Consider the following 72,089-nt stretch of genomic DNA (forward strand, 5'->3'; position numbering starts at 1 on the left):
CGGTACATTTTTCTTCTAAGTTATTTACCTGTCCTTGTTGTTAGTATATCTTTTGGGATTAATTCCTTTATTTTGCTGAAATATTTTAAGATTGTTTTCATAGGTGTTCTTTTGGTGAAAACATTCTGAAGGCTTTTATGACTGAGAATGTCTATTTTATTCTGGCATTTAAATGCTACTTTAATTAGACAAAAAAAAATCTGACTCTGTTATTATTCTCCTTTAGTGTCTTCTATATTTTACACCATTTTCTTCTTGAAATCCATATTGCTGTTGGAAATGTATTGAAAATTTGTTTATTTTCCTTGTGTTTCTTTCTGAAAGTGTTTAGACGTTTCTGTATTTTGAAATTCTTAAAATTTTACTTTTTGTTCAGGTTTTATTCTTTGTATATATTCTACTTGGCAACTTACAAATATTTAGGATTTCTCCCTCCTGCTGGGCATTTTACTTGTTTATTTTTCTTAATTCTGGAAATTTCTGAGTTAATAGTTTTTCAGCTATTTCTTCTTTATGCTTTATTTTTATTTTGGTGACTGCCTCTATACAGATTTTGACAATTCTATTTCTACCTGTCTAAATGGCTATGTCTTCACTTGACATTATCTTCTCTTTATGCCTTCCTAATACTTCCTGAAAAAATTTCTCTATTTGATCTTCCAGATCATTGATACATTCTTCCATTGTGCTCATTTTGTTATTCAATACTTCTTTTTGATGCTTTATGCACATTAACAGGTTTTTATACCATGTGTTTCCAATTGTCTTCTTATAAACATTTATTTACAAGTCATGTTACCATTCTCTGTTACTCTGAAAATACTCAGTGTCTTTAATTCTTGTTTTATTTGTAACTCAAATTTGGCTTTATCCCTTGTATGATTTTTGGTATGATTATTTTCTTTTGTAATACTTGTGCTCTGTTGATGTAAGAAATCTTACAGCCTTTTCCTGAGAGCTTATATTTCCCTGTAAATAGTTGTTACTTAATATTGCCTTCCCAAAAGGCTGAAACCTAGGTTCTACCTTTGCCTGCCCCTGCCGAGTTAAGAGTAGGAAATAATTGAGCTTCAGAGTGGGGGATTTCTGGAAGTATAATCTGGGATAGGTCATTTTCTATTTGCTTTCTCTTTAGAGACCTTGCTTCTTAGATGAATGTCCATTTTTTAACCATTTACGGAGACCTGCATTTGTGTGCTGGAGTAGAGGTGGTGGAAGGAGCCACTGAGGGCTATCAGAAACACCTGTACTCCTTATTCACTTGCCATCCCAGCAGGAAGTAGTATCACCTGAGGTTTCTCTCCCATTCTCACATCAGGGCACAGATATAGCAAGGTGTTTTTAGCCTTTTCTGTAGCAAAGGGGCAGATGATGATCCTCTCAGGGGAAATGCAGGTAAAAGAAAAAAAAAATGGAACTGAAAATATTTCCCCCAGGAGAAACTTCCCAGCATTACTCATCCCTCTTCCACGGTGGGTGTTACTGTCTTATAATGAGACCCAAATATAAATACGTTTGTTTCCCTAGGAGGTTCTTACAGGTTTTCACTAGCTCTTTTAATTTGTAAACTCTCCTCCATTTTGAAAACATCACTGAAATGAGTTTAGGGTGAGGTATTTGGGAGGAAAACAGCAGCTTCTTTTAGTCTGATATTTTATCCTCAGCAGCATTTCCATGTTTATACTTTTCATTCTTGCTCTAGTGAACAAGATAGTGCTGATCAAACATAGAGAAACCATAAAACACATGTAATTTCTTCAGAAAATGTAGTCCCTGAGGGACTAGCAGCAGCATTCAGTGAGATAAAAACTGTTATCAGCAAGGAGTTACAGAAATAGGGTAGGGAATGTTTATTGCAATCTTACAGATTCACAGAGAGTGAATGGTATTTATTACTTCTCTTCTACAAAACTATCTTTTAGAATCACTGTGCATGCATTTCTCATCTAATTCTCCCGACAATTCCGTGAGAAATTTTACATTATTGCCCCTATTTTACATGCAAATAGATTTTCACTTAGAGTTTTGATTTTCATTAATAGCATCTAAGTGGAAGAACAAGGCTCTTCAGTCCTGTATTACTGGTATAGTATTATTAATTGCAGACATGGCTGTTTTAATTATCCAGAAATCATAGGATTTCAGAGCTGGATGAATGTGAGCGGTCATCTAATTTAACTACTTCAAAGTCTAAGGAAGAAATGAAGGTCCGGGGAAGTTGGGTGAATTGAACATGTTAACAATCCAGTTTATCCTCAGTAGAAATAACATGATTTCCCATTAAGTGCTTCTATGCATATTCTTTATGTCAATTTTGTTATTCTTCCTGGGAGATATCTATAGGATGCTTCATGAAGAATGATTCTCCTCTTTCTTATTAAAATAATTGATGAACACCCATAGGGTTTTTTAAAATTTTATTTTCTTGGAGTACATTGTATTGGGCTACATATTATTTTTTTGAAAATAACATGTGCAATTAGAACTTTGGCTAAATTTATCAAAGATCAATATGAGAAATTAAATACCTAATTTACTGAAAGTACTAAAGATACTTCAGTATTTTAAGGAAACAAAAAAATATATATTTTATTCTTCTTTAGGGCACTTTACACAGGTAAGTTGGTTTACCAGTGAAGTAAATGAATGTGAAATTGTATGAATCCTAATTATCTTAGATATTTTATTGTGAAATTCAAAGTATTTTAATAATTATTTCCATTTTACATGAATATACATTTATCATTTTCTATTATTTCATACAGCACCAATACCACTGCATTCTTTGTGGGAACAGAGAGGTAAATTCTACTGCCCAAATTCTATTCCACAGTTCTTAATTATCCAGACAATTCTAGATTTTAAAAAATCTGCTCTTTTAATAAATTATTAATTTTAACATACTGCCAATATATTTTAATATATTGTTAATATATTTTACTTATATAGAAATGGAAAAAGAATACTGGCCTATAAAAGTAACTATTATGCTTGGTTTTATATATATATATATAATAAGTGAATAAAATACATACATAATATATAATTTGTTTATTTTTTTTACACTATGTCTAACGATTTGGGATTTGGGAGACAGAAGATCAAGCTTAAGTTTGAGCTTTGCTGTTGATTTCCTGCTTGTCCTCTTTGCCCCTTCAGATCTTTTCCCCACCTTTCTCCACCATGCTTTGTATCTTCAGACTGCATCAAAAGGCTCTCTTATCCTCTGGTGATAGGGACTGGCTCTGTGTCCTCACCCAAATCTCATTTCCAATTGTAATCCCCATAATTCCCATATGTCGAGGGCAGGACCTGGTGGAAGGTGATTGGATTATGGGGGCAGTTTCCCCCATGCTGTTCTCATGATAGTAAGTAAGTTCTCAGGAGATCTGATGGTTTTATAAATGTTTGACGTTTCCTCCCACAGACAATACCTCTCTTACCTGCCGCCATGTAAGAGGTGCCTGCTTCTCCTTTCCCCATAATTGTAAGTTTCCTGAGGCTTCCACAGCCATGCGGAAGGTTAGTCAATTATACCTTTTTCCTTTATAAATTACCCAGTCTCAGGTAGTATCTTTATAGTAGTATGAGAATGGACTAATACATCCAGCTTCTGGTTAGATTCAACCAATACAGCATGGGATCAAGGATTTTATTGCCCCTGCTCCCTTCCTGTTGGGCACAGTGGATAAGAGGCTTCCCTTTACTGAATATCACATGGTCTTCTCTACACATCTTTTTCTTACCGCATTTTGATAATTATTCTCTTCCCTTGGCCCTTTAAGCCTAGGGATAACAAGGACTTCCTACTCGGTTTGACTTCTTGTTGATGTCCCTACACCCTGAACAATAGTCCCTTCGCCAATAGTCCCTTTATTCAACTCTCCTCAGTTACCCCTCAAGTGTGTTGTTTCTTGTCAGAACCCAAACTTATACATCATTAAATTACCTCGAAAAATTACACATGATCTTTGAATCTCACATTTCTTTTTTTTTTTTTTTTTTTCTGAGACAGAGTTTCGCTCTTGTTGCCCAGGCTGGAGTGCAATGGTGCAATCTCGACTCACTGCAACCTCCACCTCCCAGGTTCAAGCGATTCTCCTGCCTCAGCCTCCAGAGTAACTGGGATTACAATCACGTGCCACCATGCATGGTTAATTTTTTTTTTCAGTAGAGACAGAGTTTCACCACGTTGGCCAGGCTGGTCTTGAACTCCTGACCCCAGGTGATCCACCTGCCTCAGTCTCCCTCAAATTCCTTTTTCTATAATGCACATAATAATATCCAGCACTTAGAGTTGTTGCGGCTTATCTTTGCTCTCAGGATAAAGTGCAAACTTGACAACACCAATTGAAGGCCTGTGCTTACCTCTTCAGTTTTATTTTTTGCCACATTCCCCTCACAATATCTATCCTACCAAATTGAAATACTCTGGCCTCCCCATTCCTTCAGTGCACTATGTTCAGTGCATTAGCAACAATGTGCATCATGTGGGATGCTTTATTTCTCTCATCTTCTCCATTTCCTTCAACAAAATATTCTGAGACTCACTTATACTAGAAAGTCTATTCTTACTAGTCTCATTCCTAACCTAAACTGACTTTTTTTTTTAAATTTACAACTTGTCTTTTATTATATACTTTATAATGTTTATGAATTGCCTGCTTACTTGTCAGTTTCTTATTCTAGAATAAAAACTCCCTGGGTTAGGGACTATGTGTTGCTCATTAGGACTTTCATTGTCTAGCACCGTCTTAGTCTCTCAATGGGTAGCAAATGGAAGTTTATCATATGGCTGAATACATATGAAAATATAGGGGTTTTTTTGAGGTTTTTTTTGTATTTTCAGAAAATTACTATAAGTCGAACAAGTATATAATCAAAACAAAAACAAATAAACAAATGTACCTTGACAATCTACTATTTGTTACTTTTAATTACCTTGAACTTTATATATCTTTCCAAAATATACTATTGAGGCGATGAGGGAGTATGCCCAGTCCTGGTGTTCTTGAAAGTTGAGTGAATGTGGCCTTGACAAACCACTGGAGACTATTGAAGATAACACCTGACCCCAGCTTAGCAATCACTCAATGACAGGGGTATTGTGGGATCAAGAAATAAAACTTGGCTATATCATGTCCCCTAAGATGTTTCTTGGTTCTGAAAACCAAGGCTTTTATTAACTCTTTAATTTTAACAAGATTTTAAATGAAATTAACAGGGCAAATATATCATTCCTACCATTCCTATTTCCTATGGGATGTGATATGTTTAGTGTATTTTGTGAAATAATTTTCAAGAAGTTTGAAAATACAGCCTGGCAATAATTCCTTAGCTATTTGTTGCTTTCTTCTTTATGCTTGCATGAAACAGATTGAATAAGCAGGGACTTATGAAATCTTGCTTCACATTCTGAGTGATGGGGAACGAGTCTGTTGTGCATGTGGAATTCATTCAATGAAGATTCTAATTTTTTCTCTTTAAATACAAAAAATTTCTAGGACATTCTATTTTCTTTTCGTTTGAAATATGTAATCATTTTATAGAATTGATATGCGTTTATCTTATAGATTGTACTTAAACCTTTCTTGTCTTTTTAATTGTGTTATTGGACAATAAAAACAGTTTTTAAAGCTTGGCCATTTTTTTATATACCTTTCACATAATTTCACTTCTTGATTTGAACTCTTCATTTTTTTTCCAAAAGACAACAGAAAATCATATTAAATGTACAATAATGCTTGTGTTGTGATGATAGGAAGTCATTGAAGAATCTTTTAGCAGGCACTTCCAAATATAAATAAGGTTTCTGGGAGTTGACAAGCATCGAATAACCAAACTTGGCTGCCAGCTGAATTATACATCTTTATCTTCATGTTACTGCAGTGTTCAATTTGATATTCACTCTGATGGATATTTTTCAACCACATGTGACCTTTTCACCATTCATGCTGAGAAAAGGCATAGAGCAAAATTACTAAACAAGGCTGAGATTTTAGAACCACTCATTGGCATTTTAATTTTTATTTTATTCTTTTAAAAGAATTTTCTTGTAACCTAGCTAATGAGAATGAAAGACTATTTTAACTAATCTTTACTCACAATTAGGTATATTATTTTTAAAGGTTTCTTTCCATTTTCTAGAAAAGTGAATCCCAGAGTAAGTGAGGAAACTCCCAATGCAGCCCCAACAATAGTGTTGTCATGGGGGAAAAAATACCACAGGTCCATCATTTAAATGCAAGACTTACCTATTTATAAGAACTGTGCGAAGGATGACAGGAGAGTGCTCACCAGCCAGAGCAGATACTGCCACACCTAGTTTTAATTTAATTTAATTTAATTTAATTAATTTATTTGTATTTAACAGATCACACTTACAGGCTATTCTTCCACCTACACTTAAGAACTTAAGACACCATCCAAGATGTGCCTTGTGGTTAGCAGGCCACAGTGAATGACCATGAAGTTTGAGATTATGGCACTTAGTAAAGAAAAAAAAAAAAAACATTCACTGAAGACTCTGAAATTAGCAAAATCTAAAAGGGCTATTTGAAAGGGAACTAACAACATACATTTAAAAGAGGTCACAGCATTTGACATAAAAGATTTAGGATCTATAAAGGGGATAGAGTGTTTGTCTTAGAGAGTAAATCACTGAAGATCTCTAAAGACATAGGACTTGTACCAAAAAGAATAACACATTAATGATGTCTTTGTTAGTTGCATTTTCAAAATTTAGAGTGCAGGACAGAATATTCATTGACTATGAGGATCTGATTTCCTCCTCAGTGGGCAAAATGTTCTACTGGGTTTTTTTTTTTTTTTTGAGACGGAGTCTCGCTCTGTCGCCCAGGCTGGAGTGCAGTGGCCGGATCTCAGCTCACTGCAAGCTCCGCCTCCCGGGTTCACGCCATTCTCCTGCCTCAGCCTCCCGATTAGCTGGGACTACAGGCGCCCGCCACCTCGCCCGGCTAGTTTTTTGTATTTCTTAATAGAGACGGGGTTTCACCGTGTTAGCCAGGATGGTCTCGATTTCCTGACTTCGTGATCCGCCCGTCTCGGCCTCCCATAGTGCTGGGGTTTTTAAGGAAATATTAGACTTTAGATTTACATGAAGTAAATGTAATTAGATGTTTAGGTGAAATAAATGTAATTCAGCATTACTAATATTTACTATTTGAGTTGTCTTGGCTTCTTACCATTGGCCAGTGTGTCATATGGTCACATAGCATAGTTGAGTACACCCAGAATCCTGGAGGAAGAGTGGGCGAGAAGAGCTGACTCTCATGCTTTCCTTTCCTTGCATCATACTGCAATATTTTGCATTTGAAGTGTTCTCTAGTAAGTTCACTGTACTTTGCTAAATAGTAGACTTCTTAAAACACTTCGTAATACAAAAAGCGCTTTCATAAAAATCTTTTGTACCATACACAGCTTAGAAAAATAAGTGGTACAACTTTTCTGATTTTGTCTTTGGTAACAGTTGGTAAAACGGTATCTTAGCAGATATTAAAAACAGACTTACCTGTAAAATGTTAACAATTAATAAAGAGATAATTATTTCCTGGGAAAGACTTATGCCATGGAAAGAAAATTTTGAAGAGAGATATTTGGAAATATTTGAAACTTAGGTGATTTTAAGTACATAATGTTGTAAAGTTATAACTAATTAATCTTTCCTATGTGCACACTTAAAACACTTAAACATAGAATTTTATTATCTGGTTAAACAAATGAAAAGTTTTTCTTGACTTTGCAAATATTTATATAAAATATAAAATAAAAACTATTATAAGTAATTTTCAGAACAATTGATTGATATCCAGAAAGATGTCTATTTACTAGCCATATTCCAGCAAAATTTTAAAATACGTTATTGCTAAAAATAACAAATGACTATCTTAATTAAGTAAGAACAGTCAGTGATGGCTTTCTGTCTGTTCATGTCTGTATAATTTTTCTAATTATGACATTGTCAAACCATGTACCAAAATAAATTCTTAAACTCAGACATTTGAATTATTGTATTACAAAGACTTAAAAAACTGAAATCAAAAAAACTTTACTCAATCAATATTTTTGAAAGTCATTTAACAATTTAAATAACTAAAATATTATCTAATCTTTTCTCAACTATTGTGCATTTCTCATTTCTGTGTATAATTTATGAATATATATTTACAGAATGCTAAGTATATATCATGTATAAGTAACTACATTTACATGTACTAGCAGTGCTTGCTCAGAAACTTTTTTTTTCCTAATGAAGTACTTGGTCAATAAATGTTTGCAAATTTTTAAAACTTAAAGAGATTCCTTTCTCTTAGACCATCTTCCAGGTAACCAAGTTAGATGAAAATGTGTTTAAAATGTTTCTACTCATTTAAACATAAAATATAGTCTGCTCCTAAATGGGCAAACTGAAGTAGCATGTTTAACACATGAATTGAGAAAATGTATAGCATGCTAAATGGTATTTTAGAGAATAAAAGCAAGAATGTAAGAAATTAAGTGACCTTTACTTACCTATCTTATATAAATTTATCATGTGATTATTTACATATGTATTTTTAAAGTTTCTGAACTAAACAGAATTACCATACACACACACACACACACACACACACACACACACACAGAGACACACACAAAGAGAGAGAGAAAGAGAGAGACAGAATTTTCTCATCTCTCCTAATAGAAAAAAAAAAAAAATTTCTAAACAGGTGGATTGAGAACACCACATAGAATGAAGTATCAACATTCCATAACACGAGTAATTCAAGAGGCTTCTTATTTGGAGGACATTTATTTTCATGTGCTTAGTTTCTTATTTATGATAAAGAAATTATTTCTAGTTCAAAAGCAATATTCATGACACTATATGTCTATAGAATGATCATAATGTTTAAAATGAGCATGCTATATAGTGTATACTGTACATAATACATACTAAATCAACAGACTGCATGTGACAGTTAACAGTTTCATGAAACATACAATCTTATTGACTGGTAAATCTTTACTTGATTTCAGAGAGAGAGGGAGAGGAGGGGAGACACACACACACACACACACACACACAGATAATGTGGTTAAGGAATTTTCAAATGTCTATACACAATGGCGAGGGGTAGGGGTGTGAAGTCCTCTCTGAAGGCACCCTTAACACACATTAAAATTAGATGAAATAATACGAGAAAACAATTACTCTTCATGAGTTTGTACTATGTGGTCCACAGGTTGGCATCTGTCATTAATCAGAATTTATGGTGTTTTCAATATGAGTATTAACCACTTTAGGAAAGCACTAAGAGTCTTTATAATTTTACATTTGTGTGGTTGAGTTTAACAAATATTTATGGGAAAGAGACAGATAATTCCAAAACCCTAGACTAAGTTCAAACATAAAAAAATCCTAATATAAATGTATATATGTATAAAGGGACTAAAAACATTTCAGAGGTCCCTGTAAGAGGTCCCCACTTCTGATGACAAGAAAAGATCCATTAAATAAATGAAGTCCTTGTGACAATTTAGTCAGATAGAGTTATTGTGTACTCCTTAACAATCTAAAAATAAGACTAAACCAATTTTTCTGTGTCTTCTTGGAATAACTATTTTGCATTATCAGCAACCATGAATCTAGAACTAATTTGAGAGAAACTTTTTTTTTTTTTTTTAAATCACAGTCTGTTTTCTTCACCAAAGATATTGTAAACCTTCAAAGCTCCCTGACCACCAGAAGCAGTGTACCTCTCATTGGTCCTAGTGGTGGGAGAAGAGAATGAAGACATAACCTGTTTCCTATTTCGACTGGTACACCCGAGTGAATGGGGCTCTGCATAAGATTCTGTTCGTTGACCACCCAGAGTTAAGACGGAAGCTAGGAAAAGAACTCAGAACACACACACCTACTCATGGAAATTCTGCTGTCTAGGGCGGAAAGCAAAGCCAGCTACCACGGATGGGAACCAAAAACGGTATTTTAGGATACTTTTGAAAGCTAAACACTTTGTCATAGATTTTACCACACTATTTCTGAATCAAAGCAAGAGCAAATGCAATTTTGCTTGCCTTGAAAATGGGCAGCTGTTCAACGTGAAGAAAGCTGAGGTGAGACACCTTGCACGTTGCTTAGAGACCATGGGGCTCTACATTTTCAAGCCTCATTAATCTTTGCTTATGTTCTATAATTCCAGCAGGCTTTGTGGGTCTGTTTAATTACTCAGCATCACAGAAGTTGCCAGTTTCTTTTCTTGGAGCTAGTTTGTTCATTCTAAATATTTAACCCTACTGCCCTTCAATTAGAGAAAAGCATTATATGAAAGATAGAAAAATGGAAAACCAATAAAGCTCTTAATCTGTTCTTTTCACTATTACAAGAAGAAAATTACAAGCCGTGTCAGAAAAACAAGAAAGTGGTCATTCATGGCACTCAGTGGATTTTCACAGTTGACCGATTTACTCAGGTTCTGAGCTTTGTTCGTTAATTATCCTAAGAGTTTATTCCAAAATGAAAAGTTATCATCTGTCCTGCGTTATCGATAAGATTAAAAAGACTTCATTTTACCTTTGATAATCAGAAATATTGATAAATTCATTTAAAATATTTTAATATATGAATTTATACTTTCAAATACTTGGTAAACAAAGATAACTAAATATTTTGATTTAGATTTATAAGTATTTTCTAAGTTGAAATTATGCTTCTTCAGTAAGGAATTAAGTTAAGTAGGCCCAAAGAAGGCCATTGATAAAGTACCAAGTTGTAATGTACTCTGTTGAAGTGAAAGAACACTGAAAAACTATAATCAGAACCAAAAAACCATAATCAGAACTTCCATCCCATCCAAATTTTAGTTTTCTGCAGGAGAGAAGGATGTCCTGGCCTCAGATACTAGTGCTTGACTAATTTTAATAGAAACTTGCTTGGTTCCTAGAGTTCTACTCCTGTAAACTGTATCTATTCATAGTGCTTTAATATTCACATTCACACAAATGAATTCAGAATGTTGGCATTTTGCCTTTGTTGTGCTTACAGACTTTTTTTTGATATTCATGGAGGCACTGTGCAGGTTGTTGTAATAATGTCATAGCACTTCAGCAGCATACTGAATTTAGTGAAATATCACCTTAGGGCCAGAAGGTGGCAGCTTTAGACCACTTTGAATTAACAAATACGCTTCGCTTTGCAAAGAAGCTTTTATTACATGTTCTTCTTAAGACATTCATGCAAGGAACCATCCAAAGGACGGCTTTAAATGATTTATTTTCTAATACAATCTTGATGAAAAATGACCTTTCAAAATAGAATAAGTTTGGTCCCATTTGGTTTAAATCGAAATACAAGGGCCACTAATCAAAAAACTGCAATTTTTTTGAAACTACCAGATTTATGATATCCGACTTTTATAAACAGTAAAAAAATACATCTAAAAGTAAAAAATTCATAGCCTTGCCCTTGCAATCTATAAAAATACTACAGCTGCTAGTTTAGAGCTTTGAGCTTAGATCTGAACTTCGATCTGAGCCCAGAAAGTACAAATTTAGGGCATATTTGGTCATGCCAGGCGTATCAGGTATCTAAAGCTATACAATAATTGTTTCTATTCCCTGAGAATTTTAACTAGCTTCCAAGTACCATTAGCAATGAGAGAGAGGGAGAAACAGAGAGAGAGAGAGAAAGGAAAACCAAGGTAGGAATGACAGCTTTAGGAATTTTCTTTCAGAAAATAACAGTCTGGGAAATATCTTTCCAAAGTAGTAACTTAGGGAAAAGTGGATTTGATATGTTCAGGTTACAACCTTCTTATCCTCTTTAGGGTTTTCAAGGATTTTTTTTCAATAAGCTGCTTCTAATTATATCAGGAACCGGAAAATAAAAACAGGCAAACAACAACAAAACAAATATTTTATATTTATTTACATGATTTACAATAACATTGTGTGACAACGCTGACAAATGCTGACTTTCCACATCTTATTATTTTATCATTGAACCATTCAAAAGACTTCTTTTCTTCTTTTTAAATTAGGTTTGATATTTGTTTTTATATGCAAGGATGTCTGTGCCAAAGAATATGAATTGACACATAAAAGATCTGAATATCTTTACCTGGAACACTGCAGATAGCTAAAAATTTAGGAAACAAAGGAACCCTTGAATAGCTGAAGTAATTAACAAATTCCTTGTGCACTACAGTTTCATCAAATATTCCGTATATGTGTTTCTTAAGTTTTACGTATATTCTTTAGGAAGGCCTGTGGATAATCAAGTAATAGATACTGAAGATATCAAATGTTTCCCACTATATTCTGGACTTGTTTCATGGAAATATGTGCAAAATAACCCATTTTGGAAAGGCACATAAACAAATTCTATTTTGAAATCATTTGTCACATTACTGTCAAGTGGATTACCATTTGAAGTTATTAACCATGTGATTATGTGGCGAATTGGGAAGGCTTTGGGAAAAAGGGTAGAGAGGAAAAGGAGATGTGATAAAAATAAATAAAACAGTGAAATCAATGAATTTCTAAACCACACATTTTGTGGTTTCCACAGGATTTCTGTTGCCATATGGTGTAGTTAATGCTTTATTTGGAAAGTGTTACCTGCCTAGAAATAAAGCATTATCGACCACTGAAATATTTTCAATATTCTACCCAAATTCATGACATTTAAATAAGATTGAAAACAAATTTTCAAGTTGAAATGTTAAAGATCAAATGATCTAGAGAAACTGTCTCAAATTCAAGACTTACATTCTACTTGCTGGTCTCATAGGAATTATCCTTTGGAGTTAGCATGAAGACACTGGGTTTTTTTTGTAGTCTTCGAGTGTGTGCCAATGTATTAAAAATGAAAAACACTGAAAATTTTTTGAATGACTAAAACTGGATAGTGACTAAGAATTCTCAAAAGTCTGAGGCCACAAATCAAAGTTTTCTGATGGTGTTCACATAAGAAAGAAAATGTCATAATTGCAAATGGAGGGTGCTGGACCTGAAATCATTCACCTGTTCATTGTTATCATAAACACACAATAGTGCCTGTTACCCTGGTTTGGACTGAAATGGTTTTGACCCTTAAAGGGTTTTTGAACATATATTCTAATGACATGACAGGCTGCCAAATGTTTGTGCATCTCAAATTTTAATAATGAATATCTACATTGTTCAGGAGGCATGGGCGGACACAAGAATCTGGGATTCTAGTAAATTATGTTACTAGGAATTTCCATGAGAGTACAAGAATTAAATCCCCAAATTCTTCATACCCTAATGCAAAATTCAGATAGTTTACCAAGGAGCAGATTGTTTTCAATAAATACCTAAAACAGCAATTCAAAATGAGACTGTGTTGGAGGCACCAATGGTTCAGATTTTACTTCATTGCTTTGACAGTCATTTGACTCTGCTCTTTTTTAGGGATTAAAATAATCCCTTATCTCTACTCTTGAAAAACATGTATAATCTCTTGACAGCTTTCCCAAAGGCTTAGCAACTGCTTTTCAATCACAAGGAAATTCACCTCTCTTTCTTTTTCTATTTAGTCAAGAGCATTCTATAAACATATGCTTAAATTCAAACCTGTGTTGAATGTAAGTGTGTTGTAATAGCCCTAGACTAAAGAATGTTTCTTTTTGGTGCCCTGTGGTATGAGAAGAGAAATGAATACAATGCTGCTAATGCCTGTTATTTTCCTTGACTGGGAAAATACTTCCCAGCATGCTAGAAATAAACTGCAGGCATCTTCCTCACCTCTGAGTGACTACCCTATGGATGATAAATCTAAATTAAGTTGATTGTGCCTTCGACAATTAAAATAGAAATGACAAATGACTTGTTTTTCACACCTATATTTATTTCTTAATTAGTTTTTTCCTCTCCTTAGGCGGGCACTGGTTAAGAAGTTTCCAGTTGCATAAAATAAGAATACCTGTTATTATTATCATAGCTCCCACTTATTCACTACTGAATGGGCCACAGACACTATGATCAACCACTAGTTGATTCAACAATATTACTGAGCATTTGTTGAACAATAGATTTGAGCATCGACACTGGGCATACAGTGATGAATAAGAAAGATGTGGTCTTCGAATCCAAAAAGTACATAACCTAGTGATGGATATAGAAAAGTAAACAAGTTCATTGTAAGTCCTCGAAAAAAGAAGATGTGCTGGGTGCAATCGACACATATCACAGACAGCACCAAAATGGGTGTCTGGAGAGGGTATGAGGTAACAACTCAGGGGATACTTTATTCATTCAATAAATATTTATAAAACACCTACCATGTACAAAGCACTATGAGTAGCATTGGCTATAGACAGTAAACAAGAGACATAAATTCTGCTATCATGGATTTTATTGTTCATTTGGTGAGACATACGATAAAAAAATAAATACATTGTAATATTAGGCAGGAATAAGAAGAGTTAATAGTGTAACAGGAAGTAGGATTGAGGAAGGAGGACTACCCTGAGGACTGCCTTGGAGGGGGTAGTCTAGGAAGGACTTTCTGAGAAAGAGATTGTGAACTGTGACCTCAGTGTTATGCATATGGAGATCTGAGGAGAGATCTGAGGAAACAGTGGTGGAAAAGCCCTGCAGTTAGGGTGTGGCTGGCATTGCTCAAGTTACAGAAAAAAGCCAGTGAGGATAGAGTGAGGATGTGATCCTTGGGAAACTTTGAGAGTTTCACAGAGGACAGGACATGCAAGATCTGGTAGGCAATTATTATTATTATTATTATTTTTTTTTCTGATTGGGATGAAAAATCTCTGGAGAATTTTAAGTAAGCAAGTGACATAATCTGGTGTGTGTGTGTGTGTGTGTGTGTGTCTGTTTCTGTGTTTTGTTTTGTTTTGTTTTTTTTGAGACAGGGTCTCACTCTGTTGTTCATTCTGGAATAGAGTGATGCAGTCATGGCTTAATGAAGCCTTGAACTTCTGGGCTCAAGTGATCTTCCTGCCTCAGCCTCCTAAGTAGCTGGGACTACAGGTGTGCACCATCATATCCAGATCATTTTTCTATTTTTTTGTAGAAAAAGGGTCTTGCTATGTTGCCAGGCTGGATTTCAACTCCTGTCCTCAAGCAATCCTTCTGCCTCTGCCTCCCGGTGTACTGGGATTACAGGTGAGACACTGGTTTGTACCTTAAAAGCTGACTCTAACTGTCCTATGAAGAACAAAATGCAAGATGACCAGAGTGGAAGCAGACAGATGAGATGGGAGGTTATTACAGAAGTCTAGGCGATGATGGAGATTTGAACTAATATAGTTGTACTGTAGGTTGTGAGTAGTCAGATTCAGGATTTGTTTCAGAGATATTGCTGGCAGGATTTCTTGGTGTATTGGATGTGGTATCTGAACTAAAGAGAAAAAGCAGCACCCATGTACAGCATTGTTGCCTGAGTAACTGGGTGAAAGGTAGGTTCTTTTGCTGATTGGGAAAGCCAGTTTTGAGGCAGTAGGCAATGGAGGGTGGGACAAACGCCAAGAGTTTTTTGGAACCACTAAGATTTTCAGGGCGGTCACGTGAGTTGAATCTGAAGGTGTTCTTCAGGCTTCTGAGGAGAAATGCAGGAATGGGGTTTTACTTTGCCCAAAGTCACTCAGTCTAGATCTAAAATTTTAACTTGGGTCTGACAGATTCCCAATATCCGTATTCTTTCTACCCTGTTCTATTCTTGGTCCTTAGCAACCAGTCTAGGGATAGTAAGCGTTTTCCTGTGTTCCTGTGGGCTTCTTTAGAATTTCTTGGTTTTAAAGAAACGTGAAGCAATGAAAGTAGCACAGTCATCCACAAAAATATGGAGCGTAGCCAGCTTTGCCTGGTATTATAAGACCGCTCCCAGACTAAACTGTAGAGGTGGCAAGCTCTTCCACATCATCACCCTACTGCTCTATCAGGTTTATAATAAATGACAATATTATTGTTACATTTAAAGATACCTGTATATGTACACACATACAGATATCTACCTATCTATCTGTCTGTCTGTCTATCTATCTATCTATCCACACACACACATACACACACCGCACTACATAAACATATATATTTATTTATCCAACTAATTATTTTTTTCTGCACTGGTGTACATCTGTGCCGTGCCAGTCCTGTCTAACTAATTCTGTATGGGAAAAAAACAAAAACAAAAAAAAAACAAAAACAACTCCTGGTTCACAATGATTGTTATGTAACCTTGATATTCTCTGTTGCAGCTTCCTTTGTGAAATGTATGTGATAATCTGTGGTGTCCAAGCAAACCTTATATATCAAATTTAAAACTACATATTTTTATAAACATTATTATTTTTAGTCCCAGACAGTAGGTCCATATCACATATTAGAATTTACAAATAATTTAAGAACTATCATTTCTTATTAGTTCTTGTAACTACTTATTAATCCACTGAAGAAATATTTGCTGAGTACCTACTGCTCAATGCACTGTGGGAGAAACAACAATAAAATGACCTCTATGAGCTCAAGACATACGGTTCATGAGGGACTCCAGATTTAAGTTCACATGCACACCTGGCTTGGGCTGTTTGGACACTTATATTGTTTTCTATAATTTCACATACTAGACACCCGTCCTTACTCGGTGGAACTTTCTTTTCTCCATCTACGTGTCTACCTTCCTCTTATAAGCTCAGTTTCTGGACTACACAGTTTGCCATATAGACTTCTACAGAACTTATGTTATATTTGCTGATTTTCTTCTCTAAATTTTCTACCAGACTGTGAATACATTAGGATCCAAGAGTTTTTATTATTTAATCCTGTATACCCTTGACTTAGCAATGTGCTTAACACATAGTAATCATCCAAAGAATATGGAATGACCAAATGAATTCAATACCGGCATACACTACATGGGGACCATTTAATTTCAGTCATTAAATTTCCTTTATTTAAAGAAATTAGGAGAATGTGTTTAGTAACAGAGCTGAATAGTCACACAGTCAGCTAAATGATTATTTATTTTATATTTAATACTGATTCAACTTCTAACTTATAATTAAAATTTGAATAGGTTCAACATATGGGATTGCTTTCTTTCAGAAATTATGTGCTGGAAAAAACAGGAAGACAAATTATTCTATAGTTCTAGACATCTTCCCAAATGTGAGATTCAAATTAGGTCCTTATATGTTTTGATTCTGTTATAAGCATGTAGTATTTGAATATTAGCAGGGTAGGAAAAGTTATGGGAAAGATTTAAAAAAATGTACGTTTTTTGGGCGTATATAGAGAATTGTTTTCTACTAGCAGTAAGACAGCATTGAGCGATGCAGTCAGAAAATAAAATCTAGAGGGTTTGATGATTGGTGATGGCACTGAAACAGAAGAAGATCCAGAGAAAATGGTTAACTGACCGATTTCACTTTTATGGAGAAGATGGTAAACTGGTTATTGTAATTTGGGCCATTCCCTAGACAGAGTTGAAGGAAAGAGCAGAAGTAAAAATGACCATGTACAAAAGGCCAGAACAAACAAGGATTTGCTTGGAGATTGGGCAGAAGTTTTGTTAGCTGGAAATTTAGTAATTTGGAGAAGAGGCTTTTTAAAAAATAGACTGGATCCTTAACATAAATAGGTTTCTATAACATGCGGAACCATAGCCTGTTTGCAATGCAGAGTTGATTGAGGTTCTTAATAGAGTTGACATGATTAGCTTTGCAAAGATTACACTGTGACAATATAAAGACATGCTTCAGTAGCTTGGAGGTATTCATTATTGATTTTCCAGCACATGAAAGAATTCCTAGAATCCTGTAGTTGCCCAATTAATCTTTGTGGAATGAATAAATAAACATAATTAGTCAATTGCTGCATAAAAGAAATCTGGTTGTAGAAGAGCTTGGGACACTATTTCAGAAGTTTAGGCAAGAGATGAATGAATTAGGAGAAGTGGAACCAAATTGGAAGATAAATTTGAGGAAGAATCAACAGACTTTGTTCTGTTGATTTAAATGAAGAAGGCAGAGCGCAAAGGTAGAGGAGTCTATGATGACTCTGAAATGTCTGTATTCTCTAAGAAAATATAAAAAGAGGAGAAACGATGCAAAGACAAAGAAAGATTATGAGTTTACTTTTAAAGGGTTTGAGCTGGTGGTTGCCATAGGACATTAAGACAGACAGGTTCACTCACGCCTATAACGCCAGCACTTTGGGAGGTCGAGGTGGGCGGATCATTTGAGGTCAGCAGTTCGAGACCAGCCTGGCCAACATGGTGAAACCCCGTTTCTACTAAAAATACAAATAAATTAGCCAGGTGTGGTGGCCCACGCCTGTAATCCCAGTTACTTGGGAGGCTGAGGCAGTAGAATCGCTTGAACCCAGGAAGCAGAGGTTGCAGTGAGCCCAGATAACACCACTGCACTCCAGCCTGGGTAATGGAGCAAGACTCCGTCTCAAAAAAAAAAAAAAAATACACACACACACACACACACACACACACACACACACAGGTTCAATAGAAAGGAACATGAAAGAAATATTAAATCTTATTTTGTCATTCTAGGAGGCATTTAACCTGGACAAGAGTGTACGCCATAGTAGTGGTAGATGCCATTTCTCAAAGACAGCTTGGGTAGGGTAACCTGAAAATGTGAAAAAAAGTGAACCAGAACATTTCTGCTCATAAAGAACCTCCACTCTAATGAAGAGGACAAATATGGAAACCAGATAATTTACCATAGAGCAAAACATTTTTGCTCATAAAAGAACAAACTTCTGAGCAAATATTTAAGTTGTGGATTAGAGAAAAATTGTCAGAGAGAGTATCAAGAGACAATTTGGGGATAAGAGGAATCAGAAAACACCAAGGAAGGAGAGTTTCATAGAAGATCAAGAGTATTAAAAGTCCTTTATAGTTGCGACTTACCATAGTTTATCTTCTTTTTTGTGATATTGTTTCTATTATTACTTGTTTTGTCTATTCATTTACGTTCTCTTATTGTTCAAGATTCATAGATCCTGATTTTTTCTTTAAGTTGCAGATCACTTCAATTAAAACTTAATGTAGAAGGTGGCATTATATGTAAAACATAAAAGCAGAGTTCTCTGCTTGAAGTGTAGGGATCTCTGAGCTCTTCTCTTTCACTGCCTCAAAGCATACCCTGAGAGTTTGAAAAAGTATGCTTCTTGATCATTCCTCCTATTTAAGTTTGCTGTTCCTTCTTTGAACATACCCCATGTTTCAGTGAACTGGGCAAGCTACTCACATTTCCATTGTTACTGGGATATTTGTTTTTAAATATGCTCTACACTCACCTCAAAATGGCTCCACATTCCTAAACCCCTCTGCTGCCTTTATGCTTGGGTGACTTCTACTAATCTTTCAGGACTCGATTTAAAGATGAACTTATCTATATCATAGTCATGTATTTACTCTGCATCATTTAGTGTAATGATTCTCTGCATCATTAGACTACCACACATATATTTTAAAAAATAAACCTAACTGTTCTCAAAGTGTGTGTGGGGGGGGGGATGTGTGTGTGGGTGTGTTTCTTGGTGGTGGCTGTTTATTTATTTACACTACATTTTTTTCTCAAAATTATACAATTATTAAGGTAATGAGTGTTGTCTTTCTTTTGTGCAAATGTAAAATACAGTACTTGCACACATTAAGAACTCAGTTGTTTTTGAATGAATGAATAAATGCATTTTTCTCGAGCCAATAGTGTTAATTCTGTAACTTATGTTTTCTCTAAAACCTGGAACTTACGACGTCTTACTATATTTTTAAATAAAGAAAGTCTAAGGTCTGTACTAGCCTCCTCAATTTCTTTTTTTCCTTTCGTCTTTCAGATCAATCTAATTGTCTGTACTCTCAGGAAAATTAGAGGTGATCATGAACCACAATAACAGGAAGGGTGAATGCTGATTTCTCCACAATTTTTCCAGCTTTGTTGAGGTATAAGTAGTATACAAAAAAAAAAAATACCCTCCACATAATTAACGTACATAATTGGAAGAATTTTGAAACTACACAATTTTGTATTCCTTGTCAAAAGTTTGTGAGTGTGTATGTGTGTGTATGTGTGTTTTCATGTATACATTACTTAAATATGGTGAAGGAAAATGCTCAAAATTGCCTTGTGTATTTGTAGATACCTAATGAGACATGAAAGGCCAATTGTTTTCTTCTATACAGCATCGTCATGAGCACTGGGGAACTTTTGTTACACTTAGGTATAATTGACAATATGTTAACTGAACTTGATGGGGCAGCATCAGACAACCTCCTTGTTTATTCTTTTTTTCCAGGAGCAGTGATCCTTCTTCTATTCCGATTGGTGGCATTTCAGGCACACCCCACAGCTTCTCTGGCTACTTCTGTTTCTCAATCTAGTTCCAGGACCAACTTAATCACACTTCCATCTCAGATGCAATTCACATCTCTCCCTTCCTCCTTCCCACAGAGCAGGCCTGGTGTGAGAAGGTAGGCAGGGATGGGAAGGGAGGCTGGGTCTGATTTTGTTGTTGATGTCATCTCTGTGTTCTTCCTCATCTCCCATTCCTTGGTGGGTTCTAGTCTATCGAGCATCACGCTCTATGTCTAGGGACCACGTGATTAGAGGAAATGCTATGTGATGGATGTTATGGTAATTCGACCTTCTCTTCCCTCCTTGTAGCGGAAACAACAAGCTGACTCTAGTCTTTCATGCCATTTATTGGTTTCTTAGGCAAACACTCTCCCACTCCCTTCCCTGCTAACAATTCCTTTTCTTTTCTTTTCTCTTTTCTTTTCTTTCCTTCTTTCTTTCTTTCTTTCTCTCTCTCTCTCTTTTTCTTTTCTTTTTTTTTGAGATGGGATCTCACTCTTTCTCTCAAGCTGGAGTAAAGTGGCACAGTCTGGGCTCACTGCAGCCTCAACCTCCTGAGCACAGGTGATTCTCCCACCTCAGCTTCCTGAGTAGCTGGGACTACAGGTGCATGCCACCAGGCCTGGCTACTTTTTGTATTATTTGTAGAAAAAGAGTTTCATTATGTTGCCCACAGTGGTCTCGATCTCCTGGGCTGCAGGGATCTACCCCACCACCGACTTTGGCCTCCTTAAGTGCTAGGATTATAGGTGTGAGCCACCGTGCCTCACCACAATTTATTTTCTGATGACTGTGTCATATTTTCTGGTTAATCTCCTTCATTTCTCCCTCCACTGCTTCTCTTTGAAGGCACAAGTATGGTGACACCGTACCCACCAATGTAGCCTTTGTAGTGGAGTGCTTTTAGTACTACCAGTCTGGCTTCTTTAGTCTAAAGGAAAACTCAGTTACCTGCCCCTTCAAACTCTGTCCTTACTCCTTTCCTCTCTCCTCATCCTGCCTATCTAGGCTGCTTCAGCCTGCCTTTTGCTTTCTGACTTCTCCATGAGAAAGGAAAACATTAGCACCAGTCTCAATGCTCCACAAATTCCAAAGGACATATTGAAAGCTTTTTTCAGAAATATTATTTCACTGTGCTCTTGTGACAGCAAAGAACAGGTTGACAAATTTCTCTACAAATATCCTGCTGGGGCATAAGATTCCAATCTGCCTGCTTCAGAGAACTCTGTATTCTCTCTGTGGCTCACTTGAGGAAGAAAGGGAGAAACTCAGACAGTCTTAAATGTTCCCAAGTCATCAAAGAAAATTCCCTCAACGAATCTCTAGCCTTGTCTTATTTTGAATGAGGAAGGAGTTTTGTTGATAGAGTAGAGTGGCCGCACCTTAGTAAGTCTTTTGGGAGTATGTTTAGTGCTTCTCTTAAAAGGTGAAGGAGTCAGTCACTCATTGTCCTCACATTTGATGAGTTAGGGTGAAATTCCAAGGCAATAGTGAAAGCTTCGTTTTGAATTTGGTTGTATCATGTAATTATTTCTTTTACTTTCCTGAATTCTTCTAACCCACAGCACAGTTTCAGACACCTAAGTAGCCACATAGAAATAGAAGAAGGCTCAATAAGCTTATTTATTTTTAAATAAAATAGCACCTTCCAGGCAAAATATAAATAACAACATATTTTTTGCAAATTCTTCTCTCACTGTAATTAAAATTTTCTACTGTAACCATACAGAACTGCTGTTTGTTTAAGCAATTAGTCTACATAAGCCTTTTCTTATCCATAGTAATTTGTATTCATTGAAAAGCACATGTCCTTGGAATTATTGAGCACTGCATAATGACATTCCAAGACCTTGAGGCACCATTTCTTTCCTCCTTATTTGACTGGGGATTTAAGGATGGCTTACCACGTATACCATTTCTATATGACTGTGTACAATGTGAAAAAGAGTCTTTTGGAAATGACATAGATAGGCTTTTTGGAGATAAAAGTAAACTAATCAGAATCTGTAATTCATTCATCTGAACCTACAAATCTGGGTTCTGCAAGATATTAAGTTAGGTCTGAAATAAATCAAGTGGCAGAGTGAAAAGAATTCTAATGATGATGGAAGGTATTTCCTAGCAGGACTACTTACTGTGTGTCTGTGTGTGCACACACAATATGAGGTGTATCTCCACTATAGAAATGACAAATGTAGTGGAGGGTGGACAATATCATGGATTCTTAGATTTAAAGAAATTATTTTTAAGGCAATTTACATTGATCTTTTGTAAATCAACCACATTCTTATTAATAAAGTCAAAATTGTAATTCATGTCTATGAATCAGTACTGAATCTACTATTTACCAAGGTTATTTGAGCATCTTTGTGACTAATTTTCATACAAACATAGTGACTCAGTCACTAGTGTAACTGAAATCTCTCATTTTCCTTATCATTGAAGATGAGCATTTTTTTTTCCCCTCAAACCTGGGTTTTAAAAAATTCTGTCAAGATATTTAAAATTAAAGCCACGAATGTGATATAATTGAGCATGTGAACTGATTGGGTTACACTAACTATTAAAAATTGGACAGTTCTTATTTATGTAGTTTAATGCTTTCCTGAATGACTGGAATGAATTACCTTAAGTCATTCGGCCAAAAAATTGACTTTGATTTTCAGTACAGTGTATGATAGCATAATATAGTATTACATTATAACATAAGTAATTTTGTGGTATAATGTACAATAGTATAATATAGCATATATAGCATAATACATTTTGCTAGAGCATACTATACTATAATTTATAGAATAATAGTATTTCAGAACAAGATGTAATAAAAGAGATCATCTACCAATACCAGTAAAAACTGGCTACAAAATGTAGAAAAAACTAGAGCTTATGAAAACGAGACAAAAGCAATTCTGGGAACTTAATTTACAGACATCTGATAATGGCTAAGTATTATAAACGAACTGTGCCACAGTTGACTTACTCATGTTAAATAGGCAAACCTCCTTGTATTATAGTGATTTCTAATTGTAGAAGGTACACTGTAGGTACTTTTAAAAATAATATAAAGACATTCACTAATAATTTTAGATTATAAGCCAGATAATGCATTAGAAATAAAAAGTTAGGCTGGGCACGGTGGCTCACGTCCGTAATGCCAGCAGTTTCAGAGGCTTAGGTCGGTGGATCACTTGAGCCCTGGTGTTTCAGACCATCCTCGGCAATATGGCGAAACCCCGTCTCTACAAAAAATACAAAAAATTAGCGATGTGTGGTTGTGGACGCCTGTAGTCCCAGCTACTCAGAAGGCTGAGGCGGAGAATCACTTGAGACCATGAGGCAGAGATTGCAGTGGGCCAAGATCATGCCACTGCACTCTATCAAGTCTCACTCTGTCACACACAGACACACACATGTACACATACATACACACACACGTTAAAATTTCTTTAAGTGAAATGCAAAAGTTCCACTAACATTTGAAGTCATTTAAAATGACTATAAACCAATTATAAAATCATTGCTGTTTAAGTCCCTTTGTATATATTTGAGGTCTTTTCTGTGGTCTCAATGTGTTTTTTTTTTTTTTTAACAAGAATAGAAGTGTGGCATAATTGAGAAGAGAAGGCATAAAAATAAGTGAGGATCAGATGATAAGAGTAGAAGAAACTTGGGAAAATAAATTGATGCTATTAGGAAAGAGAGTGCTCAGGGGAGTCATGGTCACTGGAAGTTCTGTATCTTTGGGATAACAAACACTATAATAAAGGGAAAGGGAAAGAAGTATTCACAGTCTCTGAAGATAACCGGACAAAGAACAATGGACCAAAACATGGGAAAAGAAAAGCAGTGCACTGTAGAAAAAAAAAAAATCTGAATGTAAAAGGTAATGGGCAGAACAGAGACTAAGGAAGACAAAAGATGCTGTACTGTAAACATTTAAGGGCAGAACATATACTACATAAGCTGAGGTAATGTAGGGTGCGAATTTATTACAAGTAAAATACGTAAGTCTTTCTGATTTTATTTGACGTAAAACAGTCTCTATAATGGTAACTGGTTCTGTTTAGGTATCTGTCAGATTTGATCAGAGAAACAGACCATTCGAAAGAGATATAATAGAAGCTAAGGGATGTATTAAAGATGTTTGGCTTAAATTATGGGAGCAGGTTAAACAGTTTTTGTGGAACTGTTGTGCTTGCACATGCAAAAGAAAGAAGGATATGAAGTTGAAGAAACAAGGACAAACTGGAACCTATGGGAATGGGCAAGAACCCATGACACTGTCTGGAACCTGCTTCCATTTCTCAACACCTACATGCCTCTAGTTTCAATCACAGGAGTGCTCTGCAGGAGACGTTGGCCACTCTCTACATGGGCCAGATGTTGGAAAACTATAAGGAGGATCTGATAATGCAATTTCTATGAGCCTGGTTATTGCTCATGCCAAGCAGGTGGTTCAACAGATAGGCCACAATGTGGGTAAGCTGCAACAATACCTCGTGCCCTGCTCTAAACTTAAAAGCATATGAAACAGGATTCTGCTGTCCTCCTTCCACCCTCCAAATTACATGAAAATTGCCTCTGCGGCCTACACTAACCTGAAGCTATGCAGAGAATTCTGGGAAACAATTTCATCATAGCTAAACTGATACTATGCAAACCTACCATGGTATAATTTCAAACTTGTCCCACTGAATTCTCAATGAGATGCAATAAAGATGAAGTAATATAGTAGACCTGAAACTTTAGGTACATCTGAATTTCCTAGAAGGCTTGATTTGTTAAAACACTGATTTCTGGGCCCCACCTCCAGAGTTTCCAATTTAGTAACTGTGCTATTAGTTGTTTCCCTAGAGAAACAGAGCAAATACGATGTATATGTGCATGATAGTTACCATATATATGTAAATATATAGAGAGATATTATTTTTAAGGAATTCGCTTATGACATTGTGGAAGCTAGCAAGTCTGAAGTGTGTAGGGAAGACTGGCATGCTGAAGGTCCAGGGAATTGCTGATATTTCAGCTGAAGTCTGATGGCAATTTGTGGCATAACTTTTTCTTCCTTGGGAGAGCTCAGTGTTTTTCTCTTAAGGCCATCAACTGATTGGATCAGGCCCACCTCCATTACGAGGGCAATCTGTTTTAATCAAAGTCTTGTGTTTAAATGTTAATCATTAAAAAAAATACCTTCACAGCAATATCTAGACTGGAGTTTGACCAAATGTCTGGGTGCCATGGCCTAGTCAAGTTGACACATAAAACTACCCATCATAGTAGGTCTGAAGCAGGACCTGAAAATTTGCATTTCTAGCAAGTTCTCTTCTCCAAGCAAATCCTTCTATTCAGCTGGACTGAGACTACTTAAATTTTTTGCCCATTCCTAGACCCATAACAGTTGTCAGGGAAATGCCATGCATTGATTGGCTCAAACTAATCAGGGTTACATTAGCACCATTAGATCTGCTACAAAATATATATCACATTAATTAATTAACTAATTTAGAAGGGAAGATGTCCTTTGCATAAATTAGGTACTTGATTCTCTCTTCCCAAGACAGCTTCTTTCTAGGTTCAGATATTTGAAAACCCAACTTAATAATCATAGGACTATTAGCACATAGGGTGTACTTTAAAACTTTAGTGGGAGGTTTGGCATGCCACATGTGCAGCCACCAGGCCAGATTCGTGTGGTTACTGAGCTCCAGTGAATAGGGGTAAGATAGTATGGTGCTTCGTTTCAGAATAACTTAATTATGAAAAGTACTTATAATCTGCTTAAGGGGGCTTTCCTGCTTTGTTGTGGTCACAGTGACTCTTCTTGCTGACTCTGAGTGTTGTAGGAAGCAGATTACAGGAAGAAGCAATCATTTTTACAGTCGAAATCCTTTATACTTTTAAATTATTCTTCCAAAAAGCATACTTAAAATAACAAAATCTAGCAGCAGTTATTCAGTTTCCAAAACAAATCGAGGATACAAAATCTGTTATGCTCCGTTATACTCTTTATATTGCAATATAAAAACAATTATTGTCACTACTTTTACACAATGGGTTTGCCTAATAAGCCTCCCACACCATTCCCCAGAGATGTATTACAGTCATCTCTTATGCACCCATGGGCCCTCAAGGCTGTGGGTCCACCAGCATTCCTTCATGAATCATGGTGGAACACGGAAGAATCAGGAAGCAGTTGTGAGACAGGTTAGAGGTACATTTTATTTTTGCCATAGAGAATACTGATGGGCCATACCTACCTCCTGGGACTAATGTGAAGTATAACCGGATTGTTTAACATGAACACTGTCACATCAATCTACCAAAAATTACAGTTGCCTGTGATGCATACCAAGTGCATCAGTATCAGTACTCAGTATATTTGCTTATTGTGGCTTCTCAAGTTTCTTCTGTGTCTCATGGAAGACATGCTTGAGGTGGTGGTGATGTGGGTTCATCTTCTTCAGGGTCCCGAGAATTTCTGAGAGTTTACCAATTTTCTTATATGCCCATTCATATCGCCCTCATAGTTCAACATGAAAAACATATACAGATTTAAAAACAACATTTAGTAATCCATTTAATAGCCACCAGACTCTTTTATCAAGGTTCTACATATAATTCCTTCCTGTACCAGCACAGTGCCATTGCATGATGTGGTCCATAGGCAGTACCATAAGTATGAGGCAGTCACATTGCAACTATGTAACAGTCAGGTCGGAGAGATGAGCTCCTTACAAAGTACAAGGAAGTCTAAACAAAGGGGTCTGACAGCTTACCTTTCTGGTTCCCATTGTCCAGGCTGGAGTATAGTGGCACAATCTTGGCTCACTGCAACCTCTGCCTCCTAGGTTCAAGCGATTCTCCTGCTTCAGCATCCTGAGTAGCTGGGACTATAGGCATGCGCCACCATGCCTGGCTAATTTTTGTATGTTTAGTAGAAACGGGGTTTCACCATGTTGGCCAGGCCGGTCTTGAACTCCTGACCTCAAGTGATCTGCCCATCTTGGACTCACAAAGTGCTGGTATTATAGGTGTGAGCCACCCCGACTGACCTGAGAGCCTACCTTTCTAGACATCTTATAATTACAGAAGCTACCATCATGAATTGAATGACCTGTACCTCACGGATGCTGTGCTAGACACCACATGTTTCATTTACTTGTTAATTAATTTCACTTAATTGTTATAACCACACTGGAAGAGAACTATAATGGGGCCAACTTAATTTTTGATATTACATTTAGAAGTGCAAAAATATGTACTTAGTTTTCTTAAAACTGATCTGCCCTTCTTTATAAAACTTCCTTATTACTAGAAAATGGGAAGGAGCCAAGAGGAAACTAAATTATGTCTATTTGGGAAAGTTATCTCAGTTTAACCCTAACATTTAAATAGTTTATTTAGGAACCCAGTCTCTGGGGAAAATGTGAAGTACTTTGGATCTTCTCTCTCTTTCTCAGTCTCTTCTGGTGGCCTATATGTAGGGGCAAGCCAGGGACATTATATGCTCAGTAGTAGTTGGAACGAAGGGGGCTTGGGACCTGCTCATGAGGTTCTTGAAGATTCATTTGGATTCTTATAGCCCTGCTGGTAGTTTACCCAGAGTTGGCATTTCTCAGCAGAGTCATAACAATCCATTGAATGGGAGCCCATTTTTGTCTTGCTGACGCTGTGTGTGACTCAGACTGAAGCTGTCTGATCTTTGGTTAAAGGGCCTCAATGCACCCCATTTCCTCCTGACACACACATACACTTCATCAACTCTCCATGGATATCTTCACTACAAAGCAAAATCAGTTACCTTACTGGCATCCTTCTCTAGGGCACATATAACCCAGTGGACAGCTTCAAGATTATATAGGAAATCAAGGTGCTCTGACAAAATAAACGTGTGCTGCACTGCTGGTTTGACTTTGTTGCAGCTGCCCTATGGTGGGATATCTCTGTGTGGATGCTCTGGGAGGAAGTCTCTTTCCAGAAATTCTGATAGTATATTGACCTGAAGCTCTATTCTCACTCTTGACATTCAATTCAATCTATTAACTGAATAGTTTTAACCAATTAATGTTTCTTAGGTACTTAATTCCTCTGGGAATTCTATTCATATAGAGGAGATTAGAAAATGTATATCTATTGCCTCCCTACCCTTTCCTTTGCCGCCTTCTGCTTTCTGGTCGAACTTTATCCCAAGATGGCACTACGGTCTGGACTCTTTGGGGCTACATGGCAGACTGCTGTAATAATGGCTCTCAATGAATAGGCCTCCCTGTGTTCATGACCCTTTGCAAAGAACTGTTCTGCTCCTGCTAACAAGAGGAGGAGTCACTTCAGGAATTTTAATATTGCATTTTAAGGTATAAAGACAAAAAGGCTAGAGAAGTTAACTAATTTACTCAGAGCAATGTAGCTACTAATTAATGCTACTAATTAATGGATTTGAGCTTTAGCAGGAAAGACTCCAAAGGAAAGGTGGACAGAGGCTTCTTTAGACAATTAATAATTTCAGAATGTCTAAATGTTCCAGTGCTGCTTCTTGTGATTTATAGCATTTTTCCATCCAAATAAATTCTACATTCTGTTGATGAAATGATTAATTTTCAAACCCAAGAATCCTGATTAAAGCATCAATCACCATGTAGCAAATTAGCTTAAGTCTTAAGAGTAAAAAAAAAAATAAAAGCGTGTTAGTTTGTGTTTTGTCTATTTTCCAACCGATTGCTGCCTCTGCATGACGAAAACAACACCTTAGGTGTGAAATATTAGCACAAAATATCACAGCATCTTGGGAAAATGTTATTTTCTACCCAAACACTTCTACCCAAAGTGTTTCAGCCAACAGTTCTACTATTGAAAAGGCTCTCATTTTCCTCAGTGGTTAATCTTCTTTGTACTTCAGTTTTTGTCTTTAAAAAAAAAAAAAAAAACTCAGGCTCTCCCTGTAGAAGTCTGCTGGGTGACATAAATCTGAACATTGTTAATGCTTAGAATTGTCAAACAGAAACAGCAAATCTTTGGGAAAGAAATATTTCCATGCTAGAGAAAGAGATATTTGGTTGTGAAAATTTTGCCTTTGAAATGACAGCTTAGATCTTGCCTGATTAAATAAAATTGATATATGTGAAGTATAGAAAAATGCTATAAGTGGAAGGAGAAAATGTTATTAAATTAAATTTAATGTAAGCATTGGAAAAATCTATTCACATAATAAAGACCAAACAAATTTGACATTTGGAATTCTCCTGTTACCACTTCATACTTACTAGAAACAATTCCTTTTAGTTTAAAATAAAGAGAAAATAAAGATCCTCCAAATGTATCAGTTAAATTAAATTAAATTAAATTATTTATAGAATTAAATTGAGGATTTTTTACCTAATTCTCCTAATATGCTCATATATTTAAAGTGGAGAGAGAAACATTCAATAGTAAAATTGAAAGGCAACATTTCCTTTTCCTAAATGTAATGATTTGTCATTGGGGGGGAATGTGTTATAAGTTTTTTGTTCAGAAGAATAAAATTAATATTGAAGGAAATTGGCAGACCATAGAAAATATAAAAAGATGAATTTTGCTTCAATAAAGAACTCATTGTAAAATAATTCTTGACTTTTAGTTTAAAAGGATTTACAAATTGGCTTGAGAATTTCTTTACAGTAAGATTGATCCTTTGAACTTACTAAACACTTTTTATTGGAATAACTCATTTTTTTTTAAAGCAGCAAGTAAAGCCTTTAAGCATCCCAGGTGAGAGGATAAATGTAATTGCCGTTATTTCATAGGTTTGGGATAGTTTGAATTAAATATCTCTACAGGTTTATGGTGACAATGTTCTTGGCAGGTCTGCTGTCTTACAGTTGATCTCTGCTCAGTCTCTGAAGCGGCATCTTACCATAACTTCTTGCTTAAAATAGGTACGCCAATTGAAGTTGAATTGGATTATAACACTGGAATAGTGGGAAAAGAGAATATGGTAGAATTATAGAAGGGGACATGTGAATAGAGAGCTGAATTACCTGTTGGCCTAGGCCCTGAAGAGGGGAGATTATTATTGTTCAAAGACTTGTGTCAGGCCAGCTTTGTTTTCCTATGGAATTTCAAATGGGTCAACAGAATGGGCATTCAGTACCTTCAAGTAGCAATGATAGTTGGTGTCAGCTGACTGGCAGCATTCCACAGAGTGGCTAGACCTAAAAAGAGTACTCCTCAGGAAGATGTGCCTGGCAAGAGCAATGTAGATGTCAGACATCTGAGATCCAGAGCAAAGGATTAGTCCCAGAATGAACCTGTAGTTATAGGCAGAAACTGAGGAAGTAAACCAGAAATAAAAACAAGGCATAGTCATCAGGGCTGAGGTGAAGGCAGTGAGTTGGTTCATTCTCGCAGACACCCATGCTGTTATACTTTAAGCTATCAAATCAGTTTCTCAGCCCCACAGTTGTAAGGACACATTACATTTCCTGACTTAATTAGGATGTGTATAGGTGCTGAATTAAGTTTAACTTGCAAATTAAAGACAACACCGTTTATCATTAAAGTGGGGTTGGGAGAAAAGGGATAGTATATCTGTGGCTACTGAGGGGAGGGGTGTCAGCAAGTACAGGGATTTAAGGAAGAAGAGAATTTTCTTGGCTTGCGTTTATTCTCTAAAAGTAAAGCCTTCTTAGAAGGAGAGATGCATTGACAATGAAACTGGCTCCTCTTTATGATACTGCCGTCCTGAAGACAGAACTTTATTACGGTTTGGAAAAGGGGCTTATTCTAATATTTAACCATCTATTTTTTCCCCAAAACTCCATGTACTAGACTCGAATGGATTTTTTGACAGATAATCCTGGGAAATTTTTATAATTAAATTTTACTCTTGTCAAACAGGTCACATCTACATAAACTTGAGCCTGAATTAACTTTTATTAATTAGATTATACTGATACCCTGATTTGCTTTGAAATTTTAGGGAGGCATTAACTTCATTTTTTGATTGTGCTCAGACGCAGGTGGCCTCTAAATACTTGAGGCAGTGCCTTACTTCAGGCTGCTGGAACAAGGCACTGTGGACAGGGAAGCTTAGAAAGAACAGAAATTTACTTTTCACAGTTCTGGAGACTAGAAATCTGAGATCAGGGTGCCAGCATGTCTGATTCTGGTACAGGTCCTTTTCCCAGTTGCAGGCCGTCAGCTTCTTATATTCTCATATGACAGAAAGAGGAAAAAAACTCTGTCTCTTCTTATAAAAATATTAATCTGGTTCAAGAGGGCTCTACCCTCATGACCTACCTAATTACCTCCAAAAGGCTCCACCTCTAAATACCATCACATTGGGAATTACATTTCAGCATATTAGTTTTGTCGGGAACATAACCATTCGTTCCCTAATAGGTAGTATTGGCCATTAATAATTACATTGGGGTACTCTCTAGTTAACAGAAGGCATTTTTGAAGAAATTTACAATTAGAACACTCAGATTATCTTTTCCTGAAATCATATTTTTAATATTGACTATTTTTCTTAAATCATCAGTATATCCTTCCAAGAAATATCTTTTATTATAAAGTTGGAAACATATTGAGCATACAATTTCAAATACATATACATTTCTTCAGATAACATACAAATACGGTCTATCCTTGGTGTGCATGGATTCCATGTTCGTGAATCTGCTTGCAAGCTAAAATTTATTTGTAACTTTAAGATCCATATTCATGGTTCTTTCATGGTCATTCATGGACATGCTCAGAGCAGCAAAAAAATTCATTCTTACTGCATACATTCCCCACTTAAGGTTGAACAAAATGATGCTCTGCCTTTTTATTTCAGCTGTGATACTATAAACCATTGACCTTTTTGGAGTTTATTTAGTGCTACATTTTTTTTCTGCATTTTCATTGGTAATTTTGCTGTTTAAAATGGCCCCGAAATGTGGTGCTAAAGTACTGTCTAGTGTTCCTAAGCTCAGAAGGCTATGATGTACCTTATGGAGAAAATGCATGTTGCATGAACTTCCTTCAGGGATGAGTTATAGTGACGTTGGCATTAAGTTCTATGTTAATGAATCAACGCTATGTGTTAAATAAGGTGACTTTAAACAGAAACACACATAAAACAAGGGTATGTATTTATCAGCCTACAAAAATACTGTGATCGGAAACTCCCAAGAAGGTAACCCAGTATTTGCCCTAGGGACAATCGTTTGGCATTTGCTAATTCAGTGTTTACCGCAACTTTATAAAACATAATTAACATGAATAACAACAGAATCAATTATACGTATGAATTGTGGACAAGGGAAGTAAAATAGGATTATAGGAGGGCCTTGGGTGAGACATTTTAATTTTTCTTATTTAACAATAAATATATCTGTGGCCATCAATTTGTCTTCATATAGTTTTGCCAGCACCCTATAAATTTTGATATGTCTGCAAATATTTTTACATGTCTCAGCAGTCTGTAATTACAGCTTCTAGTTTTTCAAAAGAATAATTTAGAAATGTGGACTTCCCGGTTTTACTTTTTCAATGAAATTGTGTTTTGGTTTATCTATTAAAATGTTATTTATTTCACATATCAATAAATGTTGTTCAGAGAATATAGCCTTCATAGATTGTTCTTCGGGGAACATATTGATTTTTTTCCCTATGGGCTGATTTGATGAATTCTTATTCATGTTTCTTAGGTATTTAAAGGTTCAGTTCCACTTTTAGTAAATTAGAAATCATTATAAATTAACATCATACTAAGAGGTATGAGAAGTTGTAACTATTGCTCTCCTTTCCATTTGTATGGCCTTTAAAACTATTTTAATTTTTAAAATAGTTTTTGAAACTATTTTAGCATTTAAAAACTATCTTATATTATTTGTGTGTGTATGTAGAGATGACTATTTTAATATAGATAATCATAATGATATTTTCATTATGAAGTATATATTTTGAAAAATTGAAAATGACTCTCATTAATTTCACTTAGTTTTTAACTTGATGTTTTTTTTTTCTGTTTTTACACCTATAACCTATGCTTTTCCTCCTTTTCTTTTAAACGAATAATTGGTATTTTTTTATTTTTAAAATTTTACATTTGTAATGTTTTTATTTCATATAGTTCTTTTGTAAATAAAATGTGCTTTAATTTTTTCAATCAGTCTAACAGCCTCTGTATTTTAATATAAATTTTTCCTTCAGATTTATTAAAATCGCCTCATTTCTGTGTTTTATTTATATTTTCATCTTTTATGTTTACTTTGTCTTACCTTTATCTTCTACCTTTTCAGGGTTTTTCTTTTAAACTTTGTTCTTATAATCATTTCAATCTAAATTTCCATGGTGAGCATACTAAAAAATAAAATAAAAATGGAAAAATGAAACAATGTAAACTGAATTCTACTATGCAAAAGGAGATACTGAGCATGTTTAGTTTTTCTTCCACAATTCCCTACATTATGATTTTTGACAGCTTATCTTCAATTTTATATTAGGCTTATTATTAATTATTATTAATTGGTGAATTATGTACTTAAACTTTCAAATGTGATTTTTATGTACTTTTGTATAATATATATATATTTATATTTTATTCTCATTTCAATACTCTCAATAATCATTCTTATGATATATTCTTCTGTATTTTCCAATCTTTTGGTTAACACAAGTACATTTTCCAAATAAGTGAAATTATAAATGCACTTGGAACACAGGCTGCCATATTAAGTTCTCAATATATAATGTCAATTCTTATTATAATGTCCCACCTCAACTCTTCCCTTTGGGATAATGGGTTCATCAGATTTGATATTTCCAGGTCAGCATTCAAGAGTTTGAGGAAAATAAGGAGAAGCAAGGGAAATATCAGAAATAGAACGTTTTCCTTTGCGATTGTTGGTGATATCACGCTTCAAATTTTTCCATTCACAGTTTGGAACCGTATTTATACATGCCTAACTATAGCTAATTTTCTTTTCTCCACAGGTATCCACAACCTGCTGATTTGCCGGTTTTCTCTTTGGAATAACTGTCTTGTGAAACTTGGATTTTCTAGTGAGTGTGGGGGTGTGTTTTCCCAAACATCAAGTTTTAGTTTCTGACATAATTATTTATTTATTTATTTATTTATTTAGTATACTTTAAGTTCTAGGGTACATGTGCACAACGTGCAGGTTTGTTACATATGTATACATGTGCCATGTTGGTGTGCTGCACCCATTAACTCATCATTTACATTAGGTATATCTCCTAATACTATCCCTCCCCCATCCCCCTACCCCGCAACAGACCCCGGTGTGTGATGCTCCCCTTCCTGTGTCCAAGTGTTCTCATTGTTCGGTTCCCACCTATGAGTGAGAACATGCGGTGTTTGGTTTTCTGTTCTTGCGATAGTTTGCTGAGAATGATGGTTTCCAGCTGCATCCATGTCCCTACAAAGGACATGAACTCATCATTTTTTATGGCTGCATAGTAATCCACGGTGTATATGTGCAACATTTTCTTAATCCAGTCTGTCATTGGTGCACATTTGGGTTGGTTCCAAGTCTTTGCTATTGTGAATAGTGCCGCAGTAAACATGTGTGCATGTGTCTTTATAGCAGCATGATGTATCATCCTTTGGGTATATACCCAGTAATGGGATGACTGGGTCAAATGGTATTTCTAGTTCTAGATCCTTGAGGAATCGCCACAATGTCTTCCACAATGGCTGAACTAATTTACACTCCCAGCAACATTATAAAAGTGTTCCTATTTCTCCACATCCTCTCCAGTACCTGTTGTTTCCTGACTTTTTAATGATCATCATTCTAACTGGTGTGAGATGGTATCTCATTGTGGTTTTGATTTGCATTTTTCTGATGGATAGTGATGATGAGCATTTTTTCAGATGTCTCTTGGCTGCATGAATGTCTTCTTTTGAGAAGTGTCTGTTTATATCTTTTGCCCACTTTTTGATGGGGTTGTTTGTTTTTCTCTTGTAAATTTGTTTGAGTTATTTGTAAATTCTGGATATTAGCCCTTTGTCAGATGAGTAGATTGCAAACATTTCCTCCCGTTCTGTAGGTTGCCTGTTCACTCTGATGGTAGTTTCTTTTGCTGTGCAGAAGCTCTTTAGTTTAATTAGATCCCATTTGTCAATTTTGGCTTTTGTTGCCATTGCTTTTGGTGTTTTAGACATGAAGTCCTTGCCCATGCCTATGTCCTGAATGGTATTGCATAAGTTTTCTTCTAGGGTTTTTATGGTTTTAGGTCTAACATTTAAGTCTCTAATCCATCTTGAATTAATTTTCATATAAGGTGTAAGGAAGGGATCCAGTTTCATCTTTCTGCATATGGCTAGCCAATTTTCCCAGCACCATTTATTAAATAGGGAATCCTTTCCCCATTTCTTGTTTCTCTCAGGTTTGTCAAAGATCAGATGGCTGTAGATGTGTGGTATTATTTCTGAGGGCTCTGTTTTGTTCCATTGGTCTATATCTCTATTTTGGTACCAGTACCATGCTGTTTTGGTTACTGTAGCCTTGTAGTATAGTTTGAAGTCAGGTAGCGTGTTGCCTCCAGCTTTGTTTTTTGGCTTAGGATTGTCTTGGCAATGCGGGCTCTTTTTTTGGTTCCATATGAACTTTAAAGTAGTTTTTTCCAATTCTGTGACGAATGTCATTGGTAGCTTAATGGGGATGGCATTGAATCTACAAATTACCTTGGGCAGTATGGCCATTTTCACGGTATTGATTCTTCCTATCCATGAGCATGGAATGTTCTTCCATTTGTTTGTTTCCTCTTTTATTTCATTGAGCAGTGATTTGTAGTTCTCCTTGAAGAGGTCCTTCACATCCTTTGTAAGTTGGATTCCTAGGGTATTTTATTCTCTTTGAAGCAATTGTGAATGGGAGTTCACTCATGATTTGGCTCTCTGTTTGTCTGTTATTGGTGTATAAGAATGCTTGTGATTTTTGACCATTGATTTTGTATCCTGAGACTTTGCTGAAGTTTCTTATCAGCTTAAGGAGATTTTGGGCTGAGACAATGGGGTTTTCTAAATATGCAATCATTTCATCTGCAAACAGGGACAGTTTTACTTCCTCTTTTCCTAATTGAATACCCTTTATTTATTTCTCCTGCCTGATTGCCCTGGCCAAAACTTCCAACACTATGTTGAATAGGAGTGGTGAGAGAGGGCATCCCTGTCTTGTGCCAGTTTTCAAAGGGAATGCTTCCAGTTTTTGCCCATTCAGTATGATATTGGCTGTGGGTTTGTCATAAATAGCTCTTATTATTTTGAGATACGCCCCATCAATACCAAGGTTATTGAGAGTTTTTAGCATGAAGGGCTGTTGAATTTTGTCAAAAGCCTTTTCTGCATCTATTGAGATAATCATGTGGTTTTTGTCTTTGGTTCCGTTTATATGCTGGAATACGTTTATTGATTTGCATATGTTGAACCAGCCTTGCATCCTAGGGATGAAGCCACTTGATCAAGGTGGATAAGCTTTTTGATGTGCTGATGGATTCAGTTTGCAAGTATTTTATTGAGGATTTTTGCATCAATATTCATCAGGGATATTGGTCTAAAATTCTCTTTTGTGTGTGTGTGTGTCTCTGCCAGGCTTTGGTATCAGGATGATGTTGGCCTCATAAAATGAGTTAGGAAGGATTCCCTCTTTTTCTATTGATTGGAATAGTTTCAGAAGGAATGGTACGAGCTCCTCCTTGTACCTCTGGTAGAATTCGACTGTGAATCCATCCGACCTTGGACGTTTTTTGCTTGGTAGGCTATTAATTATTGCATCAATTTCAGAGCCTGCTATTGGTCTATTCAGGGATGCAACTTCTTCCTGGTTTAGTCTTGGGAGAGTGTATATGTCCAAGAATTTATCCATTTCTTCTAGGTTTTCCAGTTTATTTGAGTAGAGGTGTTTATAGTATTCTCTGATGGTAGTTTGTATTTCTATGGGGTCGGTGGTGATATCCTCTTTATCGTTTTTTATTGCGTCTATTTGATTCTTCTCTCTTTTCTTCTTTATCAGTCTTGCTAGCGGTCTATCAATTTTGTTGATATTTTCAAAAAACCAGCTCCTGGATTCATTGATTTTTTTGAAGGGTTTTTTGTGTCTCTATATCCTTCAGTTCTGCTCTGATTTTAGTTATTTCTTGCCTTCGGCTAGGTTTTGAATGTGTTTGCTCTTGCTTCTCTAGTTCTTTTAATTGTAATGTTAGGGTGTCAATTTTAGATCTTTCCTGCTTTCTCTTGTGGGCATTTAGTGCTATAAATTTCCCTCTACACACTGCTTTAAATGTGTCCCAGAGATTCTGGTATGCTGTATCTTTGTTCTCATTGGTTTCAAAGAACATCTTTATTTCTGCCTTCATTTCATTATGTACCCAGTAGTCATTCAGGAGCAGGTTGTTCAGTTTCCATGTAGTTGAGTGGTTTTGAGTGAGTTTCTTACTCCTGAGTTCTAGTTTGATTGCACTGTGGTCTGAGAGACAGTTTGTCATAATTACTGTTATTTTACATTTGCTGAGTAGTGCTTTACTTCCAATTATGTGGTCAATTTTGTAATAAGTGCGATGTGGTGCTGAGAAGAATGTATATTCTGTTGATTTGGGGTGGAGAGTTCTGTGTTGTCTGTTAGGTCCGCTTGGTGCAGAGTTTAGTTCAATTCCTGGATATCCTTGTTAACTTTCTGTCTCGTTAATCTGTCTAATGTTGATAGTGGGGTGTTAAAGTTTCCCGTTATTATTGTGTGGGAGTCTAAGTCTCTTTGTAAGTCTTTAAGGACTTGCTTTATGAATCTGGGTGCTCCTGTATTGGGTGCATATATATTTAGGATAGTTAGCTCTTCTTGTTGAATTGATCCCTTTACCATTATGTAATGGCCTTCTTTGTCTATTTTGATCTTTGTTGGTTTAAAGTCTGTTTTGTCAGAGACTAGGATTGCAACCCCTGCCTTTTTTTTTGTTTTCCATTTGCTTGGTAGATCTTCCTCCATCCCTTTATTTTGAGTCTATGTGTATCTCTGCACATGAGATGGGTCTCCTGAATACAGCAAACTGATGGGTCTCCTGAATACAACAAACTGATTTATATCCAATTGCTAGTCTGTGTCTTTTAATTGGAGCATTTAACCTATTCATTTAAGGTTAATTTTGTTATGTGTGATCTTGATCCTGTCATTATGATGTTAGCTGGTTATTTTGCTCGCTAGTTGATGCAGTTTCTTTCTAGCGTTGACGGTCTTTACATTTTGGCATGTTTTTGCAATATCTGGTACCAGTTGTTCCTTTCCATGTTTAGTGCTTCCTTCAGGAGCTCTTGTAGGGCAGGCCTGGTGGTGACAAAATCTCTCAGCATTTGCTTGTCTGTAAAGGATTTTATTTCTCCTTCACTTATGAAACTTAGTATGGCTGGATATGAAATTCTGGGTTGAAAATTCTTTTCTTTAGGAACGTTGAATATCAGCCCCCACTCTCTTCTGGCTTGTAGAGTTTCTGCCGAGAGATCTGCTGTTAGTCTGATGGGCTTCCCTTTGTGGGTAACCTGACCTTTCTCTCTGGCTGCCCTTAACATTTTTTCCTTCATTTCAACTTTGGTGAATCTGACAATTATGTCTCTTGGAGTTGCTCTTCTCAAGGAGTATCTTCGTGGCGTTCTCTGTATTTCCTGAATTTGAATGTTGTCCTGCCTTGCTAGGTTGGGGAAGTTCTACTGGATAATATCCTGGAGAGTGTTTTCCAACTTGGTTCCATTCTCCCTATCACTTTCAGGCACACCAATCAGACGTAGATTTGGTCTTTTCACATAATCCCATATTTCTTGGAGACTTCGTTCATTTCTTTTTACTCTTTTTTCTCTAAACTTCTCTTCTTGCTTCATTTCATTCATTTGCTCTTCAATCACTGATAACCCTTCCTTCCATTTGATCGAGTTGGTTACTGAAGCTTGTGCATTTGTCATGTAGTTCTTGTGCCATGGTTTTCAGCTCTATCAGGTCATTTAAGGACTTCCTTACATTAGTTATTCTAGTTAGCCATTCATCTAATATTTTTTCAAGGTTTTAGCTTCTTTACAATGGGATCGAACTTCCTTCTTTAGCTCAGAGAAGTTTGATCATCTGAAGCCTTTTTCTCTCAACTCGTCAAAGTCATTCTCCATCCAGCTTTGTTCCGTTGCTGGCGAGGAGCTGTGTTTTTTTGGAGGGGGAGAGGCGCTCTGATTTTTAGAATTTTCAGCTTTTCTGCTCTGTTTTTTCCCCATCTTTGTGGTTTTATCTACCCTTGGTCTTTGATGATGGTGACATACAGATGGGGTTTTGGTGTGGATGTCTTTTCTGTTTGTTAGTTTTCCTTCTAACAGTCAGGACCCTCAGCTGCGGGTCTGTTGGAGTTTGCTGGAGATCCACTTCAGACCCTGTTTGCCTGGGTATCAGCAGAGCAGGCTGCAGAAGAGTGAATATTGCTGAACAGTAAATGTTGCTGCCTGATCGTTCCTCTGGAAGCTTCATCTCAGAGGGGTATCCGGCCGAGTGAGGTGTCAGTCTGCCCCTACTGGGGGCTGCCCCCCAGTTAGTCTACTCATGGGTTAGGGACCCAGTTGAGGAGGCAGTCTGTCCATTCTAAGATCTCAAACTCCATGCTGGGAGAACCACTACTCTCTTCAAAGCTGTCAGACAGGGACATTTAAATCTGCAGAAGTTTCTGCTGTCTTTTGTTTGGCTATGCCCTGTCCCCAGAGGTGGGGTCTACAGAGGCAGGCAGGCCTCCTTGAGCTGCAGTGGGCTCCACCCAGTTCGAGCTTCTGGGTTGCTTTGTTTATCTACTCAAGCCTCAGCAATGGCGTGTGCCCCTCCCCCAGCCTTGCTGCCACCTTGCAGTTAGATCTCAGATTGCTGTGCTAGCAATAAGGGAGGCCCTGTGGGCATGGGACCTTGTGAGTCAGGCATGGGATATAATCTCCTGGTATGCCATTTGCTAATACCCTTAGAAAAGTGCAGTATTAGGGTGGGAGTGACCCGATTTTCCAGGTGCTGTGTATCACAGTTTCCCTTGGCTAGAAAAGGGAATTCCCTTACCCCTTGCGCTTCCTGGGTGAGGTGATGCCTCACCCTGCTTCGACTCTCGCTCGGTGGGCTGCACTCACTGTCCTACACCCACTATCTGACATGCCCCAGTGAGATGAACCCAGTACCTCAGTTGGAAATGCAGAAATCACCCGTCTTCTGTGGTGCTTACACTGGGAGTTGTAGCCTGGAGCTGTTCCTATTTGGCCATCTTGGAACTGTCCCCCCCGATATAATTCTTATTTGTCTTTTTCTACTTTCTTTAACTCCAGTTCCTGTGATTTTGGTATTATTAGTAAATTTCAGCCACAGTCAATTCCTCCTACTTCTTGATGATACTTATCTTTCTTAGCATCAGGGATGAGGAGTACTGGCATTTTTTCCCCTTGTTTCCAGTGATACTGAATATTTTCTCTATTTTATATATTTTTTGATCGTCCACTGGGGATTTGGGAGAGTGTGAGGTCTATTCTCAGAATGCCATTTTAAAACCATCATCTAATATTATATTTATTAAGCACACACTACTTGCCAATACTGTGCTAGATTTTGACTAACTCCCCAACCCCCCAAAAAAGGAGTGCTAACAACTTGAAAGGTAGTTTAATTTGATATTTTCTGGAGAAGAATTGCTATCTATGCTATAGACTAGGATGGACTCTGAGAGGCCTGTGAGAGGCTGACATAGCAGAGCTGGGGCAGCCAAGAATATTCTTGCAATTGCCTGGACCAAAAGAAATAGGAGAAGATTAATACCTGGAAGTAGAGTGTCCTAGAAACCTCAGCATCTTGAAAGATCCAAGCAAAGGTTCATCTACTGACATCTTATGAAAAAAAGAATTGGCTTTGAGCTTAAGACTGAAAAAAGATTATATGACAATCACAAAAGTGAATTTTTTTATAAAATCAAAAAGAATACTGAGAGGATGAGTGTTAAGGAACTTGTTTACATATGTACAGGACGAAGACAGTAATCACTTCTTGCTCTACCAGGTTGATGTTTCTCTTATATTAGTTTTTGAGTAGACTTTTCAAATGTGGGTATTTATTGATCAATAAAATAAAAGTTGATATTTAGAACTCTTTTTTTTTTTTTTTTTGAGACAGAGTCTCACTCTGTTGCCCATGCTGGAGTGCAGTGGCGCGATCTCGGCTCACTGCAAGCTCTGCCTCCTGGGTTTATGGCATTATCCTGCCTCAGTCTCCCGAGAAGCTGGGACTACAGGTGCCCGCCACCATGCCCAGCTAATTTTTTGTATTTTTAGTAGAGACGGGGTTCACCATGTTAGCCAGGATGGTCTCGATCTCCTGACCTTGTGATCTGCCCACCTCAGTCTCCCAAAGTGCTGGGATTACAGGCGTGAGACACCATACCCGGCCAATATTTAGAACTCTTTTCACTTGTGGTGATACCTTGGCACAAGTTCCCAATATCCTGTTTAAATTTAATAGGATGTTTTGTTAAGAATGACCCCAACTTTTCTTTGTTGTACTGAGTTAGAAATTGTCATCTTGAAACAGGGATAAGGCAAGATAGTGCCAAAACTAAAACAAACAAAACCAAAAACCCCCCAACCCCCTGAAAACATAATTTCTAAGACAATACATAGACTATAGACAATCGACAATAAATAGACAAATAGATAATAGATAGACAAATAGACAATTGATAGACAAAAACTAATTTAGGAGGTAAAGGATAACTAACACAACAAAATAACTGAAAAATATTCTCTGGCTGTTTTCCCTTGCAAGTATGTTGAAAATCCAGCTATCTGTAATGTGTCTCTCTTTATTCAACAAAATGTCATATAATCTTACACAACTTGCCAAGGTCAAGCTATTACCCTTAGTATCTAACTCTATGATTCTCTACACACCTTGACATTGAAGTAATGTGGTTCTAAGATAGTAACTCATCATCTTTGCTTGGTTGTTGATGCCACCCATCTGCATCTTTCCTTATTGTACCATGAAGAAAAGATAACAAAAAGCTTCAGCCCCAGGGAACTACCTCATAAAAGCCTGAGAGTTTATAACTTCTATTCTGAGTTGGGATAAATAAAGTAAATCCATTTGCCTGGATATCTGTTCTTTGAGGTAGAACCAGATCAATTTTGAGGAGCTGTGTCAGTTGTTTCTCATCAGCTCCCAAACAACAAAACCAGTTTAACTGTTTCGGGGCAGGTCCACATGTTATCATCATCTACAGGGACTGTTTGAGATTTTCTTAGGTAAAACACACTGTTAAACCAACAAAGAAATTCTTAAGATTCTTTAGTTTCTATTAACCGCCATTTCCACAGCAAGGAACACAAAAATTTCTTGAAACTAAGAACAATATACTAGAGGAGTAGTGGGAATGGATGACTTCAAGTTTAATGAGGCATTTGCTTTTAGGAAGCCTTTACTGTCTGGCAGGCATTGGGCTGATATCCTTGTAGAGATCATCTTATTTAATCCTCATAGCAGTCTTATGAGGTAGATGCTATCATTAATTTCTTTGGTTCAGAAAACCAAGTCTTGCAGAGGTTCAGGAGCTTGTCTAAGGTCATGGAGCTAGGAGGTCAGGATTTTCAATGCAGACAGTCTAGCTCTGGAGTTAGCACTCTTTACCATGACACTCTTGTATTCTGTTTCACTTTAACAGATTCTTCCCAAATGCACTGAGCACCAAATTTTTCCACACAATTATTAAACATATAAGGCCATATTAACATTAACCTGAATAAAAACATCTTGACAGATAGATAATTCTAAAGCACATTTTAAAGAAATAAATGCTTTCCAGGCAGGTCGACTTTGCTTAGTAATCTTTCCTTTTCCCTTATCAATCAGCACCAAGTGATTAACTTGAACTCAAAAGTCCTTCCTTGAAGCCTGTCCTCAGTCTCTGAGCTGGCTCTGTTTCAAAGCTACCCAGGGCTGCTTGTCACAGGTGGCTATCTTCCTTCTGACTCAGCTGCAGTGGGTTTGTTGACACTATTTAGGCTATTTGAAGCCAGTGAAAACGATGACTATGTTTTTCTTTCCAAGCACTGAGAAACCCTGAATACTTTCTCCATCTTTTTCAGAAGAGAAAAAGAGAAATTATTATTGAGGACATCTTGCTACAGAGAACGTTAAACACCTATGAATCTTCTTCACTAAAGAACTGTTCAATTCACATTCATTTTTTTCTCCACTATTCCAACAGACATTTCAAAATGGAGGAAGAGTAAACATTTATATAGAGTATTTGTTTTCATCTCTATCTGCCTATGACTGTGCTTTCGATTTATACGTGGCTTCAGAGTTTCCAGACTTATTTTCTTAAAGGATTCATACTCTCTCTCTCTCTCTCTCTCTCTCTCTCTCTCTCTCTCTCTCTGTGTGTATGTGTGTGTGTGTGTGTGTGAGAGGCAGAGTCTCGCTGTCGCCCAGGCTGGAGTGCAGTGGCGCTATCTCAGCTCACTGCAAGCTCCGCCTCCCGGGTTCACGCCTTCTGCTACCTCGGCCTCCCCAGTAGCTGGGACTACCGGCGCCTGCCACTACGCCCGGCTAATTTTTTGTGTTTTTAGAGAGGGGGTTTCACCGTGTTAGCCAGGATGGTCTTGATCTCCTGACCTCATGATCCGCCCGCCTCGGCCTCCCCAAGTGCTGGGATTACAGGCATGAGCCACCGCGCCCGGCCAGGATTCATACTTTCTTACACAAACTAATAAATTCCGTACAAAATTAAACAGAAATCTAATTTTCATATAGCACTCCTGAAAAAAAAATGGTTTTGTCAAGCACTGAAACAATTCTCAGAACTAATAAAGACAATCATGGATGTCATGATTTTTCCCTGATTCTGTAGAGAAATGCTTTTCTAGAGCTAAAGAGAATGACAAAGAGAGAACTAGTCAAGAACTACAGTAATAATCATCCCTGCCATACTTTAAGCTCCTATTTCATGCAAGGTACTATGTTGTGACTTTGTGCAGATCATCTCAGATAACAGTGTTGTATCAGAGCTGGCTTGAGGCTGTGTGGGGTCACAAGTTTCTACAGTTTGGAGGAATCCTTTAAGAACAATAATACAAAATTATGTACAGAAATGAATATTTATTTAGAATGAGAAAATAAACCATGATAATTAGGGATTTTGAAAAGCTCACAAATACAATAAACATCACAAAATTCAAAAAAAAATTAGTGCTTTTGGAAATTAACTGTGTGGCACACTTATTTTTGTGCAAATTTCTGATATTCTTTTCACATGAAATGATGTATTATCTTTTATCTATATAACAATGAGAATATGCCTATTATAAGCATTTAACTAATACTTATCTCTTTGACATAAGAAAATATTTATAAATAGACTGAAAGCTCTTTGAAGAAGGATGACTATGCTATTGTTTTCCAGAAGCCAAGATAGTGACTGACTTATCAAATGCACTGAACACATGTTACATAAAGGAATAATTATGCTGTAGAGATGGGTTTAGTTATAAGGTGATACGGGTAAGCTGGGAAATCACTACTTCAGATGCTGTTTAGAAACATTCCATGAGTCTCTCTCTCATCCAAGTTATGTTAAATGCAGAGGAATTCTTAATGAAGCCTTCTCCTTCATGCTCAGTTCATTCCACCTAGAACCAATCAATATTTTCTGGTTAAACCAGACCCTGACCTGGATGTATTATGTGGCTCTATATTACCATTTTATAGATGATGAAAATAATTAATATGTACAGGGTTCTAGCCGTTCACAGGTGATACGGCACAAAAAAGTACTACAAAGTGCCCTATTCTCATGACTCGTATTCCAATCTAACCACCCAAATAACCTTTCTTGCATCAGCTCAATGGTCTTTTCAAATTACCATTTACATGTGTTTTCACTGAACCTTTACAGAATACATTCCAGAAATGAAGGAAAATAAAAAGAAAATGCATTTTGTAAGATAAAGGATTTCTCTTTTTCCTTTTAAATAAAATGAGCTGGGAAGAGGCAGAGAACTTTTATGATTCAGTAATGGCCAAGATATGATGCTCTCCAGCTCACAAATCAAGTAGCCGCAAGCTGCAAAAGCTTCAATTTTGAACAGAACAGCTCAGGGCCAGGCAAAATGTCATCCTTTTTATGGGTTCAACAAAATTCCTCTGTTTTTTATCTTGCAACACAGACATTAGATCAGCTCTTCAAGTCCCTGGGATGTCTGGAATACTGACTTGTGTGCACTTTCTAAAATGTAGGGTCAAGTGCGAATAAAAGCTACAGAAAAAGAGGAAATAGCACTAGAGAGGGACTCAAAATGCCTGAGCAAAATCTTGACTGAAGGCATGTCATGAAACGTTCTTTGGTGTCACATAAATGCCCCCTGGGGCTTATCAACATGTGCACTCACACTAATGAGAGTGGCCAGCTTAGAACACGGTGGGGTCTGCAGACAACGTCACGTTATAGTCTGTTCTTAGTCACCTTTAAAATTTGATACTGAAGGATAAAACTGGCTCTGAGGTCTATTATTGAGAACAAAATGTTTCAAAGAAAGAGCAGACTTTGAACTCATCTGAAACTTATTATACAACTACCTTTTCTTCCATGATGACTTGAAAGTCTAATATCCTATACGTATGCATTTAAAGAGTTAGTTTCTTTTTGTTAGTCAATGGATTTTAAGATTGCAACGTTCTCCTTTTTTAATCATTTTATTTTCCACCGCAAAGCATTATTTTCACATGGAAAAATAGAATTAACCTAAATCATATTAGCTACTATTTTGGAATGAAATGGCATTATATTTTTCTCCCAGGAATTTATGAAGGCAGACATTCCTCAATTTACAGTCAATTACTTATTTGTTCATTTCACAAACATTAGTTGAATACCCATTATCCACTTTATATATCTTACTGCGCCAGTAACTAAATTAATAAATCAATATCCAGAATTCATAAACAGAATAGAAAAACTCAATTTTCTGAAATTTCAAATTTCTGTGCAAATGTGGAAATTAACAGATTAAATCTACCGAAGAATAAAATCTAAGGTTTTATATATATGTAATTATTTGATAAATGTTAACCAACCACCCTTTATGCATCTTACAGTGTGATAGGTACTGTAATGAATACAAGTATGTAAGAAATATATGTTTATCTCTTAAGAATAATGAATTCAAAAACATGCAATAAAGTTATATTCAGAAATAACTGTGACAATGGAGTCAAATTACTGCTATTGCGTAGTGAATCAATGAATTGCATAGACAAAAATAAGTGTCACTTCTTTTTGGATGATACAGAAAAGCTTGTGGAAGAGATGCCATTTATATTGGGCACTGCTGCATTGATAAGAGTTAGAGAGATGACAATTGAGAGAGAATATTCTGTTCCTTATGAGCAGAGAAAGAAGATCAGAGCAAGTGCAGGGACAGAGAGAAGACAAGATGGCCTGAAATCTGGGGTTAATCTCAAGGGCCAGTAGGAAATGACGCTGGAAAAGTAGATTGTCATGAGATCATCAAGAATCTTGAATACCAGACTAAGAAGTCTAGAATTTATTCCAGGAGCATTGAATATTCGTATAGACCATTTAGATCAAAGGAATTATATGAATAAAGTGACATTTTAGAAAAAGCGATTTGGTTCTTCCAATATTCCAGGTGTGAGGTGTTCTGCATCTGAGCTAAGCGATGGTGGTAGTTAAGCCTAGAAGGAACAGAGGCAAGAATTTTGAGAAGCTTCAAAGATTTGAGTTGCCAGGTGTCTAAATTTACTGCAAGGTTTTGAGGTCGGTGATTGGGAGTATGATTAGCATCTTTTTATGATCTTGTATATATCTTCTGACCAAGGGTTTATTGAAATTTTCCTTCATCGTTCTCATTGATTCACTTTGGAGATGTGCCAGACCTAAATTCCCTTTTAGCTAATGACATTATGAAGACATTCATTGAGACAGGCATTGTTCAGAATGCTTTATATTTAATGTTCAATACTTTCTGGTAAAATAATTGTTGTTTTCTTTTTCTTTTTTTTTTCCAGATTAAGAAATTTACACTCAGAAAGGAATAAGAAAATGATCCCAAGTCACAGGACTTGTGTTTGGATGGGATTTAGATTCAGGTCTTTGTCTCTAACCTTTCTGCCTCCATCACCTTTACTTTGAGCTAAATATTTGTTATGCTTGTATGACACTGCTTTTGACTTTATTGAAACAGCCCTTATAAGATTCCAGGAGTGTGGATTATAGTTCAGCATCATGCTACATATTGCTCGTACCATTTGTTGTCAGTTAATTGTTACTCCTGAAATTTTTATTGAATTCAGGTATTGCTGTTGAAATTTAAATGATGCTTATCAGCCTAAAATAATTATAATCACCCCAAAGCTTATCTTCCCTGAAACCTAGGACCTTGCACAAATTATCTCATTAAAGGCATTTGTTGAATGAAATAGATTCATGAATAAGGGCAGCAACACTATCAAAATAGAGCATTAGCTTCACTTCGTCCCAGTTTGGAAGCAATATGGCCCTCATCCATGTTGTTTTGGGTTGGGTTTCCTAAAAGTGGAGCCTGAGAAGGCAGTATGTGAGCAAGCGATTTTTTGAGAGGGCTCTAAGGAGAAATCCATGATGAAATGTAGTAGGAAATGAAAGGGAAGGAATTTGATTCTAAAGAAAGGTTTTGGGCGTAAATATTCCACCTTGATGCAGAGGTGACTCTACACCAGTCAGTGACTGGGTACAGGCCACCATGGTGGTGGGGTGGCGTTTAGTGTAGTTCCCAGACCCTTGAGTAGGAAAGCAGGGCCAGCCTCCCAATAACAACCTGCTGGAAAAGGTGGCAGGTGTGGACATGCCAAACAAAGAAACAGATCCAAGAGGGCAGGACATCCTCCTCCTTCTCATGTAAAACCTGGCAAGAAAGACACAGAGTTAATTTACCCATATGCAAAAGATTCCTGTCCCTCATAATGATGCCACTTGCAAGCATAGTAAATAGTTTCCTATTCTGGTGTTGAATCCAGTTAACCATCAATGATGTTCTAGAGTCTGTGTTAAAATTTCTGTAGAGGCCACATTTATTTAAAAACACAACACGTCCAATGCCAAACACTGATCTTGGCTCTCTGTTCCTAAATTGTTATCGCCATAGTCTTCCTCATTTCAACAAAATGAAGAATATTCTATTCAACTCACTGACTACTCAGCAGTGTGAGAGGAAAATTTATGTCTTGAGGGCAACCATGTAGATTTGATTAAATGTTGTGATTTAATTTCTTTAGGAAGTAATTTATAGAGATTCGAAGCAGGATTTTTTGAGTTAGAGAGATTTTGTTTCTATTACTTACAAACAATGTGACCTTGGAGAAGTCACTCTCTGAAGTTGCATTTCCTCACTATAAATAACAGGTAATTTTCAGAGCCATCTTAATAAATGAGATATTTCATGTAAAGCATTTAGTATAGTGCTTAGCATATATTAATGCTCAATAAATGTTAACACATTTTTTGCCATACATATTCATGAAGATATTTTCTGTCATCAATGAGAGAGAACTGAGAAAAGAAGAAGAAAGATCAAAGGCGTAAGAGGAGACTGGCTGAAGAGTTTTGAATGTAGAGCAGTTCCGGAAGCTGTTTTGTTATACCTAGAAATAACGGAAAATTCCTTGGAGCTTACCTGTACTTTAATTTTTGGGTTGTGATCAAATATATCTATAGCCTGATGTAGATTAATTTTCTATACTTGAAAGATCATATATAATTCTGTTTCTCTGTCAGCATCAAGACAGCCTCTTCATCATTTTTATTGACTTCTAGGTGATGTCTAACTTGTAAAAATTATTTCTCCATCTAGCTATGCCAACTCAGCCCTCAAAAGGAAAATAAAATGAATATTGTAATTAAATGAAGATATATAAAAGTCTCATCATTGAATATTTTAAAATATTGTTCATATCTTTATAAAAATTAATATTTTACAATTTAATCTGGTAAAAATATTTGAAAACTAAATATTTCTGGTGAAGTGCCATGGTCATTTGAATTAAAATCAATTTATTTCATATAATAATCTTTGTACATTTTCAATAAAATTTAAAGTGGTGACAGTCATTCAGATCATCCTGGGTACACTGGTACACCAAGTATTGTGCTAGACTCTAGAAATACAAAAATGAATAAAACATGATACTTTTTCCCACCCCAGAGCTGACATGCTGCTGAAGGAAACAGATTGTCCCAATAAAATATGGCAGGAGGTAAGATAGGCATGCAATCAGGATGATATTAAATCGGAGTCTATTTAGGGGCTTGGGGCAGGAGTTGATGATATCTGAGCTAGAATTTGAAGTGTTAGTTAAAGTTAGCCAGAAGAACAAAGGCAAAAGGGGCATCACAGAGAAGGTCAGGACCTCCTGAAGCATCGAGGCATTGAGCAATAAGGAGAATGTGAGACATTGAGCCAAGTTTAATATTACTTATGCACCACACCAGGCAGGCGTGATAGGTTAATGATGGCCACAAAGTCTTTGTCTCTCCTCCTATTTAGACATGGATTCTATGTCTCCTTCCATTTTAATCTGGCTGTAAGGCAACACAGCTAACAGGTGGCAACAGCAAGGATTCTGTGTCTGTGAATAGTTGGATAGAATATGGTGGAAGTGCCCCAGTAACAGTTTCTGGACGAGGCCTTAAAAGATTGGCAGCTCCTCTTTCCAAATCTTGGAACATTCATGGTAGATGAAGCTAGCTGCCATATAAAATGCCTTATTTAAAAACTATGTGGAGAGACCCTGAGACTACATGGAGAGGCTGTGGAGTCCAGCTGAATCTGACATCTAGTTATTTCCAGTAAGGTCACAGAAATGTGACTAAAACCATCCCGGACCCTCCAGACCAGACCGGCCATTGGGTGAATACCACCAAGTGACCCCAGTCAATACCAAAATCACTCTGCTGACTCCTACCAGAATCCCTGACCCTACATGATCATGAGCTATAATGCAATGGATGCTACTCCAAGTGATTAAGTGTTGGAGTGCTTTGTTGCACAACAATTAAAAACCAGAACAGTGGAATATGAGGAAGAATTATGCAAGGGCAATATGACAGAGGGCTTGGGGTACAAGGTTAAGCATTTTGGATACCGAACGTTTCCAAGTCTAAGGTAGTAAAATCATCCCTCCTCTGAATACATGTTTCCTCAATTTATCTTTTGCCAAACAAGCCCATTTCAAAAACCACTGCTGGAGGGAGAGCATCAGGATAAATAGCTAATGCTTGTGGGGCTTAATACCTGGGTGACGGGTTGAAAGGTGCAGCAAACCACCATGGCACACGTTTACATATGTAACAAACCTGCACATCCTGCACATGTATCCCAGAACTTAAAATAAAATTGAATTAAATTTTTAAAAAGAATTAGACAATAAAAACAAAAAAGTTGCTGTATTTTATTTACATAATTTCAGAAAATAAAAGGAAATATAACTCTAAGAAATTTGGAAGGACAGAATTGCAAAGGGATGATAATAGCCCAGTTTATAACACTTACTTGGTGTGTTTTATATACATTAATTGACTCAGTCTTTACAACAATCCACTAAAGTGGTGGTATCTGCTCCATTTTATAAATGAAGAAATTGAATCATAGTGAAGTTACAAAGCTCAGTTAAGGTAACACAGCTAACAAGTGGCAAGAGCAAGGATTCAAACCCACTCAGTCTCAATCCAGACTTTGTCAGTTTAATAATTATGCTGCAATCTTTTTCATAGTTCTTAAACAAGATGTATGAGTGCGTGTGTGCGCGCGCGTGCGTGCATGCACATGCGCGTGTGTGTAAATAGAGGGTGTGATGAGTAGTACCTGTCTTCTTCAATAGCCTGAGCTCACCTGAAGGAGAGGCAGAGGTCCTTTCCCTTTGCTCATCTTTATTTCCATAGTGCTTATCCTAGCAACAATCACATAGGTGGTGAACAGACACTTGTAGAATGACTGGAAGTGTGCACTAGTGACAAAATGATTCCTTAAATTGAATAAACTGAGCTGTATGGAGCATTGCATTGTCCTTACTAGGAGCATATTATCATGGATATGAGCAAATTTGAGAACTGCCTCTCAAACTAGATTTAAAAAGAAAAGAAGAGTACAAGTTCAGGAAGAAGTCAAGTGAGTATACACAACTACTAATGTGGGCTGTGGGTCAGACCAGAAATCAAGGAAGGGAAGAGTTTGAGGAGTGATTGGACAACCAGGGAAGCCACTAGGGCCAGATAAATAAGGATTGAGACATTTGAATAAAAAAAACTGTGGGAAGAAAAGAGACATGACACCGTGCTGCTATTTTGAAAGTCTAATGAAAAACAAGTGTCGAGATTGAAAAAATAAATGACACTTCAGTGTATAGGAAAGAGTCAAACAGAGATATTATTTAAGCTGAAACCCAAAGGATGACTCTGAGATAGTGTAATGAAGAGTGAAAAGTGTCCTAGTAAAGGTACCAGCATCACCAAGTTTCCGATGTGAGAAAAACACTGGCTCATTCAAGGCAGCAAAATAGTGGCTGAAGAGAATGAGTATTGGGAATTGGGACTGGAGAGGTAGGAAGAGTTCAGAGTACTGCCAAATGTGTAGTAGTCGTTAGAATGTTGCTACTTGTGCTAAAGGCAATGTGAAACAGCTGATACATTTCAAGTAATGGAGTGTCAATCTGGTTTACTCATTTGCTCTGTGGCAGCAGATCTGAAAGCAGATATGATTTTATTGAGTGTGTATTATTGTTAGGGACTTTTCTTGACAATGAAGATGGAAAAATAAAAGGAGAATATATTTACATGTACAGACCTCACAATCTGACCAGGGTGTCGGGGAAGCAGAACATGTTAAGAAAAAAAAAAAACTAGTAAGACATTTTAGCTTTTTCTGAGCATCTGATGGGAAATATGGGAATACAGAATAGGGAGAGTAGAGAAAGGCTGGAAAGAAGACGTGGTGATGGATGATAGAAAAAGCAGATGTGGATACTAAAGGGAGTGGGAAAAGCCTTAGAGCTAGAGAAAGATTGAAATGGAATGTCCAGGATGAGAATTGTGTATGAACTTCATCCAGTCTGTGCTCCTTATATTATGTGAAGATGAGGTACATCTGAAACCAAGTTCACTTTAGCTGTGGGTCCCTGCTCCATGGGAGTAAAATACATAAAGGAGGAACTCTTTGATTCAGAAGGGCAGCTGTTTTCTTTTATGGCCTCATTGCTCTTGTAATTTCTTGAACTTTCCCTCTGTACACAGGAAATGGAGATTTGTTATTTTATTATTAAGTGCTCTACTTCTGTCTCCTTGGCATTCTGCCATAAAGTTCAAATCTTTACACTTGAAGAATAGAATTTAGGCCAGAAGAAATAGATCTTGCCCTAGCTTTTCCATTGGATAAATAACTAAGTGTCCTCAAATAAGCTCCATAACCTCTTGATGTCTTACTTTCTTACTTTGTAAGATGAAGTAGGTAGAATTGATGAGCTTGGACATTTTGTCCATCACTGACAATGTCTCCACATTTCTCCTGTTCAATCTGGGCTGAGAAAGGTTAAATCTTATTGTGCATCACTAGTCGTTAATGGCGATCATTATCATAATAGTTTTCTTTCATTGAGACGGACTGCATAGCAGGCTTTATATTCAGTTTTTCATTTAATTTTTGTTCTCTTATTTCTTTATCTAATCCTCACAATATTAGTTATTTTGTAGTAAAGGAAGCTGAGGCTAAATGAGGTTAAGTCCTTACTCAAGGTCACACAGCTAGAAAATGACAGAACCAGGATTTTAACATCATTCTCTTTGACTCTATAGCTATTTATATTTCCAAGTGCCATGCTGAATCATTGGCATGAACTATTCTTTTGCATTGAAATATAACTTAAGTTAAAATAGTTAGATTTTTAGCAGAGCAGCCAGTGGGATATGAATCTGGTATTACTCTGATTCAGAAGAAAGTCTTACTCAGCTTCACACATAGTGTGAATAATGGCACCAAAAATGTTTACCATAAATCTTTCCCAGACCTCAGGCCTGGATTAGTATGCTAATGTTTAAGCCGTTGTAATATTTCACAGAGAGGGATAAATGGCTAAACATAAAAACGTGTATTTAAATGTGGATGGATGTGCCTATAGAGGCACCAAAGGCACTGCTAATATTATCTGCACTTCTTTATCCATTGAGAATCGAAGACCTTTAAGGTCAGCAATGAGATGGGATCATCTTTTTGCCAATCCTAAGGTAGTCTTGCTCTGAGGCTGAATGAAATGGAGTCAAGAGAGGGCTGTAAAAAGCCAAGAGGAGCTGTCATCACTATAAAAATGGCACTGGCATTGCAGTGACTCAGGCATTTGATGGCTTAACACCTCCATAAACTTGCACCGGGTGAACCCCAAAGCCAGCCAAGAAGAAACATCAGGAAAGTAATAATCAAATACTCTGCAGTTTATCTCTCTGATAAAAGTGAAGAAAATAACAACTCACTCTGGAAAAAGGTGTATAAGCAATTGTATCAAAAATGGTTATGGATGACCTGAGAGTCTTGGCTTATCAGTGGAGACGGCCAAAGGTGAGCTTGACAGAGAGAGGTGAATTGGACCACATTTGACTTGTTTCTATCCCCCAATTTTAAAAAATCCAATTTTAGGCAGCAATGGGCTATTCCCTTGCAAATAGTTTTAGCATTGATAAAGAACTTTATAAACAGTATTAACAAACATGATTTAATGCATAGTGGCATAATATAATAACCTACGAAAAGGTTAATAAGAAAGAGTTCTAGAAGTAGAGAAAAAACAACAAAATGAAACAAAAAAAGGTGACCCCACTAGGAATCAGGAATCCTCTGCAATCTCTTCTTATTATTTTTTAAAATTAACATTAAAATGTTATTTTACTTTCTTATGTTTGTACACGGAGTATTGATTACGCCTTTGGCTCCCTTTTTAGACTCCTTTATTATATGTTAGCCATATAATATGACTTATATGTCATTTTAAAGCTTACCAGTTATATGCCTTACAGCTATTAAAGCAGTCTTAAAAATTTATGACATAGCAATAACATAATTATTTATCCTCAATGAACTAACAAGTTTCTAACAGTTATTCTAATATTAACTGTAATTTCAAAGGCATGAATGAAGTAAATAGTATTTGATGCATCAGCACTAACTGCAATATTACACAAAAATATAAAGGATTTGTATTGACAACCACTCATATGTGTTGCTAATACTACTATGGTTTGTTGCCTCCCTTTAAAATGAAAAGAAATGCTAATTTCACGTAGATCTTAGTAATATGTAATTTTTAAATTAAAGTTCTCAGACCTCTTAAATCTAGAGTACATGACCCCCATGTTAAGAACTTCCGTACTATTTGCAGATTACTAAATAGATAGACAAGTTGCCTTTGGGTAAACAGTATTAGAGACTGCTATAACTTTTGTGTTGCAGCAACTACAATTGATCGATTTATTTATCATAACAAAGATTCTGCTTCAAAAAATGCCTTCCCCCCCCCCAGTAACGAGCTGCAATATCTAGAATTGGTTATTTTTCACAGGAGAGAGTTTTAAGTGGATCCTGAAATCCATCTAGTCGATGAGACATTCTAATTTAGAGCAGTTGATTGCATGAAAGGATTAAGATTGGTTTAACACATTTTATTACTAAGCCAAATACTCTTTGCAAAAGTGTATGCTAAAGGAGTTGGCATACTGTGCCTTACGACCACTCTTCCCTCATGCTTTATTTCATGCAATGACTCTATCTGTAATGTGAAATCTTCTAAAACAGATTTTCTCCTCTTTCTCTTCTCATCACACTCATACTAATAGTAATTTCTGTGCATCCTTTAAGATTTGCTTAGGTCTCCTGCTTCTCCCATTACTCGTCTCCAGGATGTTAGATGCAACTTTCATATTGGTTTCTATAATCTTTTATATATGTTGCTGACATTGTACTTACTACAGTGATTTGTATTATTGGGTTTTATGTTCATTTCCAATTTTACACTATGAGCTGCTTATGAGCCGGGGGAGGGGGTGTTAAAATAAATTTTTAAGCTCCAATCTCAGTGCAGTGATTAGCACAAAAACATTTTTCACTATGTTTATAAAATAAATGAGCACAATTGTGCTGATATGAGGAATACAAAGACGTATATAACACAGTTCATTCCCTCAAGAGGCTTAGATTTTTGCTGAAAATTGAGACTCTGTGTGTGTGTGCATGGGCATCTATGTGTGTATGTGCACATGCAGGAGTGAGAGCAAGAACAACAATTGGTGTAAGGTTCCTGGCACTACGTACAAAATAAAGTACTAAATTACATATTTGTTTAAAAAATAATTAAATTAAGACTGTAATATGAAGCATTCTGAAATAGTTCAAAATGAGCTGAAATTAGAACCGTGAAAAGAGTTAGAGTGGGAATGGTGAGAATGTGTCCACTCTAAGGTTCTTCATTGAGATTTTCTTCTCCAGTTTGAAAATCTCCACGTCTTTTAACGTTTTCCTATCTGGCACGAATTTTGGAGCTCACTGTCTCCCAGTGATTCTCCTCTTGGTAGTAATTTCTCTGTTATAATTTTATAAAGGTGAGTGTCTGGAACAGAATTGACAATTTAGATATGCTCTGATCAGAACAGAATGGCTCTATTATCCCCTTAATTTGAACACTGTGTTTATTGTATTATCATCTGGAATTGTGTTTGATTCCTTGGTGTCTTGGCACATTACTTGGAAAATAAGTAACAGGTTACCAAAAACCCCAGAATATTTTACACACAAGCTGCCATTAAGACTTTTTCCATTTTTAATATTCACTTTTTAAACCATTCATTTATTCATGTAATTGTTTATTCATTTATTCCATACTAACTTCTTAGAATACTATTAAGTTCCAGGAATTCTTCAATATTGCTCAATATAATTAAAACATATAAATTTTTCACAAACTTATATTAGGAAACTTTTGAAACGTAATGAAAAATTGAGAAGATTATATAGTGAATAACCACATGTACACAACCTAGATTCTACAATTAACATTTGCTTGTATTTACTTTATTACATATCTTTCTATACATCCATCTATTCATTCACCAACCTGTCTTATTTTTTGATGCATTTTAAATAAAATGGCAGCACAAACCTCTCACAAACACTCATAAATAACTCAGCATGTGTACCAGGAACTTGAGTTCAAGATATTATTCTAACTCCTATCAAGATTTAAATCCATTATCTTTACCATAGGAAGTTTCCTCATGCTTCTTTCCACATGAATTTTAATTTTTCCTAATAAAGTTTTAATTTACCTATTATTCTCCAATATTTTGGCCTATTTAGTTTTGAATTTTGAGTTTTATTATTTACATGTTATTTGTAGCATCCAGTTGAATGCCATTCACTTATGTTTTTATATATACTGCAAAGTCATTGATTAAAGGGGTGGAAATAGTCATAGCTAATAAGTTAACACAGAAAGCCCTATGAAATATGACTAGAAATTTCCCACTAGGTGGGCACTGCTTCATTGATTGTTACCCAACTGTGCTATTCTTTGCAATAGTCAAATAGATAGCACAGGAGGCTTCTTGAAAGATTAAACTTATGTAATGGAAGAATTAATTATCAAGATTCTCTGATATTATGCGTATTATTTTAGTATTTTAGTGCGTATCTAGATGATTAGATTCAAACATTTTTCAGGTGTCCTAATTGTTGATAATTTTGTATACTTTATAGAATCATAAAATCATATCAGACTTTGAAAGAAACTAACACGTTATCTGGCTCCTTGTTGTAGCAGAATTAAAAATACTATTTCAAACACTAGAAAAGTGATTTCACTGTTCCTTCCTGTAATTCTCCAGAAATGAGACTTAAGCTTTTTCTGAAACAGCTTATTTTAGTGAATCCAAATGGTAGATTCAGGATTATGAAGTTTACTCCTTACTATCACACGTCACAAATATTAGATGCATTTAGGACTTAGAATATATGTATAAGAGAAAGGTATGATTCTTTATATCAAGAATTAGGCGCTGAAATTAGAAAAATAAAATGTTTCCTTAGAAGGGAGATTCTTTAGGTTTAGTGACTTCGTGTAAGACTGCTACTGGCACGTTAGAGCCGTTATTGATGTAAAGCATTGCAGTTTTTAAAGATAGCAAATAGTTATGGAAAATACTCCCTAAGATTTTGTATCTTGTACCTTTACAATCTGCTTAGACCCCCTTAAGAGAGACTCTTAAGATATTTATTGAAGTTTCAGATGAAACTTTTATCATTTTTAATCCAGGCTTAGCAGTTAATACAATAAATTATTTCCTCTATTCACACATGAAACTGTTTGCAAGCAAGAAAATTGCTACTTTGCATCAGATTATAAGTCTATCCCTCAAGGTCAACTGGTAGTATTTTATCATTTCAAATACACCACTAAAATTCAAGGACAATTATACACTAATATCTCTTATTTTTAGAAAAATCTAAATACAAATAAATGTCACAGTAATTTGCTCACTGATTTATTTGTCTGACTTGAATAGGCTATCTAGAATTATTGAAATTGACACCATTTTGTTTAGCATAGGAAACTGCATTATAAAGTTTTGTTCTAGATCTCTTATAAAGTGGTTCAAGCTGGAGATTTGTCATTTAAATCCCACTTAGTAATTTGTAATGCAAATAAATAAAGCCTTATCCCATTTAAACAATAAATACCTTCTTAAATAATGAAACGTCACTCCTCCGTTGATCAGTTTTGTGGATACAGTTATGGCACTTGCATAGAAAGGTGTCACTTGAATGGACTGAAACAAACCTAAGACTGCATTAGATCACAGCTGAAATTCAATGGGTTCAATTTGTTGTAGCCTGCAGCCCAACAGCTTGATCTTTTGTCACTATGTGCACTGAGGGAGATCATATATCTCTCATGCGCTTATGTCAAGAAAAGCACCACAACCTACTTATCATACTTGCAAAACACTTAAGAAAACAAGGCAAGTTTCCTGAAAGTAATTGAGCTTTTGGTAAGGGCTTTATTATTGCAATCAATTACAATGTTGTCAAACCTGACAAATTGAAGTTCCTAAATAACTGGCTCATAACTGGATGTCTTAAAGCAAGAAGCAAAATGCACTTTTGCCCTTGCTGATTTTCTTGTACAGCTTTGAAAATAATTTACACAGCTGTTACACAGCTGTTCCCATAACATGGGAAAACCATGTATAAGGTAGAATCCTTTTAAAGCTGATTGAATCTAACAAAAATCACAGAAATATTTTATGATAATACAGCACAACAATAATACAATAAAACCAATCCAGTTGGATTCATTTAATCGCTTATTTTAATAAAGGGTAATTAAAATAGCATTCCTTGCTATTTTCTTGTTAGCCATGCTGTTAGTGCTATTGAGATACTGGATAGAGTCACTGATGATTAAAATTGCTGCAAAGGGTCACAGTTACATGGAGACCTGCATATAGGAATGCCAAGGTATCTCTTCCAGTAATTCTGAGCTTTCAATGTTCTAGACCTATGTTTGGCTTCAAATCTTACTCTGTTCTTAGCATTTTGAGGATTTAGTAGAAAAATATAATTTTCTTTCCTCTTGAATCACGTAGTATGTTGTACATTTTGCTTATCATTGCACTTAAAATAACTTGGCAATGTGTGTGTGAATGTGTGTGTACGTGTATGTGTATGTAGTTCTTCCACTATTCTCAGTGAAAAAACACAAGAATAGAACTAAAGTCTTACTCATCACTGTATCCTCACACCCTGCTAACACAGTATTTACTACCTGGTAACATAGTAATCACTCAATAAAGTAGAAAAAATTAATAAATAAAGATATAGAGTATGTATAGTACTATAATATCAATAAATAGTATTAATGTTCCCAATTTTTTACTCTTCACTGTACTTACTCCTAGAAGTGTGCTGGCAAATGTTTGCCAACTGGCTCTAAAAAACAAACACATAAACAACCCCTTAATTTTTAGCACTTGTTGATTTGCATGGTGTAAATAATAATAACATGGCCCATTTCAGATTATTTATATGATATCCCTGAATGCAGAGTTGAGAAGAGATTAGCTTTTATGAATTGGAGCAAGCTGGCTCCAGCACACCACCATCCCTCTTCTCTGAAATATCTCTTTAAAACCTCCCACTAGCAGCAGATCTTACTTCCCTAACACATAGAGGGTGGGTTTGATCTTGTGCTTGCCTTGGTGAATAGAATGATGGTGAACATAACACAAGTAGGTGCTTGAAATGTGCTTGTGCCTTTGTGTTTGCTGTTTTTTGCTTCTTCTGTCACTACCAAAAACATGGCACCTGCCTAAGGAGAACAGAAAGCAGGTGAAGCAAACCTATACAGGACCTATCACTTGGAAACAAGCTCAACTAAGCCCAGCCTAAGTGAGTCAATTGTCAACCAATCCACAGGTGTGAGAGTGAGAAATCAATATTTGTTATAACACACTGAAATTTTTGTGGTTGTTTGTTACACAACAAAAAGTTACTGATGAACACAGTATAATGCAAGTTAAGGTAAGGTAAGATAATCTACTAAAGTATTAGAGTAACAGTCAAAGACCCATGACTCCATTTCTTATTTTGCTACCACTTTGACTGTGTGTGTAGGGGTGTGTGTGTGTGTGTTACAAAGTAAACTAATTATATGAATTATTAGTATATTTTCTATTTTAATGTCTGAAAGTGATGAACATAACCACTTACTTAATAATGATGTTATGTGCTACTTTACAATTATAAAATTTTGGTGCTTTTGTAGACATTGGCATTTAGAAACTTGGGAATAATAAAGTCAATTACACCTTGAAACTTTTCACACATTTGTTAATTTTTACAATTCATCTTTATGCAGGGCAATGCTTACTGTGTCTGTGAACTTTCCTAGGTATAAAAAAATTCATTTATCTTTGAAGAATATACCTTTTTCCCAATCTATTAACTTGTGGTATGCTGATCTTTTAATTCTAATCATCTCCTGAAACTTCTATCAGTGGTCACTAGTTATTAACTAATTGACAAATTTAAGGACTCTTTCCCAGTTATTAGTCTCCTTGGACATTTTTGTATCTAGTAAGTGATACTTTTCCTCTTATTTCCTGAAACCCTTTTCATACTTGGCTTCTATAGAACCTCTCTAGCTTTTTATTTTTGGACTTTCTTGTTGGTTCTTATTCCCCTTCTAATTTTCCTAGTTGTGAGAAACCACCAAAATTTAGTCCTCAGCTCTCTCTGTACTTATCTTTTAATATTCTCATATTCAGAGACTTTATCCATTATTATTGCTTGAACTGTATCTTCAATCCCAATGGCACTTAAGTCCACATCTCTATTCCTAACCTCTCCAGGGCTATAACTCCCATAAAATGTTGAATGTTTCCACTTAGTTCTCTATACAGATGTTGGTTCAAACTGAGAATATCTTAAATTGAATTTATCATCTTCCTACTAAAAGCAACTTCTGCCTGCTTTATTTTTTATCGGTGACTCAGTCATTCTCCAAGTAAGACAAATTCTACATCTTGAGATAATATTTTTCCTGTACCTCCATCCTATTTAGCTAAAAGAGTACCATACATAGTACTCTTGAATTTTTCAGTAGATATTAATGCTTGTTACTAAATATTTAAGGTTCTCTTCTTAAGAAAAGTAGGATTCTATTTCTCTAGTTCTTCATGATTAAATATGGCTTCACAATTTGCTTTCGCTAATGATACACGAGCAGAAATGTCATATTCTACTCTCAGTCCTAAGCATGTAAAAACTGGTGTGCAATTCCCCATCTTTCCTTCTTTCTACCAGATACTAGTAGTGGAGTCTTTGTTAACCTGGGTCTTTCAGTGAGAATGAGAATCATCCTAAAGAGAAATGTATATGTAGTCTGAAGGAAACAGGCCTGTTATTGGTTCTCAAATTTTGGCCCAGAATAGCAGCATTAGCAATATCTGGGAACTTTTTAGAAAGGCATATTTTCAATCCCCAAACCATGACTAATTTGGACCTTCTGAATCAGAAACTGTGAGGCCCAACAAACTGTGTTTTAATGAGACTTCCAGGTGATTCTATAGCATACAAAATTTTAAAAGCCATTGGACTTACTTATTTCTGTTTATTTTAATAGAAACACTTTCACAGAAGTATATACTACTTAAATGTGGGGAAGAGATATAATGGCGTAGGTATTTTTTTCATTTTTTTAAACATTTCTCTAGATAATCAGGAACATATGCAACATGCCTCCTGCTCTAGCAAAATTTAATGCAAGTTAACTCTTCTAATAGTTCAGTACTGTTTTTTTGTTTTGTTTTGTTTTTTGGTTTTTTTTTTTTTTTTTGCTTTTAAAGTTACTCTCCTACATATGATTTATTCAAATCGAGCTTATGAGAAAGGTAAAATAGAGGTTATCATTTTCACTAGACTAGCAGTGAAACTGGGCAGAGACCTTTGATGAACTGGTTGAGGTTATTTGATGAGTTTGTGACACAGTTGGGACTAGATCCCCCAGTTGGGACACTCAGCCCATATTGTGACTGATTGCAAAAAGTGATCCACACTCTTCAATGTAACTTTGCAATTCCTTCTTTCAAGATGCAAATGTTACTGTATTTTTCCACTTCTTGAATTTTACATGGCCTTGGAACTTGCGATAGCCTATAGTGTATGGCAGAAGAAGGGATGTACCAGGTCCAAGCCCAGGTCTTAAGACAAGGTCTTATCTTGTGTTTCTTAACACAACATAAGACCTTAACACAAGGTCTTATCTTGTGTTTCTTCTGTCTGTCTCTCTCTTTTAACCTGCTGTGCAGCAGCCATGAAAACAAGTCCAAGCTAGCTTACTGGAGAATGAGAGACCATGTGGAGCAGAGCTGAGGCCCTAAACATGTGAGCAAGTCTAGCAGAGATAAGCTGAACCTGGCCCCGATCAGCAAAACAGCTGCTTACTGACTCAATCCATGAGTAATAATAAATGGTTGTCATTTCAATCTGCTAAAAAATCTACTAAAAAGCTATCCCTTTTATCATGCCTTCTTTCATGACAGAATCTGGGTCGATAAATAACTTATCTCTCCAGTGTGACTCAGATAGGGTGTGATGATTAATCTGGTGTGTCAACTTGACTGAGCCATGGGATGTTCAGATATCTAATTAAACATTATTTTGGGGGATGTCTGTAAGAGTGTTTCTGAAAAACATTAGCATTTAGATTATTGGGCTGAGTAAAGCAGGTGACCTTCCCTGATGTGAGTGGGCATCATCCAATTCCTTCAAGGCCTGAATAGAACAAAAAGGTGGAATAAGGTTAGATTCACCCTCCCGTTGCTTGACTGTTTGTGCTGGGACATAGATTTTCTGCCATTGGTGCTCCTAGTTCTCAGGTCTTCAGACTCAACTTGTCATCTATACTGCTGGCTCTCTAGGCCTCACTTTTGGACTATGGACTACACCACTGGTTTTCCTGGGTCTCCAACATGCAGATGGAAGATCGTGGAATGTCTCAGCTTCTGTAATCACGTGAGCCATCTCACAATCATGTGAACCAATACTATGTATAAATGTACACACATGTATATATGAGGATCATTAAGATTCATAAGAAAGTCATTTGGTGATGCTTCTATAAAACCTTTTTAAAGCAACAGATTCCACTGTAGGCATCCTGTGATCTTTTTCCCCTTTATCATCTTATTTCTTGGAACATGGATATAACACCCAGAGGTGCAGCATCCAACTCATGATGAAAGCAATATTGGTGGATAGGGTACTACACATTACATATGGTAGAACCAAAATCATAGGTAGATCCGGGTAAAACCTAAGACCCTTAATAACATTACTAACCTCTCATACACACCTTGGATGGCCTACTCTTGAACATTTTTCTGAGTAAGACAAATCCATTCTTTCTTTATTTAAGGCCTTGGTGACATTTTTCTTTGCTGAGCACATTTCTAAAAGATATATGCATTAAGGCTTTTCCGAAAATCCTGCCTGGGTCCAGACTCAGAATATAGATATATTTTTCTTATAGCATAGTCTTTTGGGGTCCAAAGAAGAACACTCATTCAATGTGCCCTAAATGTTAAGGTCCCATTAGACTCTAAGCAACAATTTACGTATTTTTCTTCATTTAATTTCCTCTGTCACTGCTGTTAAATTAGAACACTTTTTTCTAAAAGAGATCAGAATGAGAAAAGATCATAGTGAGAAATGCAGTCTTAGGGAACAGATGCAAATGTATTATGAATAAATTTTCTATTTCAGGTTTATAGACTAATTCTGTCCCTATTAAAATACTAAATCTTTAAAGATTCTCTACGCCTTGACCCTCAGTCCCACCGTGAGCATAGCTTACCTTTTATCTATTACAGAATGTAAGGTCATATTTTGCTAATAAAGAGCATGAATTATACTGTTTCATTCCTTTGAGAAGGAATGATGTTCCTTTATTCCTTTGAGAAAGAAAAACAAAATAAAGCAAGCTCTGCCCTACTTAGGTAACAATAAAATCAGAGATGAAATAATTATTTATGAAATGAAGAAATCACCTGCAAGGCAATTTGTCAGAGTAAAGTGTGATTTTGAGTTAGAGGAAATATTCAACTTACACGATTTACAGATGACAAGACTTAAAAGAAATACACAGCAGTTCATTTTAGTTGCAGAAAGTGTCTTCGTCTATTGCACTCTAATGTCTTGTTGTGAATGTGGCTGATAAGGTTATCAGAAGTGCAAGACTGAAGTGTTGATTTTCTCTGAGGTCTACATTACCATTTCGTTTTGCATTATATTTTAGTACTCTGAAGGGAAATAAAATATAGACATCATTAAAAGCCTCTTTCTACATAATAAGCACACACTGAAGGGTTATCATCAGATGTGGGTGTGTAATTGGATAGTGTTTCAGAGGCTTCTGTTGTCCCCTCAAGATTATGAACAAATGATGCATATGTAACATGGATCTATGGATGTTTGCAGAGAGGCATTCCTTTCCAAAACATTTGACATGTCGACAAATACAAATAGAAAGCATACAATTCTTTTTAATATTTTTACTCAGCACTTCAATAATAAGAAGGGCTTGAGCAAAACAAACAAGACAATACCTTAGGATAATGTAAAGAGGATGAGACTTCCTTAGCTTAAGTAATTGTAGTAACACAATTCATTTCAAGTTATTTGAGATAACTCTCAAAATCAATCATCCCATTCTCTCAGAAGATCCCTGTCTTACTATCCTCTATTCTATATGAGAATCACATTTAAACCCATGCCTTCATGTGTTACACATTTTCCACAAGATGAAGGTAGCATAGGTCTGGCAAGGAGGAGAGTCATGGATGCTGGCTAACTTTGGAAACAACTCAGAGGGTAAGTTTCTAAAGGGAAAGAGAATAAATGGATTATTACAGGAGGGTTTTAAGAGGAATGATGTGTTCCCAAACTGCTGGAGGTGATACCAGAACCGTGCAGAATGAACTGATAAAGAAAAATAATTATCACACTCCACAGGGACAATAATGAAGGTAGAACAAGGTAACTAATATTCTCATGAGAGTGGGTTTACCTGATATATAATGTTGGAATAGGGGGATAAAAACAAGTGTTAAATTTAATAAAATTATACTAATTATACTCAATGTAAGTCATAAGTCAATTATTTTTTAAGAATTTTTTCAGCATTAAACCAAATAGCATATATTTAAAGTGGAAGATACTTTTCTTTTAAAAAGCTCTAAATGTAATCCAACCTCAACACAAATTCTTTATAGTTACACTAAGTGCACATTTATTTTCTTCTCTTTTAAATTATAGATTTCTTATATTTCTCCTGGGGATAAAATTATAGAGGATCCAAAGGCTAAAATTGAGGAAAAAATAAAGGAAAGTGAAGTGTTCCACACAATTAAGTGGGTTGTTTTGAAAATCATCTTGGTGCAAGATAGAAGAAGTTGGGGTAGTAGTACGCCTAGTCTTTGAAATTGCCTTTAGTGTGTGTTTAGGTCAGGAGGCAGAGTCATATGTAAGAAGGGGGCTATAAGTGAATCAACGTTCTGATAGCAAAATGGGTAAAGGTAAAGATTTAGGGCAACTAATCTCAGATTGTGACTCTACCACTTACTAGCCATATGTCTTTGGGCTATTTTCTTAACCTCTTGAAACCTCAGTTTACTGATCGCTCAACATGAGAACACAGAATGCATGCTGTTAATTAAAATTATGAGGAATTCAGATCCTGATGTAAAACACTTAACATAGTTTCTAGCCAAAGCTTATGAAAACTTGTTATGGTGGTGTGTTTGCTGTAATACAGTCACAATGGACAGGGTTAAGCTTTTATTTAAACTTTTAGGTTAGATATTACTTTTTCTAGATACTTGGACTAGCTTGAATTCTTCCCACATTTTAGTTAAGTGCAAACCATTTTATTGTTGGAATAACACTAGCAAGTAAAGCAATTCTTTTTTATTCAAGTGATATCCATCAACTGTTCTATAAAGTTCTGTTGTTTAGAATAATATATTTTGTTTCTCTTTCACTTACAACAAAAATCTTGTATTTTTGAAGATTGATCTTTCTCCTTTAGTTTTCCTTCTATTATCCAAAACAAGCAAATTTCTTTAATCATTTCTCTAGATTTGTACAATCCAATATGGCAGTCACTAACTACATATGGTTATACAGTACTGGACATGTGGCTAATTCTATTTGAGTTGTTCTCATAGATACACTATGTTCCATTTGGGTTGTCCTACATTGTAACGTACACACGCCATTTCAGACTTAGTATGAAAAAAGAATGTAACATTCTCAATATTTTAAAAACATTGATTACACGTTGAATAATATTTTAGATATATTGAGTTAAATAAAATATATTATTAAAATTAATTCTACTTCTTTCATTGTACTTTTTTAATGATGCTACTAGAATGTTTACAGTTACATCTGCTCCTTGTATTTGCAGCTTGCTTATATTTCTATTTGACACCACCGCTTTAGATAGAACAGTAGTGAAATGGGAGTGGGTGAAGGAAGAGTTTATCAAAAGAAGAGAAACAGTTATGTGAATTTAAAAGAACTAAATGGGTTGCATTTTTGAGACAAATACTGTTGATTTGGTATTTATTTGTTACAGTTTCTTGCATGACACAAACTTGAACTCATACATTGTTTAACATATATGATCATGAATTAATATAAAACATACATTAAACTAGGGTCATATGGTCCTAAGTGAAGCTTATTTTTGTTGCTACTCACCCTTCTGCCCACCTTCCCCTGGGAGCAGTGAAACTCTGTCAATAGGCTGTCATGGTTACTTAAAAGCTAGAAACTTAAAAAAATTAAGCCTTACAGTTGAAAACTGCTTTTGAAGATAAAACATCCCTTCAAATTTCTTCAACTGAATGTCTATTTTGTGAGGCTCAAGTTATAAGTACATTATGGTAACATAAAAAATGTGTCCCTTTTCATTAATTTCTGAAGACAAACTAGATATTTCAAAGAAGAAATTATCTGAAAAGTATTTCACAGAAATTAAAGGGAGGAAGGCCACTGTATAGCACTGTTAAATGCATTTACTTTAATTTAGTTTACTTCTGATTTTTATAAGGCTATAAACTGCACATGACCAATGTTTGGTAAATTATGGTCCCAGCATAGTTCCCTAAAGTGTAACATAGTCTTCAGCTCAGCATTTATATTTGCTTGATTTTATTGTGGAGCTCTAAAATTTATTTCAGCCTAAACTTCCTAAGTAAATTTATTCTGTTTGTGCTTCTTGAAAACATAAATAACTACAATTTAAAAATTATTTAGAGTATTTTATTCTGAATATCCAAAAGAAATTTGTTGGATAAACTTTGAATAGATGAACCTTTATTAAAGTATCAATTTATTGCATTAATCTAGGAATTTTAAAGAATTTTTAAATTTTAAACAGAAAATATATTAGCCAAGATAGCTTATATCACATTTTCTCAGTCTTGACAATGATTATATTATGCTCCAGATAATTCTTAACTCTGGGACTGCCCTGTACCTTCTAGCATTGCTGGCCTCTACTGCATGCCAGTAGCACCCCTGTCCCCAGTTGTGACAGCCAAAAATGTTTACAGACAGTGTCAAGTGTTTTCTGGGAAGCAAATTTGTCCTTGGTTGAGAACTACTGGTCTGGATTTTGCTATGGTCAAAAACAACGCACTAAATCTCAAAGACCTTACACAACGAAAGTATGTTTCTCACTCCCAATCTATGCTGGATGTGGGAACTCTTGACTCATGGTATTCACTCAGGCATCAGTGCTGACAAAAGCTTTGCCTCTACAGGTTTTTACAAAAACTAGGTAAGAAAAGGGAGCCGGTGAAAGGCTCCCTGGCCGTAACATAACATTTTCTCAAAATTGACCTTCTGCTTACATTTCCTTGATCAAAACACAATATCTAGGCATTCCTAAAGTCAAAGAGGCCTGCAGGTGTGGTCATCCTATGTACCAGGAAGAGGAAGAAAAGGAATATCTGTGAACAGGTCTAATGACCACCCCAAGAAGTTTAAGGAAGATGAAGAAGGAGGAAATCTGAAGAGAGTATACAAATTTGGAAAAGATAGTGATGAAAGAGGAAGGGTAATTTTTGGAGGAATAAATAATATGAATAATGATTGAAGTAGAATGACCAGTTTATGGATAATGGCTTATGGCAACCCTTTCATATAAAGAAGGTGGTTAGATAATAATTCAAAAGCCTGTGCGTAGGAGAGTTAGCATTCCAAAGTCTTGGTTCGAAATGTGTTTGAATATCTGCGTATTTTTAATCTATTTGGACTATATATATCCAAATTAATTCCAATAACAGTTAAGATTATTGAATGCTGACTAAGTGATAGTTATTTTGAGTTATGGGCTTTTGTGTGTTAGCTGTTTTAAATCCTCGCAACCCTATATCATTAACATATTATTTTACTTCTTATATATGAGGAAACCAAAGACAAGGTAAGCAATTTGGTGCGGTGAAACTACTGGTATGTGAAAATTCAGGTCTCAAACCCAGATCCCTCTGATTCTAAAATGCATGGCCTAAACAATTACAATATATAGCCCAATATAAATTATACCCTACTTATAGCATCAATTGTAAGAAGCACAATTTTCTCCCATTGTACTATCTCACATATCAGGAGGCATGCTATAACTAATGCTGTTCCATAATTTAATTGGCTACTTTTCTCATCCCAGTTGTACAAGAGATGTTAGGTTTTACAATCAATGGCATTTTAAACTCAATGCATCTTTTAGGACAATGTTATCCATTAAGGAAGAGGCAAAGCTTGTCTATGTTAAAAAAAAAAAAAGTAATATTCTCTTCAGATTCCTTGAGACCACAACAGGCTACATTGTCTTTCTATATTTGCTAATGTATCTTATGTTAAATTTCAATAAAATTTACAATTCCCTTCTCAATGTTAGAGTGTTTCTACCTTCTACCTAATTGCTTACTGATTTTTTGTTTACTTCATCAATAATTATTTTACAGACATTACGAAGTTTTGTACGACTTGAATTTTAACACACAGAGTGATTGTTCCTTGTGGCAAATATAACTTCTCATCTGCACAACTCTTGTCAGGTATTAGAAATCAAAGCTGTTGGAGAGTGCAAAATAAGTGACAGAAAGTAAGGCCACTGTGGTGTAAAAACACACATTGCAGAACATGCTCACATCACCTTGGGTGATGAATTGCTCATTGGCTGAGAATGTTTGTAGATGGTACATGAAAGTTCCTTGGTAGAAAATTTACAGCACTATCTGCCATGCTAGCTTTGGCAGTCATTAAGTGAGGGAGTATGCTAGTCCTTAAAACTTGTGGAAAACATTCACAAGATACACACACACACAAATATCCTAGGAAACTATTCAGAGCATTGTATTGAATCAACGATGAGCGAAGTAATATTAAATGAAATATGTATATATTCAAAAAACTCAGAAGTTTAAATTTTCAAAAATACAGATTAATCAAGATACTTGGATCTCTTTTACATTTCTAATTTTCAAAAATGCATATTAGTGAAAATACTTATATCTTAGTCCTTTATTTTGCACCTACCATTGCTCATAATCTTGGGTGAAGACTGATATGTGTGATTTCAGTATCTATAATTATACTGGCATGAATATGCTTCTAAGGAGATTGTAGACACCAAGGGCAGATTTTTATGTAGTTCAATGACATTTTTTTCCTTATTCATTTGGTATGCAGGCTAAGCTTAAGAAATTGATGTCTAGAATACATATTTTGAGGGTGTTGAGTTTTAAAACTGCTCAGTAAGCCATATATATTAAGTACAAAGTTTCATCAAAATATGCTTAGCAGTTACACAGCAAAAATAGTATATGAAGTTTGAAGAGTTACTTTTGTTAATTGCTCTGCATTTCTCTGGAAATGTCTGGTTGCTTTAGAAAGATGACCTTGTGTAATCTTTTTAATAGCTCTGTTAGCTAAATATCATTGTTCACATTATAAAGATGAGGCAGTTGATGCTCCAAGAAAGCGAGTTTATAGCAACTTGAATATTGTCAAGAAAGTCTGTCTGTCTTCAAAACCTATTATTCTTCTAGCTCTATCATGCTGCTGATAAACATACAGTTATTAACTTTCCTTCACAAGACTCTACCGAGACGCTAGAAGAGAAATTTGTTGAAACTTGACAAGAAGGAAGGAACTTGAAAAAGAAAAATTGTTTTCTTTTAAAATAAGATTCTAATATCCAATTCCCTGTAGCCCCAAGGACTGATGATCTGTACTAAGTTATTACGTACCCTAGCAGTTCTAATATGCCTGCTTCAGCCTCACTAGAAACACACGGGTTGATCAATTCCATTTGTAATTACATCTGGGAAAAGGGATTATAGAGACAAATATACTCAACTGCTTTGTTCCCATGAGTACAACATGAAATTAATCACTGGACCAATCTTCCTCCTGCTACAGTGGTATTGATTAAGGTGAATCCTTTGCTAAGTCTGGCACATACTAGTCCTAACACAGAAGTGTTTAGAAGAACAAAATGAAAGTGTTTATTTCAAAAACCAATTTGATCTCTTAATGCAAGGATTGCCAATGATGACTGTAAGCTCTTGGTTATAGTGATTAAGTATAAAATTACCTGGTCTGTACCATTCTGTCATTTCTGCATTTTAACTAAAATTCTGTTCAATGTTGAACACTGTCCAGTAATATAGAAGCACACTAATATTTAGATTTATAATAGCCATCTCCCAAACCTCTTACAATTCACAATGCTGATTTGTTCTCATATATTGAGTTCTACACAGGGCTGCTGCTTTGACAAATGTGACTGAGAATGACTCCTAAGAGATTGATACAATCAGTTGCTTACTTCACATTAAATTAATAGAATATTAAATGTCACTCAAACATTTAACACTTTGATGAAATGTATACTGTATATTATTTCAGTTACTTTGTATAGATAGACTATCAACAAGATAAAATACTTTTCATAAAATGTCCAAGACGGTTCATTTCCTTCTTGTCACCACCCTTCAGAGTCAGTGTTTGTAAGGCACATGTTTTAGAACACCAGTTTGTGGGATGTTAGTAGTTGTTTATCACGCATGAAAGGTCCTATAGAGAAACAGATTTTTGAGAGACACACGCTTCAAAATATTAAAGATTTTCATAGATATTTTTATAGGTGAATAAGAGTTAGAATTCTTCTGAAGAAAGCCGAGCTTCATCAAAAGATTGGAAATAAAATTCAACAAATTTTATTTTACTGCAGAATTTATTTTCAGAGGATGTTCCAAATTGGTATTTCAAATTGTTGTACAGTTTGGAAAGCACCTCCCTGAATATAGTACAGTCTCTCCAACACATTGTCTTACAGGCTCTTATTTGAAAATATCTGGATGATGAGTAAGTATAAAATATTCTAAATAGAAACTAGTCTCAGGCAAACATGCTAAACAAGTCTATTAGAAATAGGTATATGGATTGCTTATATCCTCATATTTCCTGATCATGTTAGCAGATAATCTAATTTGCTACTAACAAATGCAACCAATTATTAAATAAATACCTATAATATTCTAGACAACACGCATGACAACTTGTAAAAATGTTACATTCTTTATCAGATTAAAAGGTAATACATGTTGACTGGGGAAAATTGGAAAATTAACAAAAAAGAAGAAAAATAAAGACAAGAATCTTAAGTAATGTAATAATTTTTTCTTAGATTTTCTTAAAACTTTTAAATTGCATGTTGGCACACAAGTCAAGGATCTGAAAAATGATTGGAATTTATCTTCAAGGTTAGATATTGACATTTGGTTTATGTCATTCACAGTTAATCAGCCATAATGCAAGAGTACTATATAGATCAATCAATACGGTGAGTTGATTGGGTCACGGATTGTATATTTTGTCTTTGTTTCAAAGTTTAGGTAATATAACACAGCTTTTTGTTTTTCTAAATATTATTATAAAATATTTAAATTGAATAATGTTTACAAAAGACCTCTCAATATTTTTTTTTTTTTTTGCTCTAAGAGTATAATCTGTGAAGGATTTTATAAAAAATATTGAGA

The 72,089-nt window shown here is 35.8% G+C and overlaps 1 long non-coding RNA gene across 2 annotated transcripts; it reads left to right on the forward strand.

The window, feature by feature from the left end:
* Positions 1 to 20,300: 20,300 nt before the first annotated feature.
* Positions 20,301 to 49,287, forward strand: LOC102121679 (uncharacterized). 2 transcript variants are annotated; one of them, XR_284728.5, is made up of 3 exons: positions 20,301 to 20,476; positions 34,323 to 34,391; positions 47,417 to 49,287. It is a non-coding gene; the product is annotated as an uncharacterized lncRNA (long non-coding RNA). The 2 variants fall into 2 exon arrangements; XR_006692663.3 differs by lacking the exon at positions 47,417 to 49,287 and adding an exon at positions 43,474 to 44,232 and having other exon boundaries at positions 20,302 to 20,476.
* The last annotated feature ends 22,802 nt before the right edge of the window (positions 49,288 to 72,089 follow it).

This window comes from Macaca fascicularis, chromosome 15 (assembly GCF_037993035.2).
Source record: "Macaca fascicularis isolate 582-1 chromosome 15, T2T-MFA8v1.1".
In the NCBI taxonomy this organism is placed as follows: Eukaryota; Metazoa; Chordata; class Mammalia; order Primates; family Cercopithecidae; genus Macaca; species Macaca fascicularis.